Source organism: Oncorhynchus clarkii, chromosome 23 (assembly GCF_045791955.1).
Source record: "Oncorhynchus clarkii lewisi isolate Uvic-CL-2024 chromosome 23, UVic_Ocla_1.0, whole genome shotgun sequence".
NCBI lineage: Eukaryota > Metazoa > Chordata > Actinopteri > Salmoniformes > Salmonidae > Oncorhynchus > Oncorhynchus clarkii.
Genome location: NC_092169.1, coordinates 52,317,532 through 52,389,620, shown reverse-complemented (window position 1 = coordinate 52,389,620; position 72,089 = coordinate 52,317,532). Strand labels below are relative to the sequence as shown.

General features: G+C 42.1%; 2 protein-coding genes across 2 annotated transcripts in view; both read left to right on the top strand.

Annotated features, from left to right (window-relative positions):
- LOC139381642 (aftiphilin-like) overlaps nucleotides 1-6,405 on the top strand; it is a 19,146-nt gene extending 12,741 nt beyond the window's left edge. Inside the window, exons 8-10 of the mRNA XM_071125319.1 lie at nucleotides 1,490-1,559; nucleotides 5,990-6,074; nucleotides 6,255-6,405. Coding sequence (XP_070981420.1) covers nucleotides 1,490-1,559; nucleotides 5,990-6,074; nucleotides 6,255-6,405 — 306 coding nt within the window. The remainder of the gene's footprint in view (nucleotides 1-1,489; nucleotides 1,560-5,989; nucleotides 6,075-6,254) is intronic.
- A 6,177-nt stretch (nucleotides 6,406-12,582) lies between these two features.
- On the top strand, nucleotides 12,583-68,739 carry LOC139381580 (butyrophilin subfamily 1 member A1-like). The gene is made up of 9 exons (XM_071125223.1): nucleotides 12,583-12,618; nucleotides 18,100-18,135; nucleotides 18,510-18,858; nucleotides 19,003-19,284; nucleotides 21,173-21,261; nucleotides 33,610-33,628; nucleotides 44,731-44,754; nucleotides 67,197-67,223; nucleotides 67,839-68,739. The coding sequence occupies exons 1-9, from the start codon at nucleotides 12,583-12,585 to the stop codon at nucleotides 68,366-68,368; spliced, it is 1,392 nt and encodes a 463-aa protein (XP_070981324.1). The 3' UTR covers nucleotides 68,369-68,739.
- The last annotated feature ends 3,350 nt before the right edge of the window (nucleotides 68,740-72,089 follow it).

Sequence of the window (72,089 nt, the reverse complement as noted above, 5' to 3'; positions counted from 1 at the left end):
CTGACTAGGATGTGACAGTTGGTAATGTTTCCAGACAGTCTGTGGCTAGGATGTGACAGTTGGTAACGTTTCCAGACAGTCTGTGGCTAGGATGTGACAGTTGGTAATGTTTCCAGACAGCCTGTGGCTAGGATGTGACAGTTGGTAATGTTTCCAGACAGTCTGTGTCAAGGATGTGACAGTTGGTGACATTTCCAGACAGTCTGTGGCTAGGATGTGACAGTTGGTAACGTTTCCAAACAGCCTGTGGCTTGGATGTGACAGTTGGTAACGTTTACAAACAGCCTGTGGCTAGGATGTGACAGTTGGTAACGTTTCCAGACAGTCTGTGGCAAGGATGTGACAGTTGGTAATGTTTCCAGACAGTCTGTGGCTAGTATGTGACAGTTGGTAACGTTTCCAGACAGCCTGTGGCTAGGATGTGACAGTTGGTAATGTTTCCAGACAGTCTGACTAGGATGTGACAGTTGGTAATGTTTCCAGACAGCCTGTGGCTAGGATGTGACAGTTGGTAATGTTTCCAGACAGTCTGTGGCTAGGATGTGACAGTTAGTAATGTTTCCAGACACTCTGACTAGGATGTGACAGTTGGTAATGTTTCCAGACAGCCTGTGGCTAGGATGTGACAGTTGGTAACGTTTCCAGACAGTCTGTGGCAAGGATGTGACAGTTGGTAATGTTTCCAGACAGTCTGTGGCTAGGATGTGACAGTTGGTAATGTTTCCAGACAGTCTGTGGCTAGTATGTGACAGTTGGTAACGTTTCCAGACATTCTGACTAGGATGTGACAGTTGGTAACGTTTCCAGACAGCCTGTGGCTAGGTTGTGACAGTTGGTAATGTTTCCAGACATTCTGACTAGGATGTGACAGTTGGTAATGTTTCCAGACAGTCTGTGGCTAGGATGTGACAGTTGGTAATGTTTCCAGACAGTCTGTGGCTAGGATGTGACAGTTGGTAATGTTTCCAGACACTCTGACTAGGATGTGACAGTTGGTAATGTTTCCAGACAGTCTGTGGATAGGATGTGACAGTTGGTAATGTTTCCAGACATCCTGTGTCTCACACAGTAGTATACCCAACACAAACAGGGCAACATTGGGCACTATATTTTACACTCCCTTGATAATGAAGTTAACCCTAAACTCTGACCTATAATCAGATATCCTTACCGCAGATCCTAACCTTAGCATTAGGAGGATAATGACAATATCTGACCCTAGACTAACTAACACCCAATTCCTCTGTTCTGTCCTCTATTCATCACGAAGACCTGGCCATATTCACAAAGCGTATTGGAGTAGGAGTGCTGATCTAGGATCAGTCTAGTCTTTTAACTCATAATCAATAAGATAACAAGAACCAGGGGGACCTGATTCTAGATCAGCACTCCTTTGTCTGATTTGCTTTTGTGAGTATGGGCCTTCAAGAGACTGTGTTGAATAGAGGGCACACTGCTGAGTCTCACTCCAGTTTGTTCCTTCCGGCAGCAGGGGGCCCCCCAGCCTTGGTCCCAGTTTGACTGGAGCAGCAGTGGCCTTGGCGTCAACCGTCTGGATGGTACGTCCTCCCACTGAGCCCCCTACCTACAGGGCCAGAGATGAGGCTGCTGTACACACTCTCCCCTCCGACTGCTGCTACCTGACTCCTGTTGCTCTCTTTGGTTCCAATGTCCACACCAGCATACTAGACTACCACCTATAATGAATCAATGTGTTGGACATACTAGACTACCACCTATAAAGAATCAATGTGTTGGACATACTAGACTACCACCTATAATGAAGCAATGTGTTGGACATACTAGACTACCACCTATAATGAATCAATGTGTTGGACATACTAGACTACCACCTATAATGAAGCAATGTGTTGGACATGCATTCTAAGTAAGTGGTATGCAAGTGTGGACTTTGGAACATAGTCCCTATCACTCCCCCCCTCTCCCCCTCCATCTCTCCTCTGCTCCTCTCTTCACACTGAAGTGTCCCTCTAGATGGTACTACTCATTTTCATGACCTACTGTCCCTTTAATTGTATCTTGTACTCTGGAATCCCAAGGCTCTCTCTCTATACGTCTAACTTAACCGGCTACCTCGTCTGCCCTGTATTGAGTGATGCTGATGAGGTTTCTCACATGTTGTTACCCTTCATCATTGATCCAAACACTGTTTCTTATTGCACTGGGCGAGAGATCTTTCAGTATTAGTGGAGGAAATGGGGCAAAGACAAGTCAAGCCATATAGATGAATGTGTGGCCATAGCCTAAAGGGAATCCCCCCAGTAGCTGCATTTTGGTAGTAGTAGAAATAAGCTCATGTGAAAAAGCCTGAAATCCAGACCTGTTCTGTACTAACATTCCACTCCTTGTACTTTGTCATATGCCAAAAATTATGTTTGGCATGACATGAAGTGGAATATTAGCACAAACATACTGGTATCCAGACTAGAGAAAGCCAGGATCCTCTTACTAGTACCCAGGATAGAGAAATACAGGATCCTCTTACTAGTACCCAGGATAGAGAAAGCCAGGATCCTCTTAGTAGTACACAGGATAGAGAAATACAGGATCCTCTTACTAGTACCCAGGATAGAGAAAGCCAGGATCCTCTTACTAGAACCCAGGATAGAGAAAGCCAGGATCCTCTTACTAGTACCCAGGCTAGAGAAAGCCAGGATCCTCTTACTAGTACCCAGGCTAGAGAAAGCCAGGATCCTCTTACTAGTACCCAGGATAGAGAAATACAGGATCCTCTTACTGTACCCAGGATAGAGAAAGCCAGGATCCTCTTACTGGTACCCAGGATAGAGAAAGTCAGGATAGAGAAAGCCAGGATCCTCTTACTGGTACCCAGGATAGAGAAAGCCAGGATCCTCTTACTAGTACCCAGGATAGAGAAAGCCAGGATCCTCTTACTGGTACCCAGGATAGATAAAGCCAGGATCCTCTTACTAGTACCCAGGATAGAGAAAGCCAGGATCCTCTTACTAGTACCCAGGATAGAGAAAGCCAGGATAGAGACAGCCAGGATCATCTTACTAGTACCCAGGATAGAGAAACCCAGGATAGAGAAAGCCAGGATCCTCTTACTGGTACCCAGGATAGAGAAAGCCAGGATCCTCTTACTGGTACCCAGGATAGAGAAAGCCAGGATCCTCTTACTGGTACCCAGGATAGAGAAAGCCAGGGTCCTCTTACTAGTACCCAGGATAGAGAATGCCAGGATAGAGAAAGCCAGGATCCTCTTACTAGTACCCAGGATAGAGAAAGCCAGGATCCTCTTACTAGTACCCAGGATAGAGAAAGCCAGGATCCTCTTACTAGTACCCAGGATAGAGAAAGCCAGGATCCTCTTACTAGTACCCAGGATAGAGACAGCCAGGATAGAGAAAGCCAGGGTCCTCTTACTAGTACCCAGGATAGAGACAGCCAGGATAGAGAAAGCCAGGGTCCTCTTACTAGTACCCAGGATAGAGAAAGCCAGGATCCTCTTACTAGTACCCAGGATAGAGACAGCCAGGATAGAGAAAGCCAGGGTCCTCTTACTAGTACCCAGGATAGAGAAAGCCAGGATCCTCTTACTAGTACCCAGGATAGAGAAAGCCAGGATCATCTTACTAGTACCCAGGATAGAGAAAGCCAGGGTCCTCTTACTAGTACCCAGGATAGAGAAAGCCAGGATCATCTTACTAGTACCCAGGATAGAGAAAGCCAGGGTCCTCTTACTAGTACCCAGGATAGAGAAAGCCAGGGTCCTCTTACTAGTACCCAGGATAGAGAAAGCCAGGGTCCTCTTACTAGTACCCAGGATAGAGAAAGCCAGGGTCCTCTTACTAGTACCCAGGATAGAGAAAGCCAGGGTCCTCTTACTAGTACCCAGGATAGAGAAAGCCAGGGTCCTCTTACTAGTACCCAGGATAGAGAAAGCCAGGGTCCTCTTACTAGTACCCAGGATGGAGAAACCCAGGATAGAGAAAGCCAGGATCATCTTACTAGTACCCAGGATAGAGAAAGCCAGGGTCCTCTTACTAGTACCCAGGATAGAGAAAGCCAGGGTCCTCTTACTAGTACCCAGGATAGAGAAAGCCAGGGTCCTCTTACTAGTACCCAGGATAGAGAAAGCCAGGGTCCTCTTACTAGTACCCAGGATAGAGAAAGCCAGGGTCCTCTTACTAGTACCCAGGATAGAGAAAGCCAGGGTCCTCTTACTAGTACCCAGGATAGAGAAAGCCAGGGTCCTCTTACTAGTACCCAGGATGGAGAAACCCAGGATAGAGAAAGCCAGGATCCTCTTACTGGTACCCAGGATAGAGAAACCCAGGATAGAGAAAGCCAGGATCCTCTTACTGGTACCCAGGATAGAGAAACCCAGGATCCTCTTACTGGTACCCAGGATAGAGAAACCCAGGATAGAGAAAGCCAGGATCCTCTTACTGGTACCCAGGATAGAGAAAGCCAGGATAGAGAAACCCAGGATAGAGAAACCCAGGATAGAGAAAGCCAGGATCCTCTTACTGGTACCCAGGATAGAGAAAGCCAGGATAGAGAAAGCCAGGGTCCTCTTACTGGTACCCAGGATAGAGAAAGCCAGGATCCTCTTACTGGTACCCAGGATAGAGAAAGCCAGGATAGAGAAAGCCAGGATCCTCTTACTGGTACCCAGGATAGAGAAAGCCAGGATAGAGAAAGCCAGGATCATCTTACTGGTACCCAGGATAGAGAAAGCCAGGATAGAGAAAGCCAGGATCCTCTTACTGGTACCCAGGATAGATAAAGCCAGGATCCTCTTACTGGTACCCAGGATAGATAAAGCCAGGATCCTCTTACTGGTACCCAGGATAGAGAAACCCAGGATAGATAAAGCCAGGATCCTCTTACTGGTACCCAGGATAGAGAAACCCAGGATAGATAAAGCCAGGATAGATAAAGCCAGGATCCTCTTACTGTTTTCTGTTTAAGCTGCTATTCTGTGTTTTCTTATATTCTTCTGTATCTTTACTTTTCATTTTCTTTGTAAAATAAAGAGGACATATATATATATATATTCAGTAAACTGAAACTGATCTTTACAATCACTGTGATTATATAAACACAATATCTGCAAAAGAAAATACAATTTGATTTAGCTTGAATATGTTTTTATATTTATTTTTAGATTCCCCCCAACCAATGAGATGTTTTAAGGTTCTTTCAGTGTGGTTGCAATAAACACTGTTGTAAATACGTGAATAAACCTCTTTCTAATATATTCCACCTATCTGAGCTGTCCTGCCTCTTGGTTTTCTCTGGCTGTTCTATCACTGCACTGATGACTTTCCTCCATAGACATGGATAGATATAACACATCCTGGTTTACCACCGGCAGTGCCATTGAGGCCGTTCACCATAAGGAAGCAGTCACCTGGGTGGGAATTTCTATAGGATAAGTAAGGATCACAGAATTCCATCCAGGTCAGCAGGAAGGGTCTGCCAATGAATTATACTCCTGAGCAAACGTCCCATACCTGGATGTGGCTGTAAATCACCCAACTTGTCCTTAATTCCTGTTCAGACAATACACTCCAGGAGGCAGTATGCAAACCCTTTCAGTTTGTTAACCGACTGTCAATTAACTAATTTAAGTAAAATGGAGAGAGCCCTCAATATTGCTGCCCATGCTGTCACGGAAGACAGAATGGCAAAGATGTAAGGAAGAGTCCTCTATCCAACTCTATGCTGCTTTCCTCTGTTCTGGAGATTCTTATTCCAGCTCCATACTGCCACCCACTGTGTTGAAAGACCAAATTCTTGATGGTTTCTTCACCACTTGCTAGTAGTTTGTACACCTTTTATTTGGACCAAGGACAGAAGTGCCATGGTGGTCTTTTTGTTTTGAACTCTAAACACAGGTGCAATGTGTGTGTGTGTGTGTGTGTGTGTGTGTGTGTGTGTGTGTGTGTTGTGTGTGTGTGTGTGTGTGTGTGTGTGTGATGTGATGTGGTGGATCCAGAGCTAGACAGTGACACCAGCAGCCGTCCAGCTGACACCCTGAACCACCTCATGTCTACTATGGAGAACACCACCACCTCCACCAGGTCAGACTGACACACACACACACGTAGTGATCAATAATTGCTAATCAAGCATAATCGATTGGTTTTATATCGTGCTTTGCCAGGTCTGAAAGAGCTTTGCATGGAAAGACGGGAAACTCACCTGCAATCAAATGTCGCCTCTATGTTTTTCCATCTCAATGTGTTGTGTGTTTGTGTCAGGAAACCCCATAGGGATGAGGAGGACCAGCTGAGTGAGGAGGCAGCCAGGGTGATCTGTGGGCTGGCTGACCTGTCCTTCATGAAGGCTAAGGTCCTAATGTTCCCCATCACCCTCACACCAGCCGCTGGCTCTGGTACACTGCTAGAGTGATGCACACACACACATGGATGGATGCACACACACATAAACACAGAAGACTTGTCCGCTTCAAAGCTAGATTGAACATTAATGCAAAGTCAACATGTTGATAATCAGTAATATGGTGAAATACAGTGAGGGAAAAAAGTATTTGGTCCCCTGCTGATTTTGTACACTTGCCCACTGACAGAGAAATGATCCGTCTATAATTTTTATGGTAGGTTTATTTGAACAATGAGAGACAGAATAACAACAACAAATATCCAGAAAAACGCTTGTCAAAAATGTAAAAAATTGATTTGCATTTTAATGAGAGAAATAAGTATTTGACCCCTCTGCAAAACATTACTTAGTACTTGGTGGCAAAACCCATGTTGGCAATCACAGAGGTCAGACGTTTCTTGTAGTTGGCCACCAGGTTTGCACACATCTCAGGAGGGATTTTGTCCCAATCTTTGCAGATCTTCTCCAAGTCATTAAGGTTTCGAGGCTGACGATAGGCAACTCGAACCTTCAGCTCCCTCCACAGATTTTCTATGGGATTAAGGTCTGGAGACTGGCTAGGCCACTCCAGGACCTTAATGTGCTTCTTCTTGAGCCACTCCTTTGTTGCCAAGGCCGTGTGTTTTGGGTCATTGTCATGCTGGAATACCCATCCACGACCAATTTTCAATGCCCTGGCTGAGGGAAGGAGGTTCTCACCCAAGATTTGACGGTACATGTGCCTGTCCATCATCCCTTTGATGCGGTGAAGTTGTCCTGTCCCCTTAGCAGAAAAACACCCCCAAAGCATAATATTTCCACCTCCATGTTTGACGGTGGGGATGGTGTTCTTGGGGTCATAGGCAGCATTCCTCCTCCTCCAAACACGGCGAGTTGAGTTGATGCCAAAGAGCTCCATTTTAGTCTCATCTGACCACAACACTTTCACCCAGTTGCCCTCTGAATCATTCAGATGTTCATTGGCAAACTTCAGACGGGCATGTATATGTGCTTTCTTGAGCAGGGGGACCTTGCGGGCGCTGCAGGATTTCAGTCCTTCACGGCATAGTGTGTTACCAATAGTTTTCTTGGTGACTATGGTCCCAGCTGTCTTGAGATCATTGACAAGATCTTCCCGTGTAGTTCTGGGCTGATTCCTCACCGTTCTCATGATCATTGCAACTCCACGAGGTGAGATTTTGCATGGAGCCCCAGGCCGAGGGAGATTGACAGTTCTTTTGTGTTTCTTCCATTTGCGAATAATCTCACCAACTGTTGTCACCTTCTCACCAAGCTGCTTGGCGATGGTCTTGTAGCCCATTCCAGCCTTGTGTAGGTCTACAATCATGTCCCTGACATCCTTAGAGAGCTCTTTGGTCTTGGCCAAGAGTTTGGAGAGTTTGGAATCTGATTGATTGATTGCTTCTGTGGACAGGTGTCTTTTATACAGGTAACAAACTGAGGTTACGGATAGGCCGGGACAGTCGCGTCCCACTTGGGCAAAAAACAGGGAAAATACAGCGAGGCAAATTTTTAAAAAAATGATGTAAAAATCAAACTTTCATTAAATCACAAATGTAAGATACTAAATTAAAGCTACACTCGTTGTGAATCCAGCCAACATGTCAGATTTTTAAAAGGCTTTTCGACTACAGCATAAGAAGCTATTATCTGATGATAGCACAACCAGTAAACAAAGAGGGTAGCATATTACAACCCTGCAGGCGCAACACAAAACGCAGAAATAAAATATAAAACAAGCCTTACCTTTGACGAGCTTCTTTTGTTGGCACTCCAATATGTCCCATAAACATCACAATTGGTCCTTTTGTTCGATTAATTCCGTCCATATATATCCAAATGTCAATTTATAAAGCGCGTTTGATCCAGAAAAAAAAACAGTTTCCAAAAAATGCAACGTCACTACAAAATATTTCAAAAGTTGCCTATAAACTTTGCCAAAATATTTCAAACTACTTTTGTAATACAACTTTAGGTATTTTCAAACGTTAATAATTGATCAAATTGTAGACGGGTCTATCTGTTGTTCAATACAGGAAGACAATAAACCAGCGCCACTTTTCACATCTTGCGCAACTCTCAACAGTGTTACCCAGTTCCTAGTTGGCCTACTTCTTCATTGCACAAAGGAATAACCTCAACCAAAATGCCAACGAGAACTCACTGAACAGACAGAGACCTCAAAAAAAAAATCTGAAGGATTAGTCCTCAGGATTTTGCCTGTTACATAAATTATGTTATACCCACAGACATGATTCAAACAGTTTTAGAAACTTCAGAGTTTTTCTATCCAAATCTACGAATAATATGCATATCTTATATTCTTGGCATGAGTAGCAGGAAGTTGAAATGGGGCACGCTATTTATCCAAAAGTGAAAATTCTGCCCCCTAGCACCAAGAGGTTAATTAAGAGTGTGCTCCTAATCTCAGCTTGTTACCTGTATAAAAGACAGCTGGGAGCCAGAAATCTTTTTGATTGTCAAATACTTATTTCCCTCATTAAAATGCAAATCAATTTATAAAATTTTTGACATGCGTTTTTCTGGATTTTTTTGTTATTATTCTGTCTCTCACTGTTCAAATAAACCTACCATTAAAATTATAGACTGATAATTTCTTTGTCAGTGGGCAAACATGCAAATTTCTTTGTCAGTGGGCGAACAGGGGATCAAATACTTGTTTCCCTCACTGTAGTTAGTCTTTTGTTCTGAATGTATTGATGTATTTATGTTGTAACACAGTGGTTGAGGTCTAAGACTGAGCCACACTTACCTCCAGTCATCTGCCTCGTTCCCCCAGTGGTATTAGATCAATTTCCTGTTTCTCTTTTCAAGATGGACATTTTATCTTCATGTATTTATTCTTAATGTGTGTATAGTTATTCATGTGAATTCGTCATAAATCCATAGCAAATATATTGTATTTAATATTTACATAACAGATTGGTTATAACAATATTTATATGATACAGTGGGGCAAAAAAGTATTTAGTCAGCCACCAATTGTGCAAGTTCTCCCACTTAAAAAGACGAGAGAGGCCTGTAATTTTCATCATAGGTACACTTCAACTATGACAGACAAAATGAGAAAAAAAATCCAGAAAATCTCATTGTAGGATTTTTAATGAATTTATTTGCAAATTATGGTGGAAAATAAGTATTTGGTCAATAACAAAAGTGTATCTCAATACTTTATTATATACCCTTTGTTGGCAATGACAGAGGTCAAACCTTTTCTGTAAGTCTTCACAAGGTTTTCACACACTGTTGCTGGTATTTTGGCCCATTCCTCCATGCAGATCTCCTCTAGAGCAGTGATGTTTTGGGGCTGTTGCTGGGCAACACGGACTTTCAACTCCCTCCAAAGATTTTCTATGGGGTTGAGATCTGGAGACTGGCTAGGCCACTCCAGGACCTTGAAATGCTTCTTACGAAGCCACTCCTTCGTTGCCCGGGCGGTGTGTTTGGGATCATTGTCATGCTGAAAGACCCAGCCACGTTTAATCTTCAATGCCCTTGCTGATGTAAGGGAATACCCCCCTGAAATGGACAAAAATGAATGGCAAAACATTGGCATTGGACAAACCAGATACACGGTGTCCAATACCACCCAATGTGGCGTTGATCCATGCAAAGTTGATTGCAAATGCCATATGGCAAGTGCCAGTTGTAACACTTCAAAAATCCAACAGGTGGCGAATGCGCTCCACCGGGGTTTTTCATATTGGAAGGAGGTTTTCACTCAATCTCATGATGCATGGCCCCATTAATTCTTTCCTTTACACGGATCAGTCGTCCTGGTCCCTTTGCAGAAAAACAGCCCCAAAGCATGATGTTTCAACCCACATGCTTCACAGGAGGTATGGTATTCTTTGGATGCAACTCAGCATTCTTTGTCCTCCAAACACGACGAGTTGAGTTTTTACCAAAAAGTTATATTTTGGTTATATCTGACCGTATGACATTCTCCCAATCTTCTTCTGGATCATCCAAATGCTCTCTAGCAAACTTCAGACGGGCCTGGACATGTACTGGCTTAAGCAGGGGGACACGTCTGGCACTGTGTTACTGATGGTAGGCTTCGTTACTTTGGTCCCAGCTCTCTGCAGGTCATTCACTAGGTCCCCCCGTGTGGTTCTGGGATTTTTGCTCACCGTTCTTGTGATCATTTTGACCCCACGGGGTGAGATCTTGCGTGGAGCCCCAGATCGAGGGAGATTATCAGTGGTCTTGTATGTCTTCCATTTCCTAATAATTGCTCCCAGAGTTGATTTATTCAAACCAAGCTGCTTACCTATTGCAGATTCAGTCTTCCCAGCCTGGTGTAGGTCTACAATTTTGTTTCTGGTGTCCTTTGACAGCTCTTTGGTCTTGGGCCACAGTGGTTTGGAGTGTGACTGTTTGAGGTTGTGGACAGGTGTCTTTTATACTGATAACAAGTTCAAACAGGTGCCATTAATATAGGCAACGAGTGGAGGAAAGAGGAGCCTTTTAAAGAAGAAGTTACAGGTCTGTGAGAGCCAGAAATCTTGCTTGTTTGTAGGTGACCAAATACTTATTTTCCACCATAATTTGCAAATAAATAAATAAAAAATCCTACAATGTGATTTTCTAGATTTTTTTTCTCATTTTGTCTGTCATAGTTGAAGTGTACCTATGATGAAAATTACAGGCCTCTCTCATCTTTTTAAGTGGGAGAACTTGCACAATTGGTGGCTAACTAAATACTTTTCCCCGCCACTGTATATGTTTGTGTTGTTGATCCAGAGTGTGATTTCCTCTTAATTGGCACCCTATTCTCTATATAGTGTACTTTTATTGACCAGAGCCATATGGGACCCGGTGAAAAGTAGTGCACTACATAGGGGATAGGGTGCCATTTGGGACAAAGCCTATCATCATGGGGTTAACTACTGTTAAAATATACTACTGTTAACTACTGTTAACTACTGTTAAAATATAATAGCACAAGTCTTAATGAATAGGGCTTCCAGAACCGTACTATTTCTGATTAGTGTCTCGGGGGAACACAGTCCTGTGTGTTCAGATGATCTGCCATTAAAGGGACAATCCAGTATTGGTACATCCATTTTTTTTAACCTTTAAATGAATGATATATAGCCATTGATTGTTAATGTATTTAACATATAAATGCCTCATGAGCTCAGTCTTACCCCATCAGAACCCAAATGATCAGCTTGTTTCACTACATTGCTTGTAAAACAATGTAATTAGTAACTAACACTGTAGAGCTTCAGAACATGGTTAAAACTATCATGTTGATCTCGTGGATTGCTTCATCTTTGAATTTGAGTGGTTTAATTTCTCCAGCTCCATCCCTCAGCTGTTTACCAAAAGAAAGTAGCGGGCGGCCATTTAGTTGCTTGAATCCCAGATTTCCCCTTTAAGGATGCTCACGGGTAAAGAGCAATATAAAAAAAGATGACGTTTTGTGTGCTTGATATTTGGGTTTGTGACAGTTTCTCATACTTGTTCCCGCTGTCTGTATATATTTTCAAGGATGCCTTTGCACATTCTCAAGATATTAAATTAATGTGACCTATAGTTCACTGGTGCTTAACAATAAGATCTGTGGAGGAAAACTATGGACTGTAAAATGTAAGGGACTTGTTATGGAAAAAGACTAAAGAGCCTATGGAAGGTTTCAATACATGTCTTGGGGTCTTGTTTAAACTAGTGTGAATGTAGCTATTTATTTTAGTGTACATACAAATAAAAATCTATTTAAGAAGGGTTAAATGAATGTGTGTGGTTTTGTACTCTGTGAATGTCAGGTGTTACAGGCGCTTACAACCAATGATCATCCCAACCACCCAGGATGACCTCTGCCCTCTGACCTCTGCTCTCTCTTGTTAAATCGTCAAAATGCTCAAACAACATTTGTACTATTTTTAATGAATTAATTTTCACTCTCCACACCATTGTATTTTCTGACGTGCTGTAAAGAGGGTAAGAATATTTATCAATAACATTAAGTGGGTTATATTAAACCTTTTTATTTTCCATTACTCTTAAAAAACGAACACCTAGATTGAGAAAGCAGTGTTCTCTATAATAGCATAGTAAGGCTGATAATGAATAAGATGCTGGTCTACTGGTTGATATCTGGTTCTGATCTTTATAATTGATGTTTCTATGTTAGACCTATTGTCTCTTTCAGGAATAATGGAGACTGGACCAGACAGTCTGTTTTTGACTCCTGTTTCTCCTCCACAGTTCATTCTCTGTGTCTGGTAACTACACTGCTAATTCCCTTGGTCTGGTAACTACACTGCTAATTCCCTCTGTGTCTGGTAACTACACTGCTAATTCCCTTTGTCTGGTAACTACACTGCTAATTCCCTCTGTGTCTTGTAACCACACTGCTAATTCCCTCTGTCTGGTAACTACACTGATAATTCCCTGTGTGTCTGGTAACTACACTGATAATTCCCTCTGTGTCTGGTAACTACACTGATAATTCCCTGTGTGTGTGTACGACACCTGCATTTTGGTTAAATGTTTTGAATGCACATTAAAATAAGTGACGTCTCACAGTTTGTGTGTCTTTAGTGGTGGGTAATGTACCTACAGTTTGTGTGTCTTTAGTGGTGGTTAATGTACCTACAGTTTGTATGTCTTTAGTGGTGGGTAATGTACCTACAGTCTGTGTGTCTTTAGTGGTGGGTAATGTACCTACAGTCTGTGTCTTTAGTGGTGGGTAATGTACCTACAGTCTGTGTGTCTTTAGTGGTGGGTAATGTACCTACAGTCTGTGTGTCTTTAGTGGTGGGTAATGTACCTACAGTCTGTGTGTCTTTAGTGGTGGGTAATGTACCTACAGTCTGTATGTCTTTAGTGGTGGGTAATGTACCTACAGTCTGTCTTTAGTGGTGGGTAATGTACCTACAGTCTGTCTTTAGTGGTGGGTAATGTACCTACAGTTAGTATGTCTTTAGTGGTGGGTAATGTACCTACAGTCTGTATGTCTTTAGTGGTGGGTAATGTACCTACAGTTTGTATGTCTTTAGTGGTGGGTAATGTACCTACAGTTTGTGTGTCTTTAGTGGTGGGTAATGTACCTACAGTTTGTGTGTCTTTAGTGGTGGGTAATGTACCTACAGTTTGTGTGTCTTTAGTGGTGGGTAATGTACCTACAGTTTGTATGTCTTTAGTGGTGGGTAATGTACCTACAGTCTGTGTGTCTTTAGTGGTGGGTAATGTACCTACAGTCTGTGTGTCTTTAGTGGTGGGTAATGTACCTACAGTTTGTGTGTCTTTAGTGGTGGGTAATGTACCTACAGTCTGTGTGTCTTTAGTGGTGGGTAATGTACCTACAGTCTGTGTGTCTTTAGTGGTGGGTAATGTACCTACAGTCTGTATGTCTTTAGTGGTGGGTAATGTACCTACAGTCTGTCTTTAGTGGTGGGTAATGTACCTACAGTTTGTATGTCTTTAGTGGTGGGTAATGTACCTACAGTTTGTGTGTCTTTAGTGGTGGGTAATGTACCTACAATTTGTATGTCTTTAGTGGTGGGTAATGTACCTACAGTTTGTATGTCTTTAGTGGTGGGTAATGTACCTACAGTCTGTGTGTCTTTAGTGGTGGGTAATGTACCTACAGTCTGTGTGTCTTTAGTGGTGGGTAATGTACCTACAGTCTGTCTTTAGTGGTGGGTAATGTACCTACAGTTTGTGTGTCTTTAGTGGTGGGTAATGTACCTACAGTCTGTGTGTCTTTAGTGGTGGGTAATGTACCTACAGTTTGTGTGTCTTTAGTGGTGGGTAATGTACCTACAGTTTGTGTGTCTTTAGTGGTGGGTAATGTACCTACAGTCTGTGTGTCTTTAGTGGTGGGTAATGTACCTACAGTCTGTATGTCTTTAGTGGTGGGTAATGTACCTACAGTTTGTATGTCTTTAGTGGTGGGTAATGTACCTACAGTTTGTATGTCTTTAGTGGTGGGTAATGTACCTACAGTTTGTATGTCTTTAGTGGTGGGTAATGTACCTACAGTTTGTGTGTCTTTAGTGGTGGGTAATGTACCTACAGTTTGTATGTCTTTAGTGGTGGGTAATGTACCTACAGTCTGTATGTCTTTAGTGGTGGGTAATGTACCTACAGTTTGTATGTCTTTAGTGGTGGGTAAAGTACCTACAGTTTGTATGTCTTTAGTGGTGGGTAAAGTACCTACAGTTTGTATGTCTTTAGTGGTGGGTAATGTACCTACAGTCTGTATGTCTTTAGTGGTGGGTAATGTACCTACAGTTTGTATGTCTTTAGTGGTGGGTAATGTACCTACAGTTTGTATGTCTTTAGTGGTGGGTAATGTACCTACAGTTTGTATGTCTTTAGTGGTGGGTAATGTACCTACAGTCTGTGAAAAAGTATTTTCCCACTTTCTGATTTGTAATACTGAATGTAATCAGATCTTCAAGAAAACCTAATATTATATAAATGTATAGCTAAACACATGTATTGTTAAACAAATGTATAGCTAAACAAATATATAGCTAAACGAATGTATAGCTAAACGAATGTATTGTTAAACAAATGTATAGCTAAACAAATATATAGCTAAACGAATGTATAGCTAAACGAATGTATTGTTAAACAAATGTATAGCTAAACAAATGTATAGCTAAACGAATGTATAGCTAAACGAATGTATTGTTAAACAAATGTATAGCTAAACAAATGTATAGCTAAACGAATGTATAGCTTAAAAAGTTTTGTCTACTTATTTTATTTATTTAATCGTTATGCAACACCAAACTCCCCAGTGGGAAAATGTCATTGCTCCTTTTACACTCAATAACTGGTTGTGCCACCTTTAGCTGCGTTCAATACCATACCATATACAGGGTCAGTTCAATACCATACTATATACAGGGTCAGTTCAATACCATATTATATACAGGGTCAGTTCAATACCATATTATATACAGGGTCAGTTCAATACCATATTATATACAGGGTCAGTTACAATACCATACTATATACAGGGTCAGGTAATACCATACTATATACAGGGTCAGTTACAATACCATACTATATACAGGGTTAGTTAATACCATACTATATACAGGGTCAGGTAATACCATACTATATACAGGGTCAGTTACAATACCATACTATATACAGGGTTAGTTAATACCATACTATATACAGGGTCAGTTAATACCATACTATATACAGGGTCAGTTAATACCATACTATATACAGGGTCAGTTCAATACCATACTATATACAGGGTCAGTTAATACCATACTATATACAGGGTCAGTACCAGTACCATACTATATACAGGGTAATTTTCAGTACTGTACTATATACTGGGTCAGTTCCAGTTGTCACGAACCGTCTGAAAGCCCGTAACAAAAGGGAGACAACGTGGTACCATACTATATACAGGGTCAGTTCCAGTACTGTACTATATACAGTGTCCAACCAGCCAGTCAACATGCTCTCAATGGAACTTTTTTAAGATTTGAGGAACCATACCAAACTTTTTCAACCTCCTGAGGGGGAAGAGGCACTGTCGCGCCTTCTTCTTGACTGTACGCGTGTGTTTGGACCATTTTAAGTCTATAGTGATTTGGACACCAAGGACCTTGAAGCTCTCGACCTGCTCAACTGCGGCCCCGTCGATGTGGATGGCGACGTGCTCCGATCTGGTTTTCATGCCCAGCACAGCACAGAGACAGCCTTAGTTAAAGAGGTCAATTATCTTAGAGCCAACACAGATGCCAAAGAGCTCTCTGTCCTTTAAGTGCTGCATATGACACTGTTGACCATGATGTCCTACTGGACAGACTGGAGAGGTGGGTTGGTCTCCCCAGTCCAGACCTATTTAACCGGGTTTGTGACAGTTTTTTCTCACACTTGTTCCCGCTGCCTGTCTACATGTTCAAGGAGGCCTTTGCACATTCTAAAGATATGAAATGAATGTAACCTGTGGTTAACTGGTGCTGAATAATAAGATCACATTCTAAAGATATTAAATGAATGTGACCTGTAGTTCACTGGTGCTGAATAATAAGATCACATTCTAAATATATGAAATGAATGTGACCTGTAGTTCACTGGTGCTGAATAATAAGATCACATTCTAAAGATATTAAATGAATGTGACCTGTAGTTAACTGGTGCTGAATAATAAGATCACATTCTAAATATATGAAATGAATGTGACCTGTAGTTCACTGGTGCTGAATAATAAGATCACATTCTAAAGATATGAAATGAATGTGACCTGTAGTTCACTGGTGCTGAATAATCAGATCACATTCTAAAGATATTAAATGAATGTAACCTGTAGTTCACTGGTGCTGAATAATAAGATCACATTCTAAAGATATTAAATGAATGTGACCTGTAGTTCACTGGTGCTGAATAATAAGATCACATTCTAAATATATGAAATGAATGTGACCTGTAGTTCACTGGTGCTGAATAATAAGATCACATTCTAAAGATATGAAATGAATGTGACCTGTAGTTCACTGGTGCTGAATAATAAGATCACATTCTAAAGATATGAAATGAATGTGACCTGTAGTTCACTGGTGCTGAATAATAAGATCACATTCTAAAGATATGAAATGAATGTGACCTGTAGTTCACTGGTGCTGAATAATAAGATCTGTGGAGGAAAACTATGGACTGTAAAATGTAAGGGACTTCCTGTGGAAAAACACAAGACATTAAAGAGCCTCTAGAAAGGTTTGAAAGCCTTGCTCTCCTTGGCTGTTCCTTTTAATGTACACTCAAATGGAAATGATTTAGAAGAGGTACATGAGTGTGAACGTGTGTTTGTCCGTGGTGAGATTCAAACACGTTAACACTAGATTATTACACTAGATGTTTATGTTATACTTCCATCTCGACCAACCACCCTCCTTTCAGTTTTGCCTTAAATAACCATCTGTCTTATGTGACCATATCAAACATGACTTATACTAATTTAAGTGTTCTGGATTTATGTTTACTAAGTTACATCTAGTCTATTAATGTAACCTAACATAAACATATCATACTATGTAAATGGAGTGGCACAGATTTAAGTAAACTATCATGTTTTGCTTGGGTTATAGACCTCTCTGTGTCACATGGTCTACACATCAGCCAGGCTTGGAATCCACAACCAAAACTTACCACCACAGTTCACACCCATGTTATCAGATTCTGAGCTCACTATGCAACAGTTGTGTGCAGCTATGCAGTTGAACAGGTTCTTGTTCCAAGGAATAGAAAGAATAAGAAGGTAGTTTGATCACATCACAATAGTTTGATCACAGAACACTAGTACATTTATCAGACTGCAGTGCCTCAATAGGACCGATTCAACCAGGTAAATGGATCAGCTAGTTTGCTATTGAAATGTGTTATACTATATTATCCATTGTTATTGTATAATTAATGCTACAGTATTGCTTTCCTGGTTTCAAGTTGTGTTAGTCTTTCTCTTTATGATGAATATAATGGTCTTCTTCAGGGATGAAGGTGACTCAACTAGACTGTCTGTGTCTGATTCTTCTACATCTCCTACACACAGCAGGCTCTGGTACAGTAGAATACATATTTAATATCTCACTGCCTTCAATACCTCTGTGTGTGTGATCAATATCATCTCATTGTGTCTTTAGTCACTATTGTGGTCTTAAGGGTTCTACACAGTCTAATCAAACGGAGCAGAAGGAGGTCCTTTTGCTTCTCTGTCTACATAGTTCTTCTATTGTCCGTCGGCTCCATTGTGTAAACTGGAGATCCCTTTAGGGTGTCTGGCCTAAGGTGATTTCCTCTCCTAGTCTCCTTTCCTTCATCTGTACTGGTGTGTGTGTGTGTGTGTGTGTGTGTGTGATTCATATGATCGTATTGTGTCTTTAGTTGCTTGTGTAGTGTTAAGGTGCATAACCTAAGGTGGATTCCTCTCCTAGTCTCCTTTCCTTCCTCTGCACTGATGTAAAAATCAAACTAAAGGTGAATCCAACTCTTCTGTAGACATCCACCCTATAGTACTAGTATATACTACTGTGTATTTCAGATCTGTGCAGATGAGAGGAAACCACTGTAAACTATTGAAACTGTTAATCTGTCTGTTCTCTTCAGAGAGGTTTGAGGTTCTTGGTCCAACTTATCCCATTGTTGCTGTAGCTGGTGATGACATCATTCTTCCCTGTTACCTCAAACCCAACATCAGTGCTGAGGACATGACAGTGGACTGGCTGAACCTGGACTTCTTAGACGGTCGTGTCTTTCGTTACCAAAACAGCAAAATCATACGAGAGGATCAGATTCCCTCCTATAGAGGAAGAACTTCACTGTATGAAGAGGAACTGTGGAGGGGCAACACCTCTTTAAAACTGACCAGGGTACAAGGCACTGATGAGGGACGTTACAAATGCTTTATTAAGGCAAAGAGCTGGTATGATGATTTCACTATTCAAGTCCTCGTTGAAGGTGAGGTTTATTTTCATGTTCATTTAATAATCTAACTACAGTACAATGACATCACATCTTTCCTTCATATTACTGGACACAGTATGTGTATATTTGTTCACAGCCTGTCACCAGTTAACATCCAGTCTCTCTGTGTGTCTGTAGCTGTAGGATCCAAGCCAGTGGTGTCCATTGAGGGACACAGAGAGGGAGGGATGGGTGTGCTGTGTGAATCAGAAGGCTGGCACCCTCAGCCTGAGCTGGTGTGGCTGGACAGTAAAGGAGTCCATCTCTCTGCTGGTCCTCCTGAGATACATAGAGACTTCAAGGGATTCTACAGAGTCAAACAACATGTCATTGTCCAGGAGACTGACACCAACCGCTTTACCTGCAGAGTCCAACAGAGCCAGATCAATGAGAAGATGGAGACAGAGATTCACCTCCCTAGTGAGCAACAACATAATATTATTTAGACATGAAACACTGGAGATATTGATGTGTTAACCTGTTATGGCTGCAATCCCGATATCGGGATCGATATGACAACTACCAGTGAAAATAGAGGTCACCAAATTCAAGCCACAGAAATCTCATAATTCAAATTCCTTAAACATACATGTGTTTTATATCATTTTAAAGCTATTCTCGTTGTTAATCCCACCAAAGTGTCCGATTTAGGCTTTTCAGCGAAAGCACTACAAACGATTATGTTAGGTCTCCACCAAACCACCAATAAGCACAGCCATTTTCCAGCAAAGTATAGCATTCACAAAAAGCATAAATAAAGATAAAATTAATCACTAACCTTGAATTATCTTCATCAGATGACACTCATAGGACTTCATGTTACACAATACCTGCATGTTTTGTTTGATAAAGTTCATATTTAAATAAAAAAATCTGAGTTTACATTGGCGCGTTAGATTCACTAGTTCCAAAAACATCAAGTGATTTTGCATAGCCACATCATTTCAACAGAAATACTCATCATAAATGTAGATGATAATACAGGTTATACACATGGAATTATAGATATACCTCTCCTTAATGCAACCTGCTGTGTCAGATGTCAAAAAATGTTTACGGAAAAAGCAACCCATGCAATAATCTGAGACAGTCTGAGAACAGTCGCCAAATTAGCCTCCATGTTGGAGTCAACAGAAACCAGAAAATACATAATAAATGTTTCCTTATCTTTGATGAACTTCATCAGAATGCAGTCCTAGAAATCCCAGGTCCACAATAAATGCTAGATTTGTTCAAAAATGTCCGTTATTTATGTCCAATTAGCTACTTTGGTTAGCGCATTTGGTTAACAATTCCAAAGTCACAAAGTGTGTCCACTATAACGTGATGAAATTTCCAAAAATTCCGTAACAGTCAGTAGATGTTGTTTACATATATCTTGAATAACGTTCCAACCGGAGAATTAGAATTACTTCAGATGAGCGGTGGAACGCAGGTCCTTCCCCTGTAAACGCGCCTGGTGAAAGCATGGTCCACTCATGGCTGTGGGGACTATCTCCTGTGTCAATCGACCCCCCTTCACATTAGTCATCAGACACAGTTATATTGACTGCTGACATCTAGTGGAAGGCGTAGGAAGTGAAAACATCCATATCTCACTGTAATTGCAGTGAGACCTTGGTTGAAAATCTGCCACCTCCAGAAAAAAAAACAGGAAATGGAATAAAAAGTTAATGTACAGTATGTGTTTTAACCAAAGGCTTTGAGACGACAATACAAAAGGAGAGTGTTTTATGACACAATCCACTGCTGTGTGGTAGTATTAGTACCAAATCAAATTTATTTATATAGCCCTTCGTACATCAGCTGATATCTCAAAGTGCTGTACAGAAACCCAGCCTAAAACCCCAAACAGCAAGCAATGCAGGTGTAGAAACCCTGTTGTTGTGTAATGATGTGTGGTAGTATTAGTACCAAACCCTGTTGTTGATGTGCAATGATGTGTGGTAGTATTAGTACCAAACCCTGTTGTTGATGTGTGTGGTAGTATTAGTACCAAACCCCGTTGTTGATGTGTAATGATGTGTGGTAGTATTAGTACCAAACCCTGTTGTTGATGTGTAATGATGTGTGGTAGTATTAGTATCAAACCCTGATGTTGATGTGTGGTAGTATTAGTACCAAACCCTGTTGTTGATGTGTAAATATGTGGTAGTATTAGTACCAAACCCTGTTGTTGATGTGTGGTAGTATTAGTACCAAACCCTGTGTAATGGTGTGGTAGTATTAGTATCAAACCCTGATGTTGATGTGTGGTAGTATTAGTACCAAACCCTGTTGTTGATGTGTAATGATGTTTGTGTTTTAGGTGAGTTATTTGATACAACCCCATGGAGAATGACCTTCATTGTGTTATGCTGTCTGGGAGCCGTCACTGTGATTGGGTTAGCTCTGGCTGTCTACTGCATATGCAATAAGAAAGGTAATTGAGAGATGATATGAACGTTGAATTGTTGGAATGAAATATCTGCATTGCTTTTTTCAATCTCACCACATTGTTTGTATTCTATGGATACAGGATTTAAAAAAAATATATATATATTTTTTTTTACCTTTATTTAACCAGGTAGGCTAGTTGAGAACAAGTTCTCATTTGCAACTGCGACCTGGCCAAGATAAAGCATAGCAGTGTGAACAGACAACACAGAGTTACACATGGAATAAACAATTATCAAGTCAATAACACAGTAGAAAAAAAGAGAGTCTATATACATTGTGTGCAAAAGGCATGAGGTAGGCGAATAGTTACAATTTTGCAGATTAACACTGGATTGATAAATGATCAGATGGTCATGTACAGGTAGAGGTGTGCAAAAGAGCAGAAAAGTAAATAAATAAAAACAGTATGGGGATGAGGTAGGTAAAATTGTGTGGGCTATTTACCGATAGACTATGTACAGCTGCAGCGATCGGTTAGCTGCTCAGATAGCAGATGTTTGATGTTGGTGAGGGAGATCAAAGTCTCCAACTTCAGCGATTTTTGCAATTCATTCCAGTCACAGGCAGCAGAGAACTGGAACGAAAGGTGGCCAAATGAGGTGTTGGCTTTAGGGATGATCAGTGAGATACACCTGCTGGAGCGTGTGCTACGGGTGGGTGTTGCCATCGTGACCAGTGAACTGAGATAAGGCGGAGCTTTACCTAGCATGGACTTGTAGATGACCTGGAGCCAGTGGGTCTGGCGACGAATATGTAGCGAGGGCCAGCCGACTAGAGCATACAGGTCGCAGTGGTGTGTGGTATAAGGTGCTTTAGTAACAAAACGGATGGCACTGTGATAAACTGCATCTAGTTTGCTGAGTAGAGTGTTGGAAGCTATTTTGTAGATGACGTCGCCGAAGTCGAGGATCGGTAGGATAGTCAGTTTTACTAGGGTAAGTTTGGCGGCATGAGTGAAGGAGGCTTTGTTGCGGAATAGAAAGCCGACTCTAGATTTGATTTTAGATTGGAGATGTTTGATAGGAGTCTGGAAGGAGAGTTTACAGTCTAGCCAGACACCTAGGTACTTATAGATGTCCACATATTCTAGGTCGGAACCATCCAGGGTGGTGATGCTAGTCGGGCGTGCGGGTGCAGGCAGCGAACGGTTGAAAAGCATGCATTTGGTTTTACTAGCTTTTAAGAGCAGTTGGAGGCCACGGAAGGAATGTTGTATGGCATTGAAGCTCGTTTGGAGGTTAGATAGCACAGTGTCCAAGGACGGGCCGGAAGTATACAGAATGGTGTCGTCTGCGTAGAGGTGGATCAGGGAATCGCCCGCAGCAAGAGCAACATCATTGATATATACAGAGAAAAGAGTTGGCCCGAGAATTGAACCCTGTGGCACCCCCATAAAGACTGCCAGAGGACCGGACAGCATGCCCTCCGATTTGACACACTGAACTCTGTCTGCAAAGTAGTTGGTGAACCAGGCAAGGCAGTCATCAGAAAAACCGAGGCTACTGAGTCTGCCGATAAGAATATGGTGATTGACAGAGTCGAAAGCCTTGGCAAGGTCGATGAAGACGGCTGCACAGTACTGTCTTTTATCGATGGCGGTTATGATATCGTTTAGTACCTTGAGCTGAGTGGCTGAGTTGCACCCGTGACCGGCTCGGAAACCAGATTGCACAGCGGAGAAGGTACGGTGGGATTCGAGATGGTCAGTGACCTGTTTGTTGACTTGGCTTTCGAAGACCTTAGATAGGCAGGGCAGGATGGATATAGGTCTGTAACAGTTTGGGTCCAGGGTGTCTCCCCCTTTGAAGAGGGGGATGACTGCGGCAGCTTTCCAATCCTTGGGGATCTCAGACGATATGAAAGAGAGGTTGAACAGGCTGGTAATAGGGGTTGCGACAATGGCGGCGGATAGTTTCAGAAATAGAGGGTCCAGATTGTCAAGCCCAGCTGATTTGTACGGGTCCAGGTTTTGCAGCTCTTTCAGAACATCTGCTATCTGGATTTGGGTAAAGGAGAACCTGGAGAGGCTTGGGCAGGTAGCTGCGGGGGGGGGAGGGGGGGGGGGGGGGTGGCGGAGCTGTTGGCCGAGGTTGGAGTAGCCAGGACGTTTTGGAGTTAGAGCTACAGGATGCAAATTTCTGCCTGAAGAAGCTGGCCTTTGCTTTCCTGACTGACTGCGTGTATTGGTTCCTGACTTCCCTGAACAGTTGCATATCGCGGGGACTATTCGATGCTATTGCAGTCCGCCACAGGATGTTTTTGTGCTGGTCGAGGGCAGTCAGGTCTGGAGTGAACCAAGGGCTATATCTGTTCTTAGTTCTGCATTTAACGGAGCATGCTTATCTAAAATGGTGAGGAAGTTACTTTTAAAGAATGACCAGGCATTCACAACTGACGGGATGAGGTCAATGTCCTTCCAGGATACCCGGGCCAGGTCGATTAGAAAGGCCTGCTCACAGAAGTGTTTTATGGAGCGTTTGACAGTGATGAGGGGTGGTCGTTTGACTGCGGATCCGTAGCGGATACAGGCAATGAGGCAGTGATCGCTGAGATCCTGGTTGAACACAGCGGAGGTGTATTTGGAGGGCCAGTTGGTCAGGATGACGTCTATGAGGGTGCCCTTGTTTACAGATTTAGGGTTGTACCTGGTGGGTTCCTTGATGATTTGTGTGAGATTGAGGGCATCTAGTTTAGATTGTAGGACTGCCGGGGTGTTAAGCATATCCCAGTTTAGGTCACCTAACAGAACAAACTCTGAAGCTAGATGGGGGGCAATCAATTCACAAATCGTGTCCAGGGCACAGCTGGGAGCTGAGGGGGGTCAGTAGCAGGCAGCAACAGTGAGAGACTTATTTCTGGAGAGAGTCATTTTTAAAATTAGTAGTTCGAACTGTTTGGGTATGGACCTGGAAAGTATGATATTACTTTGCAGGCTAACTCCTCCCCCTTTGGCAGTTCTATCTTGACGGAAAATGTTATAGTTGGGTATGGAAATCTCAGAATTTTTGGAGGCCTTCCTGAGCCAGGATTCAGACACGGCAAGGACATCAGGGTTAGCAGAGTGTGCTAAAGCAGTGAGTAAAACAAACATAGGGAGGAGGCTTCTGATGTTGACATGCATTAAACCAAGGTTTTTTGATCACAGAAGTCAACAAATGAGGGTGCCTGGGGACATGCAGGGCCTGGGTTTACCTCCACATCACCCGCGGAACAGAGGAGGAGTAGTATGAGGGTGCGGCTAAAGGCTATCAACTGGTCGCCTAGAGCGTTGGGGACAAAGAATAAAAGGAGCAGATTTCTGGGCATGGTAGAATATATTCAGGGCATAATGCGCAGACAGGGGTATGGTGGGGTGCGGGTACAGCGGAGGTAAGCCCAGGCACTGGGTGATGATAAGAGAGGTTGTATCTCTGGACATGCTGGTTGTAATGGATGAGGTCACCGCATGTGTGGGAGGTGGGACAAAGGAGGTATCAGGGGTATGAAGAGTGGAACTAGGGGCTCCATTGTAAACTAAAACAATGATAACTAACCTGAACAGTATACAAGGCATATTGACATTTGAGAGAGACATACAGCGAGGCATACAGTAATCACAGGTGTTGATTGGGAGAGCTAGTTAAACCAGTAGGTGAGACAACAGCTAATCAGCTAGCACAACAACAGCAGGTAAAATGGCGTTGACTAGGCAGAGAGGGTCGGATTAACTACACACAGAGCCTGAGTTCACGGCTGGGGCCGACAGATAAAACATAAACAGAATGGAGTACCGTGATTAATGGACAGTCCAGCAGGCATCAGCTATGTAGCCAAGTAATCACAGGATAATATACTACACCTGCAGGTGATTAACATGTTGACACTGAAGACTGATTTAATCTGCAGGTGATTCACATGTTAACACTGATGACTGATTTTAATCTCCAGGTGATTAACATGCTAATCAGGTGTGATAATAGATCAACTCAATCTGCAGTGGGGAAAGTATTATCCTTACCTGGGGGAGGCAGGGGTGGCAGGTAGCCTAGTGGTTAGAGCGTTGGATTTGGAACTGACAGGTTCCAAGATCAAATCCTCAAGCTGACAAGGCAAACATGTGTTTTTCTGCCCCTGAGCAAGGCAGCTAGGAACCCACTGTTCCTAGGCGGTCATTGAAAATAAGAATTTGTTCTTAAAACCTGTTATGGCGAGGAGTTCCCCTCAGGGAACTCCACCCCCCCGTTCAGCTGACAAGGTGGCGCAGGGAATTCAAAAATATTCTTTAGAAATATTTCATTTTCACACATTAACAAGTCCAATACCTCAAATGAAAGATAAACATCTTGTTCATCTACCCATCATGTCAGATTTTCAAAATGTTTTACAGCGAAAACACATTTATGTTAGACCACCACCAAATCAAAGAAAAAACGCAGCCATTTTTTCCAGCCAAAGATAAAATCACAAAAGCAGGATTAGAGATAAAATGATTCACTAACCTTTTGAAAATCTTCATCAGGTGACAGTCATATGACATGTCACACAATACATTTGTTTTGTTCGATAATATAAAATAAAATATAAATCAACGAGAACAAAAACAGAGTACCTCAAGAGAGTCCAACTGGCGCAACAAAAGTTCACAGCATCGCTAGGGCTGGGTGTTAACATTCAAACACAGAGCAAAGAACTGAGGAAAACTAAGGTTTAAATACAATCAAGGGAAACGAGGCACAGGTGCAAATAATAACTGGGAACAAGGGAAAACAAAAGGGTCAAAAAGCACAATGGGGGCATCTAGTGACCAAAACCGGAACAACCCTGGCCAAATCCTGACAGATTTAAGTCAAAACGGTAACTAGTCCATTCAGGAACATTCAATGTCATCTTGGTAAGCAACTCCAGTGTAGATTTAGCCTTGTGTTTTAGGTTGTTGTCCTGCTGAAATGTGAATTTGTCTCTCAGTGTCTGTTGGAAAGCAGAATGAACCAGGTTTTCCTCTAGGTTTTTTTTTCCTCTAGTTTGTTTTTTGCTTAGCTCCATTCTGTTTTTATTTGCCACTACATATTCTAGTGTTCATGTTAATGATGTTCTCACTGTCTTCCATCTACTCTACATCTATGTTTACAGATCGCCTCAGGTGGGAGAAGGGTAAGTAGTGTCTTTATATCATCACGTTGATAACATTTTGTAAACCGATGTCTCTTCTATCTATAACTTCTAAAGATGTAGAACCCACATAATGTTTTTCCCATTAATGTTCCCTGACTTTTCTTATTATCTATGTCTACAGATAAGGTTGAAAATGATCTCACCAGTAAACTGGGTAAGTAGTGTCCTTCATATCCCAGTGTCTTCAGACCATAGAATGATGTTCTAGAACAGGATGTGTTGATGCTGTGGAGGATCACTAGAGAGAGGTAGAATCTTATACACCTGGATCGCTGATGGACCAGTCACATTAATGTTTATGTGTGTGTTGAGGCTGTGGAGGATCACTAGAGAGAGGTAGAATCTTATACACCTGGATCACTGGTGGACCAGTCACATTAATGTTTATGTGTGTGTTGAGGCTGTGGAGGATCACTAGAGAGAGGTAGAATCTTATACACCTGGATCACTGGTGGACCAGTCACATTAATGTTTATGTGTGTGTTGAGGCTGTGGAGGATCACTAGAGAGAGGTAGAATCTTATACACCTGGATCACTGGTGGACCAGTCACATTAATGTTTATGTGTGTGTTGAGGCTGTGGAGGATCACTAGAGAGAGGTAGAATCTTATACACCTGGATCACTGGTGGACCAGTCACATTAATGTTTATGTGTGTGTTGAGGCTGTGGAGGATCACTAGAGAGAGGTAGAATCTTATACACCTGGATCACTGGTGGACCAGTCACATTAATGTTTATGTGTGTGTTGAGGCTGTGGAGGATCACTAGAGAGAGGTAGAATCTTATACACCTGGATCACTGGTGGACCAGTCACATTAATGTTTATGTGTGTGTTGAGGCTGTGGAGGATCACTAGAGAGAGGTAGAATCTGATACACCTGGATCACTGGTGGACCAGTCACATTAATGTTTATGTGTGTGTTGAGGCTGTGGAGGATCACTAGAGAGAGGTAGAATCTTATACACCTGGATCACTGGTGGACCAGTCACATTAATGTTTATGTGTGTGTTGAGGCTGTGGAGGATCACTAGAGAGAGGTAGAATCTTATACACCTGGATCACTGGTGGACCAGTCACATTAATGTTTATGTGTGTGTTGAGGCTGTGGAGGATCACTAGAGAGAGGTAGAATCTTATACACCTGGATCACTGGTGGACCAGTCACATTAATGTTTATGTGTGTGTTGAGGCTGTGGAGGATCACTAGAGAGAGGTAGAATCTTATACACCTGGATCACTGGTGGACCAGTCACATTAATGTTTATGTGTGTGTTGAGGCTGTGGAGGATCACTAGAGAGAGGTAGAATCTTATACACCTGGATCACTGGTGGACCAGTCACATTAATGTTTATGTGTGTGTTGAGGCTGTGGAGGATCACTAGAGAGAGGTAGAATCTTATACACCTGGATCGCTGATGGACCAGTCACATTAATGTTTATGTGTGTGTTGAGGCTGTGGAGGATCACTAGAGAGAGGTAGAATCTGATACACCTGGATCACTGATGGACCAGTCACATTAATGTTTATGTGTGTGTTGAGGCTGTGGAGGATCACTAGAGAGAGGTAGAATCTGATACACATGGATCACTGATGGACCAGTCACATTTATTTAATGAAATTAAGAAGTGGTGGTGGGTAGAATATCTTCATTGGAGAAGTTGTCTCACAGAGGTAGTTGTCTCAGAGAGGTAGTTGTCTCACAGAGGTAGTTGTCTCACAGAGGTAGTTGTCTCACAGAGGTAGTTGTCTCACAGAGGTAGTTGTCTCACAGAGGTAGTTGTCTCACAGAGGTAGTTGTTTCACAGCGGTAGTTGTCTCACAGAGGTAGTTGTCTCACAGAGGTAGTTGTCTCACAGAGGTAGTTGTCTCACAGAGGTAGTTGTCTCACAGAGGTAGTTGTCTCACAGAGGTAGTTGTCTCACAGAGGTAGTTGTTTCACAGAGGTAGTTGTCTCACAGAGGTAGTTGTCTCACAGAGGTAGTTGTCTCACAGAGGTAGTTGTCTCACAGAGGTAGTTGTCTCACAGAGGTAGTTGTCTCACAGAGGTAGTTGTCTCACAGAGGTAGTTGTCTCACAGAGGTAGTTGTCTCACAGAGGTAGTTGTCTCACAGAGGTAGTTGTCTCACAGAGGTAGTTGTCTCACAGAGGTAGTTGTCTCACAGAGGTAGTTGTCTCACAGAGGTAGTTGTCTCACAGAGGTAGTTGTCTCACAGAGGTAGTTGTCTCACAGAGGTAGTTGTCTCACAGAGGTAGTTGTCTCACAGAGGTAGTTGTCTCACAGAGGTAGTTGTCTCACAGAGGTAGTTGTCTCACAGAGGTAGTTGTCTCACAGAGGTAGTTGTCTCACAGAGGTAGTTGTCTCACAGAGGTAGTTGTCTCACAGAGGTAGTTGTCTCACAGAGGTAGTTGTCTCACAGAGGTAGTTGTCTCACAGAGGTAGTTGTCTCACAGAGGTAGTTGTCTCACAGAGGTAGTTGTCTCACAGAGGTAGTTGTCTCACAGAGGTGGTTGTCTCACAGAGGTGGTTGTCTCACAGAGGTAGTTGTCTCACAGAGGTAGTTGTCTCACAGAGGTAGTTGTCTCACAGAGGTAGTTGTCTCACAGAGGTAGTTGTCTCACAGAGGTAGTTGTCTCACAGAGGTAGTTGTCTCACAGAGGTAGTTGTCTCACAGAGGTAGTTGTCTCACAGAGGTAGTTGTCTCACAGAGGTAGTTGTCTCACAGAGGTAGTTGTCTCACAGAGGTGGTTGTCTCACAGAGGTGGTTGTCTCACAGAGGTAGTTGTCTCACAGAGGTAGTTGTCTCACAGAGGTAGTTGTCTCACAGAGGTAGTTGTCTCACAGAGGTAGTTGTCTCACAGAGGTAGTTGTCTCACAGAGGTAGTTGTCTCACAGAGGTAGTTGTCTCACAGAGGTAGTTGTCTCACAGAGGTAGTTGTCTCACAGAGGTAGTTGTCTCACAGAGGTAGTTGTCTCACAGAGGTAGTTGTCTCACAGAGGTAGTTGTCTCACAGAGGTAGTTGTCTCACAGAGGTAGTTGTCTCACAGAGGTAGTTGTCTCACAGAGGTAGTTGTCTCACAGAGGTAGTTGTCTCACAGAGGTACGCTGGACTCATTTAGGTGGTGGAATTCAATTAGGATTTGCAACGTTTGAGAAGTGCTATGAGACAAGGAGTCCCAGAGAGAGACTACATCTTCTAGTGTTCATGTAAATGATGTTCTCACTGTCTTCCATCTACTCTACATGTTTACAGATGTCCTCATGAAGGAGAAGGGTAAGTAGTGTCTTCAGATCATCACTTTGCTAGATTTACTAAAACCATTCTGTGTAGATTTTTTGTTGTTGAGAACAAAGGGACAATCGGTAGTTGCTACATCAAATGTATTGTTATAAATGAAATATGTGATTCTTGAAGAATATAACTTTTACATGATTAAACAGCTTAGTTAAACTGTTGTATCCCATCAGAACACAAAATATAACCTTGTTTTACCTCTGGGCCCAGAATAATAAGTACAATAGTGTCTTCAGATCACCACTTGGATAACATTATGTAAACCAATGTCTCTTCTATAGATTTAACTTCTAGTGAAGTAGAAAACACTTCATGTTGTGCATATTCATGTTTCCTGAATTTTATCTGATGTTGGAACGTTGATATGAGACAAGGAGTCCCAGAGAGAGACTACATCTTCTAGTGTTCATGTTAATGATGTTCTCACTGTCTTCCATCTACTCTACATGTTTACAGATTACTTAAAGGAGGAGATGGGTAAGTAGTGTCTTCAGAGCACCACTTTGCTAGATTTACGTAAACACAATTGTTTTGAGCACAAAGGGACAATCGGTAGTTGCTACATCAATTTTTTGACTTATAAATTAATTACATGTACCCACTGATTCTTGAAGAATATAACTTCTAAATGATTAAAGAGCTTAGTTTAACTGTTGTACCCCATCAGAACCCCGAATATAACCTTGCTTTATCTCAATGTTTGTAAACAAAGTAAATGTAAGCAAGCACTGTACAGCCTCCAAACATATTTAAAACTATAATGTTAATACTGTATAATGGGTGGTCAGTCCTTGCACCCATAGCTCTGTCTATGAATTTGAGAGTGATATTATTTCTCCAGCCCCTCCCTCAGCTTATTACCAAAACAACAGTGGCTGGGATCACACTTTGTTATTGTTTCAACTTCTGATTGGCCCTAGTTGTTCCTTCTGATGTTGGAACAGTGGTATGAGACAAGGGCCGGGATTCAATTTAAGACGCATTGAAACACAGCACACTATAACAGACTTTTAAAGGTATTTTAGACTTGAGTTGACATGTGCAGTGTTTACCATAAATGTGAAATGAAGGCCAGTGGAAAATGACTTTAAAAGTGCATTGTCAGCTGTGAAGTGCCCTGTGGTATAGCGCACATTGGATTGAATCCCGACCAAGGAGTCCCAGAGAGAGACTACATCTTCTAGTGTTCATGCTAATGATGTTCTCACTGTCTTCCATCTACTCTACATGTTTACAGATGACCTCTGGGTTCAGAATAGTAAGTACAGTACTGTCTTCAGATCATCACTTTGATAACATTATATAAACCAATGTCTCTTCTATAGATGTAACTTCTAGTAAAGTAGACAAACATCATGTTGATCATATTAATGTTCCCTGACTTTTATCTGATGTTGGAACATTAATATGAGACAAGGAGTCCCAGAGAGAGACTACATTTTCTAGTGTTCATGTTAATGATGTTCTCACTGTCTTCCATCTACTCTACATATTTACAGCTAACCTCTCGGCCCAGAATAGTAAGTAGTGTGTTCAGATCATTATTTTGATAACATTAGAACCATAAGTCTAATTATCTCTAATCTACAGACTTTAAGTAGGAAAACATGTAAAAAGGTAATTTTGAGCACATTGAATATGTTCCTTTTGATGTTGGAACATTGATATGAGACAAGGAGTCCCAGAGAGAGACTACATATTCTAGTGTTCATGTTAATGATGTTCTCACTGTCTTCCATCTACTCACAATATTTACATATTTCCTCAAGGAAGAGAGAGGTAAGTAGTGTCTTCAGATCATCATGCTGCTACCTATGTAAACCAATGGCTCTGCTATAGATGTACAGTTTATTCAGAAAGTATTCATACCCATTGACTTTTACATGTTGTTGTTACAAAATAGGTTTCAAATGTGTTTAATTGTCATTTTTGGTTAATGATCTACACAAAATATTGGAGTAGAAAAATTCTAACATGTATTACAGATGAAATGAGAAATAAAAACACTAATGTACAGTATCTTTATTAGATTAGTATTCAACCCCCTGATTCAATACATGTTAGAAACATATTTGGCAGCAATTAAAGCTGTGATTCTTTTTGGGTAAGACTCTAAAAGCCTTGCACATCAGGATTGTACAATATTTGCCCATTTATTGTTTTAAATATTCTTCAAGCGCTGTCATAGATTTTCAGCCTGATTTTGTCAGGACCCGGTACGAACTCGGGTCTCCGGTGTGAGAAACAGTCACTTAGCAAACTGAGCCACTAATAGTCGGCAGAACCCAGAAGATGAGGCAGACACAGCAGTACTTGAGACGGTGTTTTAATAAAGTAAAAAGGAAAGTTCAGGCAAAAATATAAATCCACAACGTCAAAGGTAATCCTCCAAGTCAAAAGGTAATCCACAAGGTGGTAGGTACAGCAGAAAAAAGCCTCAAAAGATAATCAAAAATAAATCAACGAGAACAAAAACAGAGTACCTCAAGAGAGTCCAACTGGCGCAACAAAAGTTCACAGCATCGCTAGGGCTGGGTGTTAACATTCAAACACAGAGCAAAGAACTGAGGAAAACTAAGGTTTAAATACAATCAAGGGAAACGAGGCACAGGTGCAAATAATAACTGGGAACAAGGGAAAACAAAAGGGTCAAAAAGCACAATGGGGGCATCTAGTGACCAAAACCGGAACAACCCTGGCCAAATCCTGACAGATTTAAGTCAAAACGGTGACTAGTCCATTCAGGAACATTCAATGTCATCTTGGTAAGCAACTCCAGTGTAGATTTAGCCTTGTGTTTTAGGTTAATGTCCTGCTGAAAGGTGAATTTGTCTCTCAGTGTCTGTTGGAAAGCAGAATGAACCAGGTTTTCCTCTAGGTTTTTTTTCCTCTAGGTTTTTTTTGTTGCTTAGCTCCATTCTGTTTTTATTTGCCACTACATCTTCTAGTGTTCATGTTAATGATGTTCTCACTGTCTTCCATCTACTCTACATATTTACAGATGTCCTCAGGAAGGAGAAGGGTAAGTAGTGTCTTCAGATCATCACTTTGATAACATTATTAGAACCAAAAAAGTAGCATTTTCTCTCATTTACTGACGTTAAGTAGGAAAAATGTACTGTTATTTTGAGCATATTGAAGATGTTCCTTCTGATGTTGGAACATTGATATTTATTTTATTTTACCTTTATTTAACTAGACAAGTCAGTTAACAACGAATTCTTATTTTCAATGACGGCCTAGGAACTTTGGTTTAACTGTCTTGTTCAGGGGCAGAATGACAGATTTTCACCTTGTCAGCTCGAGGATTTGATCTTGCAACCTTTCGGTTACTAGTCCAACGCTAAAACCGCTAGGCTACCTGCCGCCCCGATATGAAACAAGGAGTCCCAGAGAGAGACTACATCTACTAGTGTTCATGTTAACGATGTTCTCACTGTCTTCCATCTACTCTACATGTTTACAGATGAACTTGCAGGGAAGCTAGGTAAGTAGTGTCTTCAGATCATCACCTTAATACCAACATTATGTGAACCAATGTTTCTTCTATAGATGTAACTTCTTGGGAAGTAGAAAACACATTTAATATTGATGTTCTAGAACAGGATGTGTTGAGACTGTAGATGCCAACTAGACTAGAGAGAGGTAGTCTCTGATACACCTGGATCACTGATGGATCAGTCACATTAATGTTGATGTTCTAGAACAAGATGTGTTGAAGCTGTAGAGGACCACTAGACTAGAGAGAGGTAGAATCTGATAAACCTGGATCACTGATGGACCAGTCACATTTAATGAATGAAATTAAGACATGGTGGCAGGGTAGAATATCTTCAGTGGAAAAGTTGTCTCAGAGGTACACTGGACTCATTTAGGTGCCTGGAACTAAATTAGGATTTGTGGCGTTTGGGAAGTGATTTGAGACAAGGAGTCCCAGAGAGAGACTACATCTTCTAGTGCTCATGTTCAAATCAAATTTTATTAGTCACATACACATGGTTAGCAGATGTTAATGTGAGTGTAGTGATGTGTTGTGCTTCTAGTTCCAACAGTGCAGTAATATCTAACAATTCCCACCAACTACCTACTTCACACATATCTAAAGGGTTGAATGAGAATATGTACAAATAAATACATGGATGAGCTATGGCCGAGCGGCATCGGCAAGGTGCAGTAGATGGTATAAAATACAGTATATACATATGATATGAGTAAAGTAAGATATGTAAACATTATTAAAGTGGCATTATTTAGAGTGACTAGTGATCCCTTTATTAAAGTGTCTAGTGATTTTGTCTCAGTGTAGGCAGCAGTTTCTCTGAGTTAGTGATGGCTGTTGAGCAGTCTGATGGCCTTGAGATAGAAGCTGTTTTTCAGTCTCTCAGTTCCAGCTTTGATGCACCTGTACTGACCTCGCCTTCTGGATGATAGTGGTGTGAACAGGCAGTGGCTCGGGTGGTTGTTGTCCTTGATTATCTTTTTGACCTTCCTATGACATCGGGTGGTGTAGGTGTCCTGGAGGGCAGGTAGTTTGCCCCCAGTGATGCGTTGTGCAGACCGCCGTCTGGAGAGCCATGCGGTTGTGGGCGCTGCAGTTGCCATACCAGGCTGTGATACAGCCCGACAGGATGCCCGCAATTGTGCATCTGTAAAAGTTAGTCAGGGTTTTGGGTGACAGGCTACATTTCTTCAGCCTCCTGAGGTTAAAGAGGCACTGTTGCACCTTCTTCACTACACTGTCTGTGTGGGTGGACCATTTCAGTTTGTCTGTGAGGAGTGCGCACAGGAACTTTAAACTTTCCACCTTCTCCACTGCTGTCCCTTCGGTGTGGATACAGGGGTGCTCCCTCTGCTGTTTCCTGAAGTCCACGATCATCTCCTATGTTTTGTTGATGTTGAGTGAGAGGTTGTTTTCCTGACACCACACTCCAAGTGCCCTCACCTCCTCCCTGTAGGCTGTCTCATTGTTGTTGGTTATCAAGTCCACTACTGTTGTGTCGTCTGCAAACTTGATGATTGAGTTGGAGGCGTGCGTGGCCACGATGTTGTGGGTTAACAGGGAGTACAGGAAAGCCCTGAGCACGTATCCTTGTGGGGCCCCAGTGTTGAGGGTCAGCTAAGTGGAGATGTTGTTTCCTACCTTCACCACCTGGGGGCGGCCCGTCACAAAATCCGGGATCCAGTTGCACAGGGCGGGGTTGAGACTCAGGGCCCCCAGCTCGATGATGAGCTTGGAGGGTACTATGGTGTTGAATGCTGAGCTGAAGTCAATAAACAGCATTCTTACATAAGTATCATTTTTGTCCAGATGGGTTAGGGCAGTGTGCAGTGAGATGGCGATTGGGTCATCTGTGGACCTGTTGGGGCGGTATAAAAACTGAAGTGGGTCTAGGCTGGCCGGTAAGGTGGCGGTGATATGATTCTTGACTAGCCTCTCAAAGCACTTCATGATGACAGAAGTGAGTGCTACGGGCAGTAGTTATTTGGTTCAGTTATCTTTGCCTTCTTGGGTACAGCAACAGTGGTAGCCATCTTGAAGCATGTGGGGCCAACAGACTGGGATAGGGAGCGATTGAATATGTCTGTAAACACACCAGCCAGCTGGTCTGCGCATGCTCTGAGTACGCGGCTTTAGATACCGTCTGGGCCAGCAGCCTTGCGAGGGTTAACACGTTTAAATGTTTTACTCACGTCAACCACTGAGAAGGAGAGGGGGAACCACAGTCTTTGTTAGCGAGCCGCGATGGGCGACGGTGGCACTGTATTATCCTCAAAGCGGGCACAGAAGGTGTTTAGTTTGTCTGGAAGCGTGACTTCAGTATCAGTGACGTGGCTGTTTTTGTTTTTGTAGTCTGTGATTTCCTGTTGACCCTGTAACATGTTAATGATGTTCTCACTGTCTTCCATCTACTCTACATGTTTACAGATGACCTGAAGAACGAGAGGAGTAAGTAGTGTCTTCAGATCATCACTTTGCTAGAATTATGTGAAGCATATAAAGTATGTTTTTGTTGCTGATCACATTTAATATGTTATTTCTGATATTATAGCAGTGGTATGAAACAAGAGCTGGGATTCAATTCATGTTGCATTATAATGCAGCACACTATAACAGACTTTTAAAGCTTTTTTATGTTTGAGTCGACATGTGCAATGTTTATCATGAAGGTGATCTCTGTGAATGCTGGTGGAAAATGCCTTAAAGTTCTTGATGCCCCCATCTCGTTAGCGGGATCATTTTCGTCAACATCCGCTGAATTGCAGAGCGCCAAATTCAAATTAAATTACTAAAAATATTTAATTTTCATGAAATCACATGTGCAATATAGAAAAACACAGCTTAGCTTGTTGTTAATCCACCTGGCGTGTCAGATTTCAAAAAAGCTTTTCTGCGAAAGCATACCAAGCGTTTATGTAAGGACATCTCTCTCAGCAGACAAAACATTACAAACAGCTAGCTGCCAAGTAGATTGGTCACGAAAGTCAGAAAAGCAATAAAATGAATCGCTTACCTTTGATGATCTTCGGATGTTTGCACTCACGAGACTCCCAGTTACACAATAAATGGTCCTTTTGTTCCATATAGATTATTTTTACATCCAGAATGCCTCCATTTGTTTGCGTGTTATGTTCAGAAATCGACAGGCTCGAGCGTCACGACCGGGCAGACAAATTCCATGTCAAACGTTTTTTATAATCAATCCTCAGGTTGTTTTTACAATATATAATCAATAATATTTCAACCGGACTGTACCTTCTTCAATAGGAAAGAGAGAGAAAATATCTGCTCCAAGCTGTTGCAAAACGCTACTGGCACCCAGCCATCCAATGACGCGATGTGATCTTTCTCGCTCATTCTTCAAAACAAAAGCCCGAAACTATGTTTAAAGACTGTTCACAACATGTGGAAGCCATAGGAAAAGGAATCTGGTTGATATCCCTTTAAATGGAGCGAAGGCTGGCAGTGGAACAGAGAGCTTTCAGGAAAAACAGCACCTCCGGGTTGGATTTTCCTCAGGTTTTCGCCTGCAATATCAGTTCTGTTATATTCACAGACAATATTTTGACAGTTTTCTATCCTAATCTGACAATTATATGCATATTCTAGATTCTGGGCCTGAGAAATAGGCAGTTTCATTTGAGTACGTTTTTCATCCAGACATCAAAATACTGCCCCCTACACTCAACAGGTTAACAAGTGCATTGTTAGCTGTGAAGTGCCCTGCGTTATACTGCATATTAGATTGAATCCTGACCATTGAATCCCAGAGAGAAACTACATCTTCTAGTGTTCATGTTAATGATGTTCTCACTGTCTTCCATCTACTCTACATGTTTACAGAGGACCTCTGGGCTCAGAATAGTAAGTACAGTACTGTCTTCAGATCATCACTTTGATAACATTATATAAACCAATGTCTCTTCCATAGATGTAACTTCTAGTAAAGTAGAAAAACATCATGTTGATCATATTAATGTTCCCTGACATTTATCTGATGTTGGAACATTGATATGAGACAAGGAGTCCCAGAGAGAAACTACATCTTCTAGTGTTCATGTTAATGATGTTCTCACTGTCTTCCATCTACTCTACATGTTTACAGATGAATTCAGGGAGGAGAAGTGTAAGTAGTGTCTTCAGATCATCACTCTGATACATTTACCAAAAACACATTTTTTTAACTTATAAATTAATTATATGTACCCATTTAATCTTGAAGAATGTAAAATATTTAAAACTATAATGTTAATACTGTATAAATGGATGGTCAGTCCTTGCATCCATAGCTCTGTCTATGAATTTGAGAGTGATATTTCTCCAGCCCCTTTCTCAGCTTTTTACCAAAACAGTGGCTGGGATCACGTTTTGTTATTGTTTCAACTTCTGATTGGCCCTAGTTGTTCCTTCTGATGTTGGAACAGTGGTATGAGACAAGGGCCGGGATTCAATTCAAGGTGCATTATACCGCAGCACTTTTAAAGATATTTTATGTTTGAGTCGACATGTGCAGTGTTTATCATTAATGTGATCTCTGTGAATGCCGGTGGAAAATGTCTTTAAAAAGTGAATTGTCAGCTGTGAAGTGTCCTGCTGTATACTGCACATTGGATTGAATCCTGACCAAGGAGTCCCAGAGAGAGACTACATATTCTAGTGTTCATGTTAATGATGTTCTCACTGTCTTCCATCTACTCTACATATTTACAGATTTCCTCAAGGAAGAGAGGGGTAAGTAGTGTCTTCAGATCATCACGCTGCTACCTATGTAAACCAATGTCTCTGCTATAGACGTACAGTTTCTTCAGAAAGTATTCATACCCATTGACTTTTTACACATGTTGTTGTTGTTACAAAATAGGTTTCAAATGTGTTTAATTGTCATTTTTGGTTAATGATCTACACAAAATATTGGAGTAGAAAAATTCTAACATGTATTACAGATGATTGAGAAATAAAAACACTAATGTACAGTATCTTTATTAGATTAGTATTCAACCCCCTGATTCAATACATGTTAGAAACATCTTTGGCAGCAATTAAAGCTGTGATTCTTTTTGGGTAAGACTCTAAAAGCCTTGCACATCAGGATTGTACAATATAGGCCCATTTATTGTTTTAAATATTCTTCAAGCTCTGTCATAGATTTTCAACCTGATTTTGTCAGGACCCGGTACGAACTCGGGTCTCCGGTGTGAGAAACAGTCACTTAGCAAACTGAGCCACTAATATTCGACAGAACCCAGAAGATGAGGCAGACACAGCAATACTTGAGACGGTGTTTTAATAAAGTAAAAAGGAAAGTTCAGGCAAAAATATAAATCCACAACGTCAAAGGTAATCCTCCAAGTCAAAAGGTAAATCCACAAGGTGGTAGGTACAGCAGAAAAAAGCCTCAAAAGATAATCAAAAATAAATCAACGAGAACAAAAACAGAGTACCTCAAGAGAGTCCAACTGGCGCAACAAAAGTTCACAGCATCGCTAGGGCTGGGTGTTAACATTCAAACACAGAGCAAAGAACTGAGGAAAACTAAGGGTTTAAATACAATCAAGAGAAACGAGGCACAGGTGCAAATAATAACTGGGAACAAGGGAAAACAAAAGGGTCAAAAAGCACAATGGGGGCATCTAGTGACCAAAACCGGAACAACCCTGGCCAAATCCTGACAGATTTAAGTCAAAACGGTAACTAGTCCATTCAGGAACATTCAATGTCATCTTGGTAAGCAACTCCAGTGTAGATTTAGCCTTGTGTTTTAGGTTATTGTCCTGCTGAAAGGTGAATTTGTCTCTCAGTGTCTGTTGGAAAGCAGAATGAACCAGGTTTTCCTCTAGGTTTTTTTTTCCTCTAGGTTTTTTTTGTTGCTTAGCTCCATTCTGTTTTTATTTGCCACTACATCTTCTAGTGTTCATGTTAATGATGTTCTCACTGTCTTCCATCTACTCTACATCTATGTTTACAGATCGCCTCAGGTGGGAGAAGGGTAAGTAGTGTCTTTATATCATCACGTTGATAACATTTTGTAAACCGATATCTCTTCTATCTATAACTTCTAAAGATTTAGAACCAACATAATGTTTTTCCCATTAATGTTCCCTGACTTTTCTTATTATCTACGTCTACAGATAAGGTTGAAAATGATCTCACCAGTAAACTGGGTAAGTAGTGTCCTTCATATCCCAGTGTCTTCCAACTATATAATGATGTTCTAGAACAGGATGTGTTGAGGCCCACTAGACTAGAGAGAAGTAGTCTCTGATACACCTGGATCACTGATGGACCAGTCACATTTAATGAATGAAAATAAGAAGTGGTTGGATAGAATATCTTTACTGGAGAAGTTGTCTCACAGAGGTACGCTGGACTCATTTAGGTGGTGGAACTGATTTAGGATTTGTGACGTTAGATAAGTGATCTGAGACAAGGAGTCCCAGAGAGAGACTACATCTTCTAGTGTTCATGTTAATGATGTTCTCACTGTCTTCCATCTACTCTACATCTATGTTTACAGATCGCCTCAGGGGGGAGAAGGGTAAGTAGTGTCTTTATATCATCACGTTGATAACATTTTGTAAATCAATGTCTCTTCTATCTACAGTGCCTTGCGAAAGTATTCGGCCCCCTTGAACTTTGCGACTTTTTGCCACATTTCAGGCTTCAAACATAAAGATATAAAACTGTATTTTTTTGTGAAGAATCAACAAGTGGGACACAATCATGAAGTGGAACGACATTTATTGGATATTTCAAACTTTTTTAACAAATCAAAAACTGAAAAATTGGGCGTGCAAAATTATTCAGCCCCCTTAAGTTAATACTTTGTAGCGCCACCTTTTGCTGCGATTACAGCTGTAAGTCGCTTGGGGTATGTCTCTATCAGTTTTGCACATCGAGAGACAGAAATTTTTTCCCATTCCTCCTTGCAAAACAGCTCGAGCTCAGTGAGGTTGGATGGAGAGCATTTGTGAACAGCAGTTTTCAGTTCTTTCCACAGATTCTCGATTGGATTCAGGTCTGGACTTTGACTTGGCCATTCTAACACCTGGATATGTTTATTTTTGAACCATTCCATTGTAGATTTTGCTTTATGTTTTGGATCATTGTCTTGTTGGAAGACAAATCTCCGTCCCAGTCTCAGGTCTTTTGCAGACTCCATCAGGTTTTCTTCCAGAATGGTCCTGTATTTGGCTCCATCCATCTTCCCATCAATTTTAACCATCTTCCCTGTCCCTGCTGAAGAAAAGCAGGCCCAAACCATGATGCTGCCACCACCATGTTTGACAGTGGGGATGGTGTGTTCAGGGTGATGAGCTGTGTTGCTTTTACGCCAAACATAACGTTTTGCATTGTTGCCAAAAAGTTCCATTTTGGTTTCATCTGACCAGAGCACCTTCTTCCACATGTTTGGTGTGTCTCCCAGGTGGCTTGTGGCAAACTTTAAATTACACTTTTTATGGATATCTTTAAGAAATGGCTTTCTTCTTGCCACTCTTCCATAAAGGCCAGATTTGTGCAATATACGACTGATTGTCGTCCTATGGACAGAGTCTCCCACCTCAGCTGTAGATCTCTGCAGTTCATCCAGAGTGATCATGGGCCTCTTGGCTGCATCTCTGATCAGTCTTCTCCTTGTATGAGCTGAAAGTTTAGAGGGACGGCCAGGTCTTGGTAGATTTGCAGTGGTCTGATACTCCTTCCATTTCAATATTATCGCTTGCACAGTGCTCCTTGGGATGTTTAAAGCTTGGGAAATATTTTTGTATCCAAATCCGGCTTTAAACTTCTTCACAACAGTATCTCGGACCTGCCTGGTGTGTTCCTTGTTCTTCATGATGCTCTCTGCGCTTTTAACGGACCTCTGAGACTATCACAGTGCAGGTGCATTTATACGGAGACTTGATTACACACAGGTGGATTGTATTTATCATCATTAGTCATTTAGGTCAACATTGGATCATTCAGAGATCCTCGCTGAATATCTGGAGAGAGTTTGCTGCACTGAAAGTAAAGGGGCTGAATAATTTTGCACGCCCAATTTTTCAGTTTTTGATTTGTTAAAAAAGTTTGAAATATCCAATAAATGTCGTTCCACTTCATGATTGTGTCCCACTTGTTGTTGATTCTTCACAAAAAAATACAGTTTTATATCTTTATGTTTGAAGCCTGAAATGTGGCAAAAGGTCGCAAATTTCAAGGGGGCCGAATACTTTCGCAAGGCACTGTATAACTTCTAAAGATGTAGAACCCACATAATGTTTTTCCCATTAATGTTCCCTGACTTTTCTTATTATCTATGTCTACAGATAAGGTTGAAAATGATCTCACCAGTAAACTGGGTAAGTAGTGTCCTTCATATCCCAGTGTCTTCCAACTATATAATGATGTTCTAGAACAGGATGTGTTGAGGCTGTAGAGGTCCACTAGACTAGAGAGAAGTAGTCTCTGATACATCTGGATCACTGATGGACCAGTCACATTTAATGAATGAAAATAAGAAGTGGTTGGATAGAATATCTTTACTGGAGAAGTTGTCTCACAGAGGTACGCTGGAGTCATTTAGGTGGTGGAACTGATTTAGGATTTGTGACGTTAGATAAGTGATCTGAGACAAGGAGTCCCAGAGAGAGACTACATCTTCTAGTGTTCATGTTAATGATGTTCTCAATGTCTTCCATCTACTCTACATGCTTACAGATGACCTCAGGAACGAGAGGGGTAAGTAGCGTCTTCAGATCATCACTTTGTTAGAATGACGTGAAGTATTTTACATATTTTCTTTTGCTGAGCACAAAGGGCCAATCGGTAGTTGAGACATCCATTTTTGGACTTAGACGAATGATATGTGTACCCATTGATTCTTGAAGAGTATAACACATAAATGATTAAAGAGCTTAGTTTAACTGTTATACCCCCTCAGATGCCAAAATATAAACTTGTTTTAAATCAAATCAAATAGTTGTCGTCACATGCGCTGAATACAACAAGGTGTAGACCTTATCGGGAAATGCTTACTTACAAGCCCTTAACCAACAATGCCGTTTTAAGAAAATAGAGTTAAGAAAATGTTTACTAAATAAACTAAATAAAAAATATGATTAAAAAAGTTACACAATAAAATAACAATAACTAGGCTATATACAGGGGTACCGGTACCGAGTCAGTGTGCCGGGGTACAGGTCAGAGGTCATTTGTACATGTAGGTAGGAGTAAAGTGAATATGCATAGATAATAAACAGCGAATAGCAGCAGTGTAAAAACAAAGGGGGGGGGGGTCAATGTAAGTAGTCCGAGTGGCTATTTGATTAATTGTTCATCAGTCTTATAGCTTCGGGGTAGACGCTGTTAAGGAGCCTTTTGGACCTGGACTTGGTGCTCCTTTACTGCTTGCCGTGCGGTATCAAGGAGCACAGTCTATGACTTGGGTGACTGGAGTCTTTGACAGTTTTTTGGGCCTTCCTCTGACACCACCTAGTATATACTGTATAGTCAGGTCCATAAATATTTGGTTATTATCAATTTGGCTCTGACCGCCACCACAATGGATTTGAAGGGAAACAATCAAGATGAGCTGAAAGTGCAGACTTTCATCTTTATTTTGAGGGTATTTACATCCTAATTGGGTGAACAGTGTTAATTACAGCACTTCTTATATGTGGTCCCCCTAATTTTAGGGTCTCAAAAGTAATTGGACAAACTAACATAATCATAAATTAAATTGCGAGTTTTAATACTTGCTTGCAAATCCTTTTGCGGTCAATGACTGCCTGTAGTCTGGAACCCATAGACATCACCAGATGATGGGTTTCTTCCCTGGTGATGCTCTGCCAGGCCTTTACTGCAGCTGTCTTCGGTTCCTGCTTGTTCTCAGGGTGTTTTGCCTTCATTTTTACCTTCAGCAAGAAAAATGTATGCTCAATTGGATTCAGGTCAGGTGATTGACTTGGCCATTGCAGAACATTCCACTTCTTTGCCTTAAAAAAGTATTGGGTTGCTTTTGCAGTATGTTTCGAGTCATTGTCCATCTGCACTGTGAAGCGCCTTCCATTTTGTTCAGCCAAGTTTTGAAGCACTTGGCTGAATCTGAGCAGATAATAACATTAGCCCTAAACACTTCAGAATTCATTCTGCTGTTTTTGTCAGCAGTCACATCATCAATAAATACAAGGGAACCAGTTCCATTAGCAGCCGTACATGCCCACCCCATAACACTACCTCTACCATGCTTCACAGATGAGTTGATATGCTCCGGATCATGATCTGTTCCTTCCCTTCTCCATACTCTTCTCTTCCCATCATTCTGGTACAAGTTGATCTTTGTTTCATCTGACCATAGGATGTTGTTCCAGAAATGTACAGGCTTTTTTACATGTTTTTTGGCTAACTCTAATCTGGTCTTCCTGTTTTTGAGGCTTATCAATGATTTACATCTTGTTGTAAACCCTCTGTATTTACTCTGGTGAAGTCACTTTGACACCGATACGCCTACCTCCTGGAGGGTGTTCTTGATCTGGACAACTGTTGTGAAGGGGTTTTTCTTCACCAGGGATAGAATTCTTCTATCATCCACCACAGTTGTTTTCTATGGTCTTCCAGGCCTTTTGGTGTCCCTGAACTCACCAGTGTGTCCTTTCTTTTTAAGAATGTGCCAAAAGTTTGATTTGGCCACACCGAATGGTTTTGCTATCTCTCTGGTGGGTTTGTTAAGATTTCTCAGCCTAATGATTGCTTGCTTCACTGGCAGTGACAGCTCTTTGGACTTCTTATTGAGGGTTAACAGTAACAGATTCCAAATGCAAATGCCACAAATCAACTCTAGACCTTTTATCTGCTTACTTGTAAATGATCTAATGAGGGAAAAGCACACACCTGGCCATGGAACAACTGAGCAGCCAATTGTCCAATGACTTTTGGTCCCTTAAAAAAAGGGGGGGGGGTCAACATAAAAATGCTGTAATTCCTACACTGTTCACAACATTTGAATGTAAATACCCTCAAATTAAAGCTGGGAGTCTGCACTTTCAGCTCACTTTCATTATTTAATTTCAACTCCAATATGCTGTGGTAGACAGCTAAAATAATAATAACTTGGTCAATGTTCAAATATTTATGGACCTGACCGTAGGTTCTGGATGGCAGGAAGCTTGGTCCCAGTGATGTACGGTTACTGTCAGATGCCAAGCAGTTGGCATACAATGTGGTGATGCAACTGGTCAGGATGCTCTCGATGGTACAGCTGTAGAACTTTTGTGGATCTGGAGACCCGTGCCAAATCTTTTCAGTCTCCAGGGGAGGAAAAGGTGTTGTCTTGCCCTCTTTACGACTGTCTTGGTATGTTTGGACCATGATAGTTTAAGCGCGCACTCCTGAGGGGCCCAGTATTGAGGATCAGTGTGGCAGATGTTTTGCTACCTATCCTTACCACCTGGGGTGCGGCCCGTGGTAAGGGTAGGTAAACAGGGAACCCAGGGTCCTTAGCTAGTGATGAGCTTCGAGGGCACTGTGGTATTGAAAACTGAGCTGTAGTCATTGAACAGCATTCTCACATAGGTGTTATTTTTGTTCAGGTGGGAAAGGGCAGTGTGGAGTGAGTTTTAGATTACATCATCTGTGGATCTGTTGGCGCGATATGCAAATTGGAGTCGGTCTAGGGTTTCTGGGATGATGGTGTTGATGTAAGCCATGACCAGCCTTTCAAATTACTAAATGGCTCTTTATTTACCCCAATGTTTGTAAACATGGCATCCATAGCTCTGTGTCTATGAATTTGAGAGTGACATTTCTCCAGCCCCTCCCTCAGCTTTTACCAAAACAACAGTGGCTGGGATCACACTTTGATATTGTTTCAGCTTCAGATTGGCCCTAGATGGTCCTTGTGATGTTGGAACAGTGGTATGAGACAAGGGCTGAGATTCAATTCAAGGCGCATTATAACGCAGCACACTATGACAGACTTTTAAAGGTAGTTTGAGTCGACATGTTTACTATGAATGTGATCTCTGTGAATGCCGGTGGAAAATGCCTTTAAAAGTGCTTTGTCAGATGTGAAGTGCCCTGCGGTATACTGCACACATTGGATTGAATCCCAACCAAGAAGTCCCAGAGAGAGACTACATCTTCTAGTGTTCATGTTAATTATGTTCTCACTGTCTTCCATCTACTCTACATATTTACAGGTAACCTCTGGGACCAGAATAGTAAGTACAGTCTTCAGATAATCACGTTGATAACATTATTTGAACCACAAAAAGTAACATTTTCTTTAATTTACTGACTTCAAGTAGGAAAACACTTTAAGAAGGTTATTTACAGCTCATTGAAGATGTTAGTTCTGATGTTGGAACATTGTTATGAGACAAGGAGTCCCAGAGAGAGACTACATCTTCTAGTGTTCATGTAAATGATGTTCTCACTGTCTTCCATCTACTCTACATGTTTACAGATGTCCTCACTAGGAAGCTAAGTAAGTAGTGTCTTCAGATCATCACTTTGCTAGAATTATGTCAACCATATTATGTTTTTAACATTTGAACTGCAATCCAGGTCATTTGTCTCTGCTATTAGTTGAAGCACATGGATATTCACATTAATCGGTTGTATAAATAAACAAAATATCTGACATTGTATTCCCATTTGAACTTTGCTGTACTTTCAATGAGTTGAAAGTGCAGTGATAGACATTTGGGTGACAACCAAACAAAAACATCTAACATTGTTTTTCCACTGTCATTTGGTTGTGATTTTAAATGGTTGAAAACCTAGTGATAACACATTGGAAATTCAACTAACTTTTGCCAGTCTTTACATATACTGTAGGTTGTAATCTCATTGATCAACATCTCAACCAAATATTACCCAAATATCCACATTGAGATTACGTAGTTTGCCCAGTGGGTAGTTTCTGATACACCTGGATCACTGATAGACCAGTCCCATTTATTTAATGAAATTAAGAGGTGGTGGTAGGGTAGAATATCTTCATTGGAGAAGTTGTCTCACAGAGGTACGCTGGACTCATTTAGGTGGTGGAACTCAATTAGGATTTGTGATGTTAGTGAAGTGATATGAGACAAGGAGTCCCAGAGAGAGAGACTACATCTTCTAGTGTTCATGTTAATGATGTTCTCACTGTCTTCCATCTACTCTACATATTTACAGTTGACCTCACTGGGAAGCTAGGTAAGTAGTGTCTTCAGATCATCACCGTACTAACATTATGTAAACCAATGCCTCTTCCATGTAACTTCTAAAGAAGTGGAAAACACATAATGTTGTTTACATTAATGTTCCCTGACTTTTATCATATTATCTATGTCTACAGAGGTTGAAAACAATCCCACCAGTAAACTGGGTAAGTATTGTCCTTCATATCTCACAATCTTCAGATCATAGATTGATGTTCTAGAACAGGATGTGTTGAGGCTGTAGAGGCCCACTAGACTAGAGAGAGGTAGTATCTGATATACCTGGATCACTGATGGATCAGTCACATTAATGTTGATGTTCTAGAACAGGATGTGTTGAGGCTGTAGAGGCCCACTAGACTAGAGAGAGGTAGTCTCTGATACACCTGGATCACTGATGGACCAGTCACATTAATGTTGATGTTCTAGAACAGGATGTGTTGAGGCTGTAGAGGCCCACTAGACTAGAGAGAGGTAGTCTCTGATACACCTGGATTACTGATGGACCAGTCACATTTAATTAATGAAATTAAGAAGTGGTAGTAGGGTAGAATATCTTTACTGGAGAAGTTGTCTCACAGAGGTACACTGGACTCAATTAGGTGGTGGAAGTCAATTAGTATTTGTGACATTAGAGAAGTGATATGAGACAAGGAGTCTCAGATCATCACTTTGACAGAATTATGTGAACCATTTAATAAAGGCTATTCATAATCCAATTCAAAACTTATGTTGAGGCCCCAAGGTGATATCGCCGTCAGAGGCGACTTCAAAGTAATCCCAAAACAGGGAATACAAATCTCTGATAGGGTAAAAGCACGTTTCCAAAACACAGATCATTTTATAGGCTACAGAGTCCATCCATGATCAGAACAAAATAGTCAGATTTAAAGAGAAAACATAATGGTGTATAGTAGCATTTATTTTTTTGTTCATGTTTGGTCAAGACTAGTATGGTAACTCCAATACCTGAGTCCTAGCTGACCCATAATGTATGGTAACTCCAATACCTGAGTCTTAGCTGACCCATAATGTATGGTAACTCCAATACCTGAGTCCTAGCTGACCCATAATGTATGGTAACTCCAATACCTGAGTCTTAGCTGACCCATAATGTATGGTAACTCCAATACCTGAGTCCTAGCTGACCCATAATGTATGGTAACTCCAATACCTGAGTCTTAGCTGACCCATAATGTATGGTAACTCCAATACCTGAGTCCTAGCTGACCCATAATGTATGGTAACTCCAATACCTGAGTCTTAGCTGACCCATAATGTATGGTAACTCCAATACCTGAGTCCTAGCTGACCCATAATGTATGGTAACTCCAATACCTGAGTCTTAGCTGACCCATAATGTATGGTAACTCCAATACCTGAGTCTTAGCTGACCCATAATGTATGGTAACTCCAATACCTGAGTCCTAGCTGACCCATAATGTATGGTAACTCCAATACCTGAGTCCTAGCTGAACCTTGATGTATGGTAACTCCATACCTGAGTCCTAGCTGACCCATAATGTATGGTAACTCCATACCTGAGTCCTAGCTGACCCATAATGTATGGTAACTCCATACCTGAGTCCTAGCTGACCCATAATGTATGGTAACTCCAATACCTGAGTCCTAGCTGACCCATAATGTATGGTAACTCCATACCTGAGTCCTAGCTGACCCATAATGTATGGTAACTCCAATACCTGAGTCCTAGCTGAACCTTGATGTATGGTAACTCCAATAGCTGAGTCCTAGCTGACCCATAATGTATGGTAACTCCATACCTGAGTCCTAGCTGACCCATAATGTATGGTAACTCCAATACCTGAGTCCTAGCTGACCCATAATGTATGGTAACTCCAATACCTGAGTCCTAGCTGAACCTTGATGTATGGTAACTCCAATACCTGAGTCCTAGCTGAACCTTGATGTATGGTAACTCCATACCTGAGTCCTAGCTGACCCATAATGTATGGTAACTCCATACCTGAGTCCTAGCTGACCCATAATGTATGGTAACTCCAATACCTGAGTCCTAGCTGAACCTTGATGTATGGTAACTCCAATAGCTGAGTCCTAGCTGACCCATAATGTATGGTAACTCCAATACCTGAGTCCTAGCTGACACATAATGTATGGTAACTCCATACCTGAGTCCTAGCTGACCAATAATGTATGGTAACTCCATACCTGAGTCCTAGCTGACCCATAATGTAAGGTGACTCCATACCTGAGTCCTAGCTGACCCATAATGTATGGTAACTCCAATACCTGAGTCCTAGCTGACCCATAATGTATGGTAACTCCAATAACTGAGTCCTAGCTGACCCATAATGTATGGTAACTCCGTACCTGAGTCCTAGCTGACCCATAATGTATGGTAACTCCATACCTGAGTCATAGCTGACCCATAATGTATGGTAACTCCATACCTGAGTCCTAGCTGACCCATAATGTATGGTAACTCCATACCTGAGTCCTAGCTGTATTTACTATTTTGCCAAGGCAACGGCTTCTCTTCCAGGGTTCCAAACTCAAAACAAAAAACAACAATAAAATCCATACTTTACATAACACTATAAAATACAATACAAAACAAATAAAAATGTCTGTCTCTTCACAGTCCCCCGTTGTGCTGCAAGATGTTTTATTTTTTAACCAGGTAGGCTAGTTGAGAACACCTTTATTTAACCAGGTAGGCTAGTTGAGAACACCTTTATTTAACCAGGTAGACTAGTTGAGAACACCTTTATTTAACCAGGTAGGCTAGTTGAGAACACCTTTATTTAACCAGGTAGACTAGTTGAGAACACCTTTATTTAACCAGGTAGGCTAGTTGAGAACACCTTTATTTAACCAGGTAGACTAGTTGAGAACACCTTTATTTAACCAGGTAGGCTAGTTGAGAACACCTTTATTTAACCAGGTAGGCTAGTTGAGAACACCTTTATTTAACCAGGTAGACTAGTTGAGAACACCTTTATTTAACCAGGTAGGCTAGTTGAGAACACCTTTATTTAACCAGGTAGGCTAGTTGAGAACACCTTTATTTAACCAGGGAGGCCAGTTGAGAACACCTTTATTTAACCAGGTAGGCTAGTTGAGAACACCTTTATTTAACCAGGTAGGCCAGTTGAGAACACCTTTATTTAACCAGGTAGGCTAGTTGAGAACACCTTTATTTAACCAGGTAGGCTAGTTGAGAACACCTTTATTTAACCAGGTAGACTAGTTGAGAACACCTTTATTTAACCAGGTAGGCTAGTTGAGAACACCTTTATTTAACCAGGTAGGCTAGTTGAGAACACCTTTATTTAACCAGGTAGGCTAGTTGAGAACACCTTTATTTAACCAGGTACACTAGTTGAGAACAAGTTCTCATTTGCAACTGCAACCTGGCCAAAATAAAGCAAAGCAGTGTGACACAGACAACAACACAGAGTTACACATGGAGTAAACAACAAACAAGCCAATAACACAAACAAGTCAATGACACATTAGAAAAAATAAAGTCTACATACAGTGTGTGCAAAAGGCATGAGGAGGTAGGCAATAAATAGGCCATAGGAGCAAATAATTACAATTTAGCAGATTAACACTGGAGTGATAAATGAGCAGATGATGATGTGCAAGTAGAGATACTGGTGTGCAAAAGAGCAGAAAAGTAAATAAAACAGTATGGGGTTGAGTTAGGTAGATTGGGTGGGCTATTTACAGATAGACTATGTACAGCTGCAGTGATCGGTTAGCTGCTCAGATAGTTGATGTTTAAAGTTGGTGAGGGAAATAAAAGTCTCCAACTTCAGCGATTTTTGCAATTTGTTCCAGTCACTGGCAGCAGACAACTGGAAGGAAAGGCGACCAAATGAGGTGTTGGCTTTGGGGATGATCAGTGAGATATACCTGTTGGAACATGTGCAATGGGTGGGTGTTGTTATCGTGACCAGTGAACTGAAATAAGGCGGAGCTTTATCTAGCATAGACTTATTGATGACCTGGAGCCAGTGGGTCTGGTGACGAATATGTAGCGAGGGCCAGCCGACTAGAGCATACAGGTCGCAGTGGTGGGTGGTATAAGGTGATTTGGTAATGTCGTGGAGGATCGTTGCACTTATGTTTGTTCCTCTCTATCTAATCTTTATAATGGTGTCCTGCTCTTTCCATAATAGAGCATGTATTTAAGTGTCACCTCCTCCTCTTTGCCATAAGCCCTTATGCACTTTAAGGCACGTATGGCTTCAGCCATTACACTTACGTCTGTTTAATCTTTGGTTTCCTGTCCGCTTTCTGTTTGTGGTCTAATGTATACCTATCTTTGCTCAATAGTGTCATATCTGTCTCTATATGTAACAATAACTACAACAGTAACAAAACGGATGGCACTGTGATAGACTGTATCCAGTTTGCTGAGTAATGTTGGAAGCTATTTTGTAGATGACATCGCCGAAGTCGAGGATCGGTAGGATAGTCAGTTTTACTAGGGGAAGTTTGGCGGCAGGAGTGAAGGAGGCTTTGTTGCGAAATAGAAAGCCGATTCTAGATTTGATTTTGGATTGGAGATGTTTAATATGAGTCTGGAAGGAGAGTTTACAGTTTAGCCAGACACCGAGGTATTTACAGTTGTCCAAATATTCTAGGTTGGAACCGTCCAGGGTGGTGATGCTAGTCGGCGGGCGCGTGCGGGCAGCGAACGGTTGATATGCATGCATTTGGTTTTACTAGCGTTTAAGAGCAATTGGAGGCCACGGAAGGAGTGTTGTATGGCATTGAAGCTCATTTGGAGGTTAGTTAGCACAGTGTCCAAGGAAGGGCCAGAAGTATACAGAATGGTGTCATCTGCGTGGAGGTGGATCAGGGAATTGCCCGCAGCAAGAGCAACGTCTTTGATATATAGAGAGAAAAGAGTCGGCCCGAGAATTGAACCCTGTGGTACCCCCAGAGGTCCGGACAACATGCCCTCCGATTTGACACACAGAACTCTGTCTGCAAAGTAGTTGGTGAACCAGGCGAGGCAGTCATTAAAAACCAAGGCTATTGAGTCTGCCGAATAAGAATACGGTGATTGACAGAGTCGAAAGCTTTGGCCAGGTCGATGACGACGGCTGCACAGTACTGTCTTTTATCAATGGTGGTTTTGATATTGTTTAGTACCTTGAGCATGGCTGAGGTGCACCCGTGACCGGCTCGGAAGCCGGATTGCACAGCGGAGAAGGTACGGTGGGATTTAAATTGGTCAGTGATCTGTTTGTTAACTTGGCTTTCGAAGACTTTAGATAGGCAGGGCAGGATGGATATAGGTCTGTAACAGTTTGGGTCTAGGGTGTCACCCCCTTTGAAGAGGGGGATGACCGCGGCAGCTTTCCAATCCTTGGGAATCTCAGATGATATGAAAGTGAGATTGAACAGGCTGATAATAGGGGTTGCAACAATGGTGGCGGACAGTTTTAGAAGGAGAGGGTCCAGATTGTCTAGCCCAGCTGATTTGTACGGGTCCAGGTTTTGCAACTCTTTCAGAACGTCAGCTGTCCGGATACGGGTGAAGGAGAAGCTGGGGAGGCTTGGGCGAGTAGTTGCAGGGGGGGGGGGGGGGGGGGGGGGGGGGGAGCTGTTAGCTGTTGGCCTGGGTTGGAGTAGCCAGGAAGAAGGCAGGCCAGCCATTGAGAAATGCTTATTGAAATGTTCGATTATCATGGATTTACCAGTGGTGACCGTGTTACCTAGCCTCAGTGCAGTGGGCAGCTGAGAGGAGGTGCTCTTGTTTTCCATGGACTTTACAGTGTCCCAAGACTTTTTGGAGTTAGAGCTACAGGATGTGAATATCTGCTAGATAAAAAATTAAGCCTTTGCTTTCCTGACTGACTGCGTATATTGGTTCCTGACTTCCCTGAACAGTTGCATATCGTGGCCACTATTCAATGCTATGGCAGTCTGCCACAGGATGTTTTTGTGCTGGTCAAGGGCAGTCAGGTCTGGAGTGAACCAAGGACTTTATCTGTTCTTCGTTCTGCATTTTTTGAACGGGGCATGCTTATCTAAGATGGTGAGGAAATTACTTTTAAAGAATGACCAGGCATCCTCGATTAGAAAAGTCTGCTCACAGAAGTGTTTTAAGGAGAGTTTGACAGTGATGAGGGGTGGTCGTTTGACCGCGGACCCATAGCGGATACAGGTAATGAGGCAGTGATCGCTGAGATCCTGATTGAAAACAGCGGAGGTGTATTTGGAGGGCAAGTTGGTCAGCATAATGTCTATAAGGGTGCCCATATTTACGGATTTAGGGTTGTACCTGGTGGGTTCCTTGGTGATTTGTGTGAGATTGAGGGCATCTAGCTTAGATTGTAGGACTGCCGGGGTGTTAAGCATATCCCAGTTTTAGTCACCTAACAGAACAAACTCTGAAGCTAGATGGGGGGCGATCAATTCACAAATGGTGTCCAGGGCACAGCTGGGAGCAGAGGGGGGTTGATAGCAGGCGGCAACACTGAGAGACTTATTTCTGGAGAGGTTAATTTTTCAAATTAGAAGTTCAAACTGTTTGGGTATAGACCTGGAAAGTATGACAGAACTTTGCAGCCTATCTCTGCAGTAGATTGCAACTCCTCCCCCTTTGGCAGTTCTATCTTGATGGAAAATGTTGTAGCTGGGTATGTACAGTGCCTTGCGAAAGTATTCGGCCCCCTTGAACTTTGCGACCTTTTGCCACATTTCAGGCTTCAAACATAAAGATATAAATGGCCAAGTCAAAGTCCAGACCTGAATCCAATCGAGAATCTGTGGAAAGAACTGAAAACTGCTGTTCACAAATGCTCTCCATCCAACCTCACTGAGCTCAAGCTGTTTTGCAGGGAGAAATGGGAAAACATTTCAGTCTCTCGATGTGCAAAACTGATAGAGACATACCCCAAGCGACTTACAGCTGTAATCGCAGCAAAAGGTGGCGCTACAAAGTATTAACTTAAGGGGGCTGAATAATTTTGCACGCCCAATTTTTCAGTTTTTGATTTGTTAAAAAAGTTTGAAATATCCAATAAATGTCGTTCCACTTCATGATTGTGTCCCACTTGTTGTTGATTCTTCACAAAAAAATACAGTTTTATATCTTTATGTTTGAAGCCTGAAATGTGGCAAAAGGTCGCAAAGTTCAAGGGGGCCGAATACTTTCGCAAGGCACTGTATATCTCAGAATTGTTGGTGGCCTTCCTAAGCCAGGATTCAGACACGGCAAGGACATCAGGGTTGGCGGAGTGTGCTAAAGCAGTGAGTAAAACAAACTTAGGGAGGAGGCTTCTGATGTTGACATGCATGAAACCAAGGCTTTTTCGATCACAGAAGTCAACAAATGAGGGTGCCTGGGGACATGCAGGGCCTGGGTTTACCTCCACATCACCCGAGGAACAGAGGAGGAGTAGGATGAGGGTACGGCTAAAGGCTATCAAAACTGGTCGCCTAGAGCGTTGGGGACAAAGATGTCTGGGCTGGTAGAATAGATTCAGGGCATAATGTGCAGACAGGGGTGTGGTGGAGTGCGGGTACAGCGGAGATAAGCCCAGGCACTAAGTGATGACAAGAGAGGTTGTATCTCTGGATAAGCTGGATATAATGGGGGAGGTCACCGCATGTGTGGGAGGTGGGACAAAGGAGGTATCAGAGGTATAATGCGTGGAACTAGGGGCTCCATTGTAAACTAAAACAATGATAACTAACCTAAACAACAGTATACAATGCATATTTGCATATGAGAGAGACATACAGTGAGGCATACAGTAATCACAGGTGTTGATTTGGAGAACTAGCTAAGACAATAACGGGTGAGAGAACAAAAGCTAATCAGGGATTACGGCAGGAATCCGGCGTTGTAGTGGTGATAGAGTCCGTTACTGGTAGGCTGGCGAGTATTATCCAGGCTAAAAAAAAATATTTAAAAAAAGGGCTGGTACCTGTGCAGAAGGTAAAGGCCGCTAGCAGTGGCTAACACAATTACTAAATAGCTTGTAGCTAATTAGCTGGTTAGCTTCTGATGACTATGTGGTTCTTGCTATAAGGTCTAAAAATTACAATTAATATCGGTTCTGTATCACATTGGGTGAGGCAGGTTACTGGAAGGTACAGTGAGGAGAACAAGTATTTGATACAGTGCCGATTTTGCAGGTTTTCCTACTTACAAAGCATGTAGAGGTCTGTAATTTTTATCATAGGTACACTTCAACTGTGAGAGACGGAATCTAAATAAAAAAATATAAAAAAAATATAGAAAATCACATTGTATGATTTTTAAGTAATTAATTTGTATTTTATTGCATGACATAAGTATTTGATCACCTACCACCCAGTAACAATTCTGTCTCTCACAGACCTGTTAGTTTTTCTTTAAGAAGCCCTCCTGTTCTCCACTCTATATCCTGCACCTGTTTGAACTCGTTACCTGTATAAAAGACACCAGTCCACACACTCAATCAAACAGACTCCAACCTCTCCACAATGGCCAAGACCAGAGAGCTGTGTAAGGACATCAGGGATAAAATTGTAGACCTGCACAAGGCTGGGATGGGCTACAGGACAATAGGACAATAGGACAATAGGCAAGCAGCTTGGTGAGAAGGCAACAACTGTTGGCGCAATTAATAGAAAATGGAAGAAGTTCAAGATGACTGTCAATCACCCTCAGTCTGGGGCTCCATGCAAGATCTCACCTCGTGGGGCATCAATGATCATGAGGAAGGTGAGGGATCAGCCCAGAACTACACGGCAGACCTGGTCAATGACCTGAAGAGAGGTGGGACCACAGTCTCAAAGAAAACCATTAGTAACACACTACGCCATCATGGATTCAAATCCTGCAGCGCACGCAAGGTCCCCCTGCTCAATCCAGCGCATGTCCAGGCCCGTCTGAAGTTTGCCAATGACCATCTGGATGATCCAGAGGAGGAATGGGAGATGGTCATGTGGTCTGATGAGACAAAAATAGAGCTTTTTGGTCTAAACTCCACTCGCCGTGTTTGGAAGAAGAAGAAGGATGAGTACAACCCCAAGAACCCCATCCCAACCATGAAGCATGGAGGTGGAAACATCATTCTTTGGGGATGCGTTTCTGCAAAGGGGACAGGACGACTGCACCGTATTGAGGGGAGGATGGATGGGGCCATGTATCGCGAGATCTTGGCCAACAGCCTCCTTCCCTCAGTAAGAGCATTGAAGATGGGTCGTGGCTGGGTCTTCCAGCATGACAACGACCCGAAACACACAGCCAGGGCAAGGAGTGGCTCCGTAAGAAGCATCTCTAGGTCCTGGAGTGGCCTAGCCAGTCTCCAGACCTGAACCCAATAGAAAATCTTTGGAGGGAGCTGATAGTCCGAATTGCTCAGTGACAGCCCCGAAACCTGAAAGATCTGGAGAAGGTCTATATGGAGGAGTGGGCCAAAATCCCTGCTGCAGTGTGTGTAAACCTGGTCAAGAACTACAGGAAACGTATGATCTCTGTAATTGCAAACAAAAGGTTTCTGTACCAAATGTTAAGTTCTGCTTTTCTGATGTATCAAATACTTATGTCACCCAATAAAATACAAATGAATTACTTAAAAATCATACAATGTGATTTTCTGCATTTTTGTCTCTCACAGTTGAAGTGTACCTATGATAAAAATTACAGACCTCTACATGCTTTGTAAGTAGGAAAACCTGCAAAATCGGCAGTGTATAAAATACTTGTTCTCCCCACTGTATAATTGACCTAAAATGGAGAATAGATTGACAATAACATTGGAATATATACAAAAAAGACGAACAAATACAAAAGTACACAAGAGGACGACCAAACACGTCTGCTACGCTTTTTTATCTGCTACGCTCTTTTATCTGTTTTTAGTGTTTTCTTGAGTTAACTGGGGTGGCAGACAGTTCCATGTAGTCCAGTGGAGGCTGCTGAGGGGACGATGGCTCATAATAATGACTGGAACGGAGCAAATGGACTGTCAACAAACAACTGGAATCCATGTGTTGGATGTATTTGATATCATTTCACTTATTCTGCTCCAGCTTTTACCATGAGCCTGTTCTCCCCAATTAAGGTGCCACAAACTTCCTGTGATGTAATCATGGCTTAATTTAATACTCTGCATTTCCCAGCCTCTGTTCTGGCCCTGGGGACTGTGAATCATACTGATGAGAACCGTATCCCCAAGGACAAAGTTTCTTCTCTTGTTAATTTTTGTTGCTCCTGCAACTCAGGAAGATACTCTTTAGTCCACCTCTTCCAGAACAAGTCTGACATACGCTGAGGGTACAAACCATTAGGAACACTTTCCTAATATTGAGTTTGCCTCAATTCGTTAGGGCATGGACTCTACAAGGTGTCGAAAGGGATGCTTTTCCATGTTGACTCCAATACTTCCCACAGATGTGTCAAGTTGGCTGGATATCCTTTGGTGTTGGACCATTCTTGATACACATGGAAAACTGTTGAGAAACCAACACTTGACTCATCTGATGTCAATATATAGACCTGTATCCCTTTCTTTTTTCCCCAAAACAATTGAGCGTGCTATCTCTGATTACCTCTCTCGTTATCACTCTCAGAACAATATTCTTGACCCTAACCAGTCATGCTTCAAGACTGGTCACTCAACCGAGACTGCTCTTCTTTATGTAATGGAGGCACTCCGCAATGCCAAAGTGGACTCTCTCTCATCATTTCTCATCCTCCTAGATCTATCCAACGCCTTCGACACTGGGAACCATCAGTGGAGAGGATTTGTGTCTGCACCATGTTCTCGCACTAATGGGGTGTCTCCCAGGGTTCTGTTCTAGTTCCTCTTCTCTCTATACACCAAGTCACTTGGCTCCGTCATATCCTCACACCTCTCCATCACAATTGACAACTCCACATTGTCGCCCTCCCAGAGTGCAAAGAACCTTGACGTGAAGCACCCTGTCGTTCTCTGTAAAACATCAAAGCAGTGACTCGCTCCTGCAGATTCCCGCTCTACAACATCCATACGACCATACCTCACACAGGAAGTGGCACAGGTCCTAATCCAGGCACTTGTCATCTCCCGCCTTGACTAATAGAAATCTCTGTTGACTGGGCTCTCTGCTTGTGCCATGAAACCCATGCAACTTATTTAGAATGCTACAGCCCACCTGTTTTTCAACCTTCCCAAGTTCTCCCATGTCAACCCGCTCCTCTGCACACTCCAATGGCTTCCAGTCAAATCCTGCATCCACTACAAGATCATGGTGCTTGCCTATGTAGCAGCAATAGGAACTGCCCCTCCCTACCTTCAGGTTATGAGCAAACCCTACACCCCAATCCGAGCACTCCGTTTTGCCACCTCTGGTCTCTTGGCCCTCCCGCTCAGTCCAGTCCACGCTCTTCTCTGTCCTGGCATCCCAATGGTGGAACCAGCTGCCTCTGAAGCTAGGACAGCAGAGTTCCTGCCCATCTTCCGAAAGTACCTGAAAACCTTTCAATCACCCACCAGTGAATGTGCTTTTCAGATCAGTGCAGATCAGAGTGTGGACACATTTTGTTTATATTCTTTGCTAGTTAGCGAGTTATTGGCCTAGTTAACTGTGCGGGTCGTAAACAGAGCCCAGCATAGATAGAATGCCTCTTCTGGTAAGTGGTCTGTCCTGAATGGATATTTGTAACTTTATTGAGTCTGATTCAATGCACCATTGTACCTCAAGGGCTCTTTCTACTGGTAGCATGTTCTGATCCCAGTCCAGATCCTTTATCTCCTTTGCTTTCTCCTCTTCAGGAATAGCGGCAACAACTTGACTGATCTATTTGTTCAGTCTAAAGCCTCGTTTAGAACACAAGGACGTGCTGTCCTGAGTAAGTTCAGAGAAAATCCAGAGAAATCTCAGGTCTGTGTCCTGCTCTGGAACTCTCACCTGGTGGAACATGACTTCAGTATCTGTCAAGAAGGCAACAGGCTCTTGGTGGAATCTGGACAAAACACCAATGATATGGTTTGTCATGTCTGGACCCTGTAGAAGCTGAGCATTCAGTGATGTCTCTTGTTAGGTGGCTCCACAGTCTAATACCACCCTCAGACTGTGCTTCTTAGGATGATATACTCTCTGGTGAGGAATATACCAAAATATCTTGCTGCTGTCGTTCTGTAAGTCTATTGGCTCCATCACTGCAAAGCCTTTGTCCAGGATGTCTGCCATGAAGTTGGTATAGTCCTTACAGGACCAGGGATTCTTTCTGTTTCAGGTTGAGAGCACGATGCACTGCCTCACAGCAGTTGTTGGGAAATTCAGCATCCTCATTCCTCAGTGGGAGGCATATCCTATAGTGGACATCCACTAGCTTGTCTGACACGCTCCATAAAGCGATGCTCTTCTCTTGATATTTCAAGCTGCTCCTCATGGTGGTGCTCTGGGAAATCATGCTGGACCTTTTGCTGCAGCAGCTCTTCCAGCTCTACAGCAGAGATTCTGTATGACATTACGTGAAACCGCCCATAGGTGGAGACATTCCCCTTTCTTAGAATCCCATTCACAATCCAGTCCAGAGTGGTTTTCACAGCGTATGGGCCATTTCCTTGGCTGTTTATGACCATCCATGGCTCAATGGCCTGAGGTATGTTTGTCAGCAATACAATACAACATCAGAATCAATCTGCTTGAGAGGCACCTTTTAAAAATATGGTCATATGTTCACATCTGTCTGGTTAGGAATTGGTGGAGGCTGATGTTAGGAGCTATAAGAGGACAGGCTCATTGTAATGCCTGTAGTGGAATAAATGGAACGGTATTAAACCTCTTAGAGCTCTAGGGGCGCTATTTCATTTTTGGATAAAAAACGTTCCCGTTTTAAGCGCGATATTTTGTCACGAAAAGATGCTCGACTATGCATATTCTTGACAGTTTTGGAAAGAAAACACTCTGAAGTTTCAGAATCTGCAAAGATTTTGTCTGTAAGTGCCCCAGAACTCATTCTACAGGCGAAACCAAGATGATGCATCACCCAGGAATTAGCAGAATTTCTGAAGCTCTGTTTTCCATTCTCTCCTTATATGGCTGTGATTGCGCAACGAATGAGCCTACACTTTCTGTCGTTCGCCCAAGGTCTTAGCAGCATTGTGACGTATTTGTAGGCATATCATTGGAAGATTGACCATAAGAGACTACATTTCCCAAGTGTCCGCCTGGTGTCCTGCGTCGAATTCGGTGCGCAATTGCCAGCTGCTTCCACTTTACCATTTGATTCAGGGGAGAAAGCATGTGTCCAAGAACGATGTATCAATGAAGAGATATGTGAAAAACACCTTGATGATTGATTCTAAACAACGTTTGCCATGTTTTCAGTCGATATTATGGAGTTAATTTGGAAAAAAGTTTGCGTTTTGAGGACTGAATTTATGGATTTTTTTTGGTGGCCAAATGTGATGTATAAAACGGAGCTATTTCTAATACACAAGGAATCTTTTTGGAAAAACTGAGCATCTGCTATCTAACTGAGAGTATCCTCATTGAAAACATCAGAAGTTCTTCAAAGGTAAATGATTTTATTTGAAGGCTTTTATGTTTTTGTTAATGTTGCGTGCTGGATGCTAACGCTAATGCTAACGCTAAATGCTAACGCGAAATGCTAACTCTAGCTAGCTACTTTTACACAAATTATTGTTTTCCTATGGTTGAGAAGCATATTTTGAAAATCTGAGATGACAGTGTTGTTTACAAAAGGCTAAGCTTGAGAGATGGCATATTTATTTCATTTCATTTGCGATTTTCATAAATAGTTAACGTTGTGTTATGCTAATGAGCTTGCTGATAGATTTACACAATCCTGGATACAGGGTTTTTTTCATAGCTAAACGTGACGCAGAAAACGGAGCGATTTGTCCTAAACAAATAATCTTTCAGGAAAAACTGAACATTTGCTATCTGAGAGTCTCCTCATTGAAAACATCTGAAGTTCTTCAAAGGTAAATGATTTTTTTGAATGCTTTTCTGTTTTTTTGTGTAAATGTTGCCAGCTGAATGTTAATGCTAAATGCTACGTTAGCCATCAATACTGTTACACAAATGCTTGTTTTGCAATGGTTGAGAAGCATATTTTGAAAATCTGAGATGACAGTGTTGTTAACAAAAGGCTAAGCTTGAGAGCTAGCATATTTATTTCATTTCATTTGCGATTTTCATGAATAGTTAACGTTGCGTTATGGTAATGAGCTTGAGTCTGTATTCACGAACCCGGATCCGGGATGGGGAGATCAGAAAGGTTAAACATCAATCATATAAAATTGAATTTTATTGGTGCCATTCACATATTAAGCAGTTGTTATTGCTTGTGGAAACCACATGGAAAACCTCATGTTTAACTCCATTCCATTGATTTCACTCCAGCCATTACAATGAGCCCATCCTCCTATAGCTTCTACCACCAGCTGCCACTGGTAGGAATGTTCTTCTTAGTTACTGGGATTTCCTTCTGTGTGAAAACTGCAAGGATTTCAACAACACTGCTGTCATCAAGGTTGCTTATCTCCAAGCCAGAGACAACAAAGGTACTCATGACTTCCTGGTTGTTGATAGTGTTTTATTATTTGATTATTGTTATTCAACAACAGAACAGTACAATGCAGCAAGAGTAAGAACTATGACAAAAGGTAATTCAAAAGGTAATAAAACATTTATTAAAACAATGAAAAATTACAAAATAAATTAGAATAGTAATAATAATAATGACTAAATAAGACAAATGACAAGAGAGACCAACATAGACACAAAGCAATTCAAACAGTACATTACAGAGAGACAATAGCTACATCGATCTACAAGCTCACATCCACCAACCCCAATGGAAGTGTTTACATATAGTCCAGGAAGGGTTGCCATATTTTCACAAAGTAGTTGAAATTTTCTTAATGCAAATGTACTCTTCTCCAAAGGAATACACGTATTCGTTTCAGAGAGCCATCTTGTAATTGGGAGAGGGGAATCTGATTTCCATGTCAATGCAACACATTTTCTTGCAGGGGCAAAGGCGATTTTCTGTCAATTTGATGTTGAAGTTATTCCTCAAATTCACATTTGTGAAGTTACCCAGAAGGCATATTTCAGGGTCAAGTGGGAAAGGGACCTCCATAATAAAGGCCAGGGTGTAACAAACATCATGTCAGAAGGCTTGTAATTTAGTTTACTGCCAAGTACAATGCAAAAAAAGTGCATTCTGTTGTTCCACATCTAAAACACATTTCTGATATTCCAGGGTTACATCTCTGAAGTGTCAGAGAGTTGGTGGAGGATGTTGTAATGTAGAAGTCTGTATCTAGAGTTGATGGCTGCTGACACACTATCTTGGCATAGGTCTGACCATAGACCCTCATCAATTGTAGAATTCAAATCGGATTCCCATCGCTCTCTTGACTTAAACATCTGTTTTTTGGCATTATTGCATTTGCAATGAGTACACTCTGGATATAAATATTTTTGTGTCATGATTATCATGGAGTAGTTGTTCAGTAGTTGATAGATTTGGTAAAGTCATATCTCCAAGAATGCTTCTGAGAAAGTTTCTTAACTGTAAATAACAAAGTAAATTATTATTGGATAACTGATATTTCTCTTTCAGTTGCTCAAATGACATAAGTACCCCATCTATATAACACTTTCCAAAATTCCTCATTCCATACTCATGCCAATGCTGAACAATGTTGCTATCCAAGATCATTGGCAGGAGTTTGTTTTGCGACAGGGTTTCTTTGGGTGACAAGTCTGGTTTTAGATCAAATAAGTTACGAATTACATGCCATGGCAGAGTTTTGTTCTCCAAAAGAATGGAAGAGGCGGATCTCTCCATCTATTCAAGTCATCCACCACCTTTTAAACCAAGACAGAGTAGTTAAGCTTGTACAAGTTTCTTAAGTCATTATCAATTGTGATTCCTAGATATTTGAACCATCTGAAGGGACCTGTTCATTCACATATGCTATAGTTAAACGAGTCAGTGGAAGTATTTAACTTTTGTCCATATTGTCTTTGTAACCTGATATAGAGCTGTATGTACCCATAAGCGTCTGTAGTTTTGAGAGGGATCCGGTCGGGTCAGATGAACAAAATAATGTTGTCTGCAAACAATTACATCTTGTGCGTTATCTGGCCCACCTGAAAGCCTTTTATGCCAGGATCCGTTCTTATGGCCTCCACCAGGGGTTCTATGGCTAGCACAAAAAGGAGTGGGGAAAGTGAACAGCCCTGTCTACTACCTCTAAAGAGTGGGAATGTGGCTGACATCATAGCATTCGTGGTGATATTGGCGTGCCGTTTATGGTATAAAGTCTTAACCCAGTTGACAAAGAAGGACCAAAGTTAAATTTAGCAAGGACCTTGAATAGGTATGGCCACTCCAGCCAATCAAAGGCCTTTTCAGCGTCAAGAGATACTGCTATACTCCTCACACTGGCCATGTGAATTACGTTGAATAACCTGCACAAATTATTGGTGGAGGATCTTTTCTGTATAAAGCCTGTTTGATCGGTGTTAATCAGGTTCGGCAAATATTGTCCTTATCTATTAGCCATCGCCTTAGAAATCGATTTATAGTTGGCATTGAGGAGCGAGATCGGCCTACAGGAAGAGAATTGTAGAGGATCTTTCTTTTTTTTATGTATAACTGTTATAATAGCCATGGAAAAGGAGTCCGGCAGGCTCTGTGTCTCAGCAGCTAAATTTAGAACATCCATCTAGAGAGGAATAAGCAAATCCTTTAACTCCTTATAAAACCCTGCTGGAAAGCCATCGTCTCCTGGGGATTTGCTGGACTGTAAGAGAGGAAATGTCAGTGCTGGTTCCGTTCCATCAGAAGTCTATAAGGCCTTCCCATTGCATTCAGGTATCGTTCATTAAATCATCTGATTTGTTTCCCATTCCTTGAGTGGCTTCATACTCATGGAATACATTCATCTCAGCACTGTTAGCCAATATTTCAGCTTCAAGCTCCAAACCTTTCTTTTGTGCCTTGAGTTGAGCCTCCTGTTTCTCCAGTGCTTGTTTACTTTTCAATGCTTCAGCTTTAACCAGTAAGGATTCCCTTTCAGCCTTCAAATAGAGCCTGGTAGAAGACGTGATGGATTGTCCTGAGTGCCTGCTGTGTTGTGATCTATTTACATGTTCTGATGAGACATTGGAGAAACTTGGCTGGACCTCCTCATCAGTTTTTTTTTAGCCATTGTTTATTACTGTGCTTCTTCCATCCATGTGTCCAAAATGGTTGCAAAACTATCCAGTGTTGCTGCGTTTGGGCAATACCGTTCAACCTGATACTTTGTTGCCTTCTCAGCAGATAACAAAGCCTTTATGGACTCATTGAGATCATGCAACAACTTAACCAACTTTGAGAAATCTTTGTGTCAGCAAAGATTTCAACATTTCCATCATCTCCCATAAGTTGTGTGATCTCATTTCTCTTTTAGTAAGTGCACCCAACTTAGCACTTCTCGATCATTTTAACTTTTGCAGAGTTTCAATTGGATCCATTGTAAGGGCAGTTAAGAGCACTGAACATCAAATCCCATTCAATTCCATTGATTTGCAACCATCAGCACGGTATGAACACATTTTAGCACGGCATAGGTTAATGAATGAGCCAAAAACTACATCATCACAACTCGGACACAGCAGCCAATCAGCAAAGCATCTGCTTTTCGTCGCTCCACAAAGAGTTCTCAATTCAGCGCGCAAATCCAAGAACAAAAGACACACACGATTCCAAGCTCCACGAGCGATCGATTCCAAGCTCCACGAGCGATCGATTCCAAGCTCCACGAGCGATCGATTCCAAGCTCCACGAGCGATCGATTCCAAGCTCCACGAGCGATCGATTCCAAGCTCCACGAGCGATCGATTCCAAGCTCCACGAGCGATCGATTCCAAGCTCCACGAGCGATCGATTCCAAGCTCCACGAGCGATCGATTCCAAGCTCCACGAGCGATCGATTCCAAGCTCCACGAGCGATCGATTCCAAGCTCCACAAGCGATCGATTCCAAGCTTACAAGTTTCACAAATTCATCCAACACATAGAGCAGAACCAAAACGGAAGAACAACCACAATTTTCTCCCCTTTATTCACAGTGAAAAGCGCAAATCAAACAGTCACAGAGCTTCAATAGCATAAGTCACTTCTAACACATTCATTTACAGTTGAGGAGCGCCACTAGTTTTATCTTGGTCAGATGAAATGTTCGCCTCTTTACCTCCGGTCTGATGAGTGATCACGCTCATAAACCTTTAGTCAGTGTTCCGTTCAACAACGTTTTTTTGTCAAATATAACGGCAATTCGTAATCCAGTCATGTGATGTCGCCATCAGACGCGCTTCCAAAGTAACCACAAAACAGGGAATCCAACGCTTCTATAGTGTAACAACAGGTAATTTCATAGGCTAGAAAACAAAAGAGTATATAGTAGAAGGTTTCTTAGTTCATGTAATAGTGATTAAAAAACTGTATTGTAACGCCTTACCTGAGTCCTAGCTAACCCATAATGCCAATGTTCTCAATTTGAATTATACACACGAGTGCCCTTTACTCACTTACTGGTTCCAAAACGAAACCCCTCTTTTGAAAAGGTTCTTCAAAGCACCCCTTAAGTCTACAAAGGTTCAAAATGAACTGACGGGCCTCCCAAGTGGCGCAGTGATCTAAGGCACTACATCAGGCTAGCTGTGCCGCTAGAGATTCTGGGTTTGAGTCCAGGCACTGTCGCAGCTGGCCGCGACCGGGAGACCAATGGGGCCCAGCATCGTCCGGGTAGGGGAGGGTTTGGCCGGCAGGGATGTCCTTGTCCCATCGCATACCAGCGACTCCTGTGGCGAGACGGGCGCAGTGCACGCTGACACCGTCGCTAGCTGTACGGTGGTTCCTCCGACACATTGGTTCGGCTGGCTTCCTGGTTAAGTGGGCATTGTGTCAAGAAGCAGTGTGATTTGGTTGGGTTGTGTTTCGGAAGAAACGGAAAAAATGACCTTTGCCTCTCCCGAGTCCGTACGGGAGTTGCAGCGATGAGACTAGACTGTAACTACCAACTGGGAAGAAAAAGGGGTAAAATACACAAAATAAAATACGACCTGATGGCAGAGTTCTTAAATTAACCGTAAGGTTTTTTTGTTTGTTTTTTAAACCTTATATTATCCTAAAAGATCATACCTTTTATTTTTAGAGTGTAGACTGGAGAGTTAGCTAACACATGTTGATTCCCCCTTGGACACCATTGATGTGTCTAATTGACTATATGTATCTGTTTATCTGTAGAAATCCTGACTTCTCAGCTGGGTAAGTATTAAGGCTTTGTTACCTACTGTATATGATGGCTTATAAATGTTAGCTTAGTCAATGGAGTTGAGTTGTGATGAGTGGCTGTGGACTGTACCTCCGACGATCAGTCCCTATCAGTCGATACTTGTAAATTATTAAACTCTTACCGTGAACCTGTTTGTCCTGTGTAATTGTGTTGCCTTTCTTTGTCTGCTGAAATCTGTAGTTTATTAAAGTAGCATTTTAGGGGACCTCTGCCAAAGGAGTTGTTGTGTGAAGGAGCAGCCCATCATTGCACGGCTGATTTAAAAAAAAACATTTGGCAGTGAACGCCTAGAATAAAATGTTTAATAAAGAACTATGAATTAAAAAATGTTTTTCCAAGGACTGCCCCTTTGAAGTAACATTGCAGTGAAGTAAAATAAATGGATGTAGTGATACTTTCTACCACCAGAGGGAGGCAAATACACGTTTATTTTACTGAGGATGTTGACATGGTCCTAGTAAGGTCTGGATGGTCTTCTGACTTATAAAACGGTGGGAAATCAAACAAAGAAGTCATGTAAACATAAACAAAGAAGTCATGTAAACATAAACAAAGAAGTCATGTAAACATAAACAAAGAAGTCATGTAAACATAAACAAAGAAGTCATGTAATCATAAACAAAGAAGTCATGTAAACATAAACAAATAAGTCATGTAAACTAATTCTAGTGCCTGTTTTCGGGAACTGTCAGCTTGTGGGCTCCCGAGTGACGCAGCGGTCTAAGGCACTGCATCTCAGTGCTAGAGGCGTCACTACATGGTTTGATCCCGGGCTGTATCCCAACTGGCTGTGATGGGGAGTCCCATAGGGCGGCACACAGTTGGCCTAGCGTCGTCCGGGTTAGGGGAGGTTTTGGCCGGGGTAGGCCCTCATTGTAAAATAAGAATTTGTTTCTTAACTGAATTGCATAGTTAAATAGAAGTTAAATAAAACAAATATTAGTTAATTATTGATGTTACTGAACTGCTGTATTTGAAGTACAACTCCCTTCTGCGCAGTTTCAATGATGTTGCTACGGCAACTCAAGCTGTTTCTACCATCCCTGACTATCCCATCAAACTATCAATCAGTTTCTTTTTCACTTTTTCACTTCTTCAGTCACATTCCTGTAGCCAAAAAAACCACATTTAGCTTCCTATCACATATGGAAAAGAAAAAGGTTTATGAATGAATTTATGGAGGGTTCCTGTCAAAATGATTTATTATATATACTGTGCGTATACTGTATAACAAATGGGCTCTTGGTCTCCCCACCTTCCTGGCACTGTATGGGGTGTCAGATATGCCAGTGTTTCTCCCCATATGTTCACTAAGATTCAAATTATTATAGGTCTTCATAGTTTGAGGTCTGGGTTAAACAACACAAATGTGCACTTACAGTTGTTTGTGATATCCATCAGTATGTTGCTCATTTTCATAACCAACAGTCTCTTACTCTATATTTCAGATTTTGAAACCATCAGAAGACATGCAGGTGTGTTTTATACTCTGTGACATCCACAAATTAATACATACCATATGAAACGTAACATAATATACCAAATAGAGTGTCTAGGATTTACTTACAGAATAATAGTAGTGATGTCATTGGGTTTACTATAGTGTATTATACCACTGATGATGATGTCATTATGGCATCGTGTTTATCATAGTGTATTATACCACTGATGTTGATGTCATGATGTCATTGTGTTTACCATAGTGTATTATATCACTGATGTTGATGTCATCGTGTTTACCATAGTGTTTTAAACCAGTGATGTCACGATTTCATTGTGTTTACCATAGTGTATTATACCACTGATGTTGATGTCATGATGTCATTGTGTTTACCATAGTGTTTTATAACCAGTGATGTTGTCATTGTGTTTACCATAGTGTATTATACCACTGATGTTGATGTCATGATGTCATTGTGTTTACCATAGTGTATTATACCACTGATGTTGATGTCATGATGTCATTGTGTTTACCATAGTGTATTATACCACTGATGATGATGTCATTATGTCATCGTGTTTAGCATAGTATATTATACCACTGGTGTTGATGTCATTGTGTTTACCATAGTGTATGTTTCTCTCCACAGTGGATGTGACTCTAGACCCTGATACTGCACATTGTAAACTTATCCTGTCTGATGACGGGAAACAAGTGAGACATGGAGAACTAGATCAGGTTCTCTCTGACAACGGGAAGAGGTTTACAAATTGGTCCTGTGTCCTGGGAAATGTGGGCTTCTCAGGGAAGTTCTACTATGAGGTGAAGGTGGAGGGGAAGACTGAGTGGACTTTGGGGGTGGTCATACAGTCCATCAATAGGAATGAGAGTTTTATACCAATGCCTAATAATGGATACTGGACTGTGGAGCTGAAGGATGGAGAGTGCACAGCTAATGCAGATTCCCCTGTCACCTTCACCCCGAGAGAGGGGCCCCAGAAAGTGGGGGTGTTTGTGGATTATGAGAAGGGTCAGGTCTCCTTCTACAATGTGGAGGACAGGTCTCATATCTACTCTTTCACTGACTGCACCTTCACTGAGAAACTCTATCCATTCTTCAACCCTGGTGGTTCAGATAGTATTCCACTGGTCGTCTGTCCTGTGGATGCCACTGACTGACTGTTTTAAATCAAACAAGGTGCAACTGTTATTTGTGAAATGCTTGTTACTCTACTAATGTGCAGTAAATATACTGTATATAATTTTTTTTAAAGTGCTGAACAAGTAGTTATATTGACAACGTCTGTCCTAGCTCGCTCATTTATGTCTTAATCGAAATTATTTATTGTCTCTTATCCGCTCCTCATTCCCTTATGCCATAGTTTGTACATCTCAATTGTCAGTAGAAACCACATTTGTTTAAACAAGTCAGCCAAGTGAGCAATATTTTTTAAGAAGGCAGTAAATGAGGCTGATTTTTTTTTAAACCTTTTATTTAACTAGGCAAGTCAGTTAAGAACTAATTCTTATTTCCAATGACAGCCTAGGAACAGTGGGTTAACTGCCTGTTCAGGTGCAGAATGACAGATGTACCTTGTCAGCTCAGGGGTTTGAACTTGCAACCTTTCGGTTACTAGTCCAACGCTCTAACCACTAGGCTACCCTGCCGCCCCATGAATGAACTGTTTCACTGCCAGACATGGCTCCGCTGATAGTAAGGTGTTGGGACTCTGCTGATGGGACTCTGCTGTTGGGACTCTGCTGATGGGACTCTGCTGTTGGGACTGCTGATGGGACTCTGCTGTTGGGACTCTGCTGTTGGGACTCTGCTGATGGGACTCTGCTGATGGGACTCTGCTGATGGGACTCTGCTGATGGGACTCTGCTGATGGGACTCTGCTGTTGGGACTCTGCTGTTGGGACTCTGCTGTTGGGACTCTGCTGATGGGACTCTGCTGATGGGACTCTGCTGATGGGACTCTGCTGTTGGGACTCTGCTGTTGGGACTCTGCTGTTGGGACTCTGCTGATGGGACTCTGCTGATGGGACTCTGCTGATGGGACTCTGCTGATGGGACTCTGCTGATGGGACTCTGCTGATGGGACTCTGCTGTTGGGACTCTGCTGTTGGGACTCTGCTGTTGGGACTCTGCTGATGGGACTCTGCTGATGGGACTCTGCTGATGGGACTCTGCTGATGGGACTGTGCTGTTGGGACTCTGCTGTTGGGACTCTGCTGTTGGGACTCTGCTGTTGGGACTCTGCTGATGGGACTGTGCTGTTGGGACTCTGCTGATGGGACTGTGCTGTTGGGACTGTGCTGATGGGACTCTGCTGTTGGGACTCTGCTGTTGGGACTCTGCTGTTGGGACTCTGCTGATGGGACTGTGCTGTTGGGACTCTGCTGATGGGACTCTGCTGATGGGACTCTGCTGATGGGACTCTGCTGATGGGACTCTGCTGTTGGGACTCTGCTGTTGGGACTCTGCTGATGGGACTGTGCTGTTGGGACTCTGCTGATGGGACTCTGCTGTTGGGACTCTGCTGTTGGGACTCTGCTGATGGGACTGTGCTGTTGGGACAGCTTTATGTAGGTCCTGATAGTTTGTGGGCACCGTTTGTAACCATTACCGTGCAATTAATGTATTGTTTAGTGTTGTGTTGTGTAGTGGCGTTGCTGGAATGCACAAGATTTACATGCTAAAATTGCAACTGGTTGTGTAACCTTTCTGCTGTGTGCTCCTACATTTAGGTAACAATATAGCAACAGCACAAAATACATGTGTTTTATATATTGATCATTTGATAATTAAATGTTCTGAAAGTGTGTTTAAAAATAGTTTCATCTCCATCATTGCCATCAGAAAAGACTACTGTATACGACAGACTACCCCATCAGACTACTGTATCAGAAAGACTAATGTGTCAGACAGAGTAGTCTGATAGAGTAGTCTATGAGTCAGACTATTGTATACGACAGACTACCCCATCAGACTACTGTATCAGAAAGACTAATGTGTCAGACAGAGTAGTCTGATAGAGTAGTCTATGAGTCAGACTACTGTATACGACAGACTACCCCATCAGACTACTGTATCAGAAAGACTAATGTGTCAGACAGAGTAGTCTGATAGAGTAGTCTATGAGTCAGACTACTGTATACGACAGACTACCCCATCAGACTACTGTATCAGAAAGACTAATGTGTCAGATAGAGTAGTCTGATAGAGTAGTCTATCAGTCAGACTACTGTATACGACAGACTAACCATCAGACTACTGTATCAGACATACTATTATATCAGACAGACTACTGTGCTTCTACATCTGCATTGCTTGCTGTTTGGGGTTTTAGGCTGGGTTTCTGTATAGCACTTTGTGACACCCCAAACAGCAAGCAATGCAGGTGTAGAAGCACGGTGGCTAAGAAAAACTCCCTAGAAAGGCCAAAACCTAGGAAGAAACCTAGAGAGGAACCAGGCTATGTGGGGTGGCCTCTTCTGGCTGTGCCGGGTGGAGATTATAACAGAACATGGCCAAGATGTTCAAATGTTCATAAATTACCAGTATTGGTCAAATAATAATAATCACAGGCAGAACAGTTGAAACTGGAGCAGCAGCACAGCCAGGTGGACTGGGTACAGCAAGGAGTCATCATGTCAGGTAGTCCTGAGGCATGGTCCTAGGGCTCAGGTCCTCAGTGAGAGAGAAAGAAAGAGAGAAAGAGAGAATTAGAGAGAGCATACTTAAATTCACACAGGACACCGGATAGGACAGGAGAAGTACTCCAGATATAACAAACTGACCCTAGCCCCACGACACATAAACTACTGCAGCATAAATACTGGAGGCTGAGACAGGAGGGGTCAGGAGACACTGTGGCCCCATCCGATGACACCCCCGGACAGGGCCAAACAGGAAGGATATAACCCCACCCACTTTGCCAAAGCACAACCCCCACACCACTAGAGGGATATCTTCAACCACCAACGTACCATCCTGAGACAAGGCCGAGTATAGCCCACAACGATCTCCGCTACGGCACAACCCAAGGGGGGGCGCCAACCCAGACAGGAAGATCACATCAGTGACGCACCCCTCCTAGGGACGGTATGAAAGAGCCCTAGTAAGCCAGCGACTCAGCCCCTGTTATAGGGTTAGAGGCAGAGAATCCCAGTGGAAAGAGGGGAACCGGCCAGGCAGAGACAGCAAGGGTGGTTTGTTGCTCCAGAGCCTTTCCGTTCACCTTCACACTCCTGGGCCAGACTACACTCAATCATATGACCCACTGAAGAGATGAGTCTTCAGTAAAGACTTAAAGGTTGAGACCTAGTTTGCGCCTCTCACATGGGTAGGCAGACCATTCCATAAAAATGGAGCTCTATAGGAGAAAGCCCTGCCTCCAGCTGTTTGCTTAGAAATTCTAGGGACAATTAGGAGGCCTGCGTCTTGTGACCGTAGCGTACGTGTAGGTATGTACGGCAGGACCAAATCAGAGAGATAGGTAGGAGCAAGCCCATGTAATGCTTTGTAGGTTAGCAGTAAAACCTTGAAATCAGCCCTTGCCTTGACAGGAAGCCAGTGTAGGGAGGCTAGCACTGGAGTAATATGATCAAATTTTGGGGTTCTAGTCAGGATTCTAGCAGCCGTATTTAGCACTAACTGAAGTTTATTTAGTGCTTTATCTGGGTAGCCGGAAAGTAGAGCATTGCAGTAGTCTAACCTAGAAGTGACAAAAGCATGGATACATTTTTCTGCATAATTTTTGGACAGAAAGTTTCTGATTTTTGCAATGTTACGTAGATGGAAAAAAGCACTCTTTATATGTTCTTCAAAAGAGAGATCAGGGTCCAGAGTAACGCCGAGGTCCTTCACAGTTTTATTTGAGACGACTGTACAACC

What these genes read in the sequence shown, in the direction of transcription:
- LOC139381580 (XM_071125223.1), top strand. Translation starts at nt 12,583, where the DNA reads ATGGAGACTGGACCAGACAGTCTGTTTTTGACTCCT. An exon ending in ACAGTCTGTTTTTGACTCCT is followed by an intron (nt 12,619 to 18,099) that starts GTTTCTCCTCCA and finishes GAGCAGAAGGAG; the next exon opens with GTCCTTTTGCTTCTCTGTCT. An exon ending in GTCTACATAGTTCTTCTATT is followed by an intron (nt 18,136 to 18,509) that starts GTCCGTCGGCTC and finishes TTCTCTTCAGAG; the next exon opens with AGGTTTGAGGTTCTTGGTCC.